Source organism: Xyrauchen texanus, chromosome 14 (assembly GCF_025860055.1).
Source record: "Xyrauchen texanus isolate HMW12.3.18 chromosome 14, RBS_HiC_50CHRs, whole genome shotgun sequence".
Classification (NCBI taxonomy): Eukaryota; Metazoa; Chordata; class Actinopteri; order Cypriniformes; family Catostomidae; genus Xyrauchen; species Xyrauchen texanus.
Genome location: NC_068289.1, coordinates 39,162,590 through 39,223,537, shown reverse-complemented (window position 1 = coordinate 39,223,537; position 60,948 = coordinate 39,162,590). Strand labels below are relative to the sequence as shown.

Genomic DNA, 60,948 nt, shown 5'->3' with positions numbered 1-60,948 from the left:
CGCGGAGAACTGTTGGGCGAAGTCCTCGACGGTGTCACCGAAAAGGCCAGTCTGAGAGACAGGTGTGTCCAGGAAGCGGTTCTTGTCGGCCTCACGCATCTCGACCAGACTGAGCCAAAGATGCCGTTCCTGGACCACTAGGGTGGCCATCGCCTGTCCGAGTGCCTGCGCTGTGGCCTTCGTCGCTCTCAGGGCGAGGTCGGTCGCTGAGCGCAGGTCCTGCAGCACATCAGGATCAGGTCCACCCCCGTGCATGTTTCTGAGTGCTTTGGCCTGGTGGACTTGCAGGAGGGCCATCGCATGCAGGGCAGAGGCAGCGCGTCCAGCCGCACTGTAGGCCTTCGCGTTGAGCGAGGATGTTGTCCTACAGGGCTTGGATGGGAGTACAGGGCGGCCACGCCAGGAGGTAGGGCTACCGGGGCATAGATGGTATGCAACTGTCCTATCGACCTGGGGAATCGCCCCGTATCCGTGGCGCTCTTCGCCATCGAGGGTGGTGAGAGTGGAGCGGGTGGCACCTAGACGGGCGGAGAGCGGGGCTCTCCACATAGACGTCAGCTCGTCATGCACCTCAGGGAAAAACGGGACCGGGCGATGCGAAGCCGCAAACGGCGCGCTGCCCCCAGGAACCAGTCATCCAACCGTAAAGGCTGTGGGGAGGATGGAGGGTTCCAATCCAACCCCACGCTTACGGCGGCCCGGGAAAGCATGTCAGACATCTGAGCGTCGGCCTCAGCCTGGGCCTGCTGGCCCGAAGGCGGCAGTCCAGGGGAGTCCTCGGCATCAGACATCACACTCTCCGATGCAGCGGCGAGCTCATCTGCTTCGGGCTCGGGAGGATAGACAGCCGGGCCGTGAGGCGAGCCGCTATTGCCGCGAGCATGGACGGGGACCAGCGTCAAGATCCAACAGCATGCAGATCGTCAGATTAAACAGGAACGTTTTAATGTGGTGTGTAACTCGCAGCAAACTGCAGACAGACCATCGGCTCCGAAGAAATTTTCTGACTAAACTTCCGTATTTGCCCCGCTTAAATACCCGTATGCGGGGGCGGGGTATGCAAATACTGACTGCCAACTCTCATTGGCCCCATTGGAGAGACCCCTAGTGTCACTTCTCCGACACAACGTGGAGAGAGCGACAGAAGGGGAACTTCTGACTTCAACTGTATATATATATATATATATATATATATATATATATATATATATATGTATATACCACTATGGTAGTGGAGAGAAACCTCCATTGATTCAAGTCATTTTTAACTAAATTAAATGAACTGAGTGACTAGCGGTAAATAACCCTGTCTTAAATAAATGAATCTTCAATTAAAATGTTGTTAATTTGTTTTTGTTAAATTACTCGATTCAATTTGATGAAATTTGTTATTAAATTAAATTGCATAAATAAAAAACAAGCTAAAATTATTGGTATACTGATATATGTATATTATTTTTTTCAATTTATAATAATAATAATAATAAATTATAATATATAATATATGTATATAATACATTTATATAATAATAATAATAATAATAAATTATAATATATACAAATTATATATAAAACACATTTATATCATAATAATAATAATAATAATAAATTATAATATATAATTTTTTATATATACACATTTTATATATTATAATTTATTATTATTATTATTATTATGATATAAATGTGTTTTATACATGTATATAAATATATATATAATAAATATATATATATATAAAAAAAGTTATTTGTACAAAAAACAATGTTCAACAGTGTATGTACATGCATCACAGTAGATTTATGTCATTTTTATAATTGTATCAATGACATGATTCACTAATTTAATTGTGTTAAAGATTACTCAATTTAAGTAATTTTTTACTTAATTTTTACACAGTTGAGTGTACCAGGAAAAACGTGTTTTCTTGTAACATAATTGATATAGCAATTTCAAACAATTAAATATTGAAACTCTGTTTATATTATTATTGGTTTAAAAAAATTATCAATATTTTAATGATGAATTTTCATATCAGTGTCTGGGACAAGATTAAAACAATGAAATGTATACATAAAAGGCATTTTAAAAGTACTGAAGACATAAAACAAGAGGGGGAATGTTACAGCCCGTAGTAAGATGATCTGCAGCACATTCTTGCGCGGGTTTAAAGCCGTGACTGACTGCAGGATTAAACTAAAGCACATGATGCTGGAGCTCGTGATGTGACTCGCAGCTCGTGCCTGCAGAATGAATGAATGAATCTCTCTTCCACCCGAACTCCAGCATGGCATCTCCTCGACTCGAGACCTTCTGTTGTCCCAACCGCGACGCCGCCACTGAATTCGTGGTGAACTTCCAGTCCGTGTTCTTCAGCGCGATCTGTATCTGCAGCGCGAGCGTCAGTTTCATATTTACCGTCATTCAGATTTTACCCAAACGGAGAGGATACCGACGCCGGGACACCCGCAGCACAAACCCGCCTCATCTCTCAGGATATTATTCATCATCAGTGTGTGTGATATCTTAGGATGCACAGGTAAACCCTGCAGATACAGAACTTTACATATAGATTATATATAGTTATAGGATTTTAAACATTCTACGAGACAGTATGTTTAATTGTTAAGCTGTAAACTATTCTAATTTTATTTAAAAATCTACATCCTGGAAATATGTGTAATGAAATATCACACCTGTCTCTGTAAACAGCGAAACAATAAAAATAAATAAATAAATAAAATTGCCGCGATCAGGTATTTACGCTATTTTACTACCATTGCTTACGTCATATAATAATAATTTAATAAATTACATTATGCCAAATAAAATTAAATAAAACTTGAATATGCATATTCTGAAGTTAAAAGGGTTGACTGATTTAACCCTTAAGCATACATCGAGTCTTTAGTGGCCCGGGACCTCATTTCACCCCCTGTACCTCATCCATTATTTAGTATTTGTGTCCACACCTCTTTAGTATTTGTGCCCACACTTCTTTAGTATTTGTGTCCACACCTCTTTAGTATTTGTGCCCAAACCTCTTTAGTATTTGTGTCCACACTTCTTTAGTATTTGTGCCTACACCTCTTTAGTGTTTGTGCCCACACCTCTTTAGTGTTTGTGCCTACACCTCTTTAGTATTTGTGTCCACACTTCTTTAGTATTTGTGCCTACACCTCTTTAGTATTTGTGCCCACACCTCTTTAGTATTTGTGCCCACACCTCTTTAGTATTTGTGCCTACACCTCTTTAGTATTTGTGCCCACACCTCTTTAGTATTTGTGCCCAAACCTCTTTAGTATTTGTGTCCACACTTCTTTAGTATTTGTGCCCACACCTCTTTAGTGTTTGTGCCTACACCTCTTTAGTATTTGTGCCCACATCTTTTTAGTATTTGTGCCCACACCTCTTTAGTATTTGTGCCCAAACCTCTTTAGTATTTGTGTCCACACCTCTTTAGTATTTGTATCCATACCTCTTTAGTATTTGTGCCCAAACCTCTTTAGTATTTGTGTCCACACTTCTTTAGTATTTGTGTCCACACCTCTTTAGTATTTGTATCCATACCTCTTTAGTATTTGTGCCCAAACCTCTTTAGTATTTGTGCCTACACCTCTTTAGTATTTGTGTCCACACCTCTTTAGTATTTGTGCCTACACCTCTTTAGTATTTGTGTCCACACTTCTTTAGTATTTGTGTCCACACTTCTTTAGTATTTGTGCCCACACCTCTTTAGTATTTGTGTCCACACTTCTTTAGTATTTGTGTCCACACCTCTTTAGTATTTGTGTCCACACCTCTTTAGTATTTGTGCCCAAACCTCTTTAGTATTTGTGTCCACACCTCTTTAGTATTTGTGACCACACCTCTTTAGTATTTGTGTCCACACCTCTTTAGTATTTGTGCCTACACCTCTTTAGTATTTGTGTCCACACCTCTTTAGTATTTGTGTCCATACCTCTTTAGTATTTGTGCCCAAACCTCTTTAGTATTTGTGTCCACACCTCTTTAGTATTTGTATCCACACCTCTTTAGTATTTGTATCCATACCTCTTTAGTATTTGTGCCCACACCTCTTTAGTATTTGTGCCTACACCTCTTTAGTATTTGTGTCCACACCTCTTTAGTATTTGTATCCATACCTCTTTAGTATTTGTGTCCACACCTCTTTAGTATTTGTGTCCACACCTCTTTAGTATTTGTATCCACACCTCTTTAGTATTTGTATCCACACCTCTTTAGTATTTGTGTCCACACCTCTTTAGTATTTGTGACCACACCTCTTTAGTATTTGTGCCCACACCTCTTTAGTATTTGTGCCCACACCTCTTTAATATTTGTGCCTACACCTCTTTAGTATTTGTGCCCACACCTCTTTAGTATTTGTGCCCACACCTCTTTAGTATTTGTGCCTACACCTCTTTAGTATTTGTGCCTACACCTCTTTAGTATTTGTGCCCACATCTTTAGTATTTGTGCCCACACCTCTTTAGTATTTGTGCCTACACCTCTTTAGTATTTGTGCCTACACCTCTTTAGTATTTGTGCCCACACCTCTTTAGTATTTGTGCCCACACCTCTTTAGTATTTGTGCCTACACCTCTTTAGTATTTGTGCCTACACCTCTTTAGTATTTGTGCCTACACCTCTTTAGTATTTGTGCCCACACCTCTTTAGTATTTGTGCCCACATCAGTTTTTATGGTAATCAACATCATGTCACAAATACTGTCGATTGAGCTGAACTTGTATTGAACCTGGAATATTCCTTTACTATTTTGACATTACAAGCCTTGAACTGAAGGTTGTGAAACTACAATATTCTTCCTAGAAAAATAATTTAAGACTGATAATTTTTTTTTGTTTGTGTGGATTTTCTCCCCAATTTGGAAGTCCTCGTGGTGGCGTAGTGACTCGTCTCAATCTGGGTGGTGGAGGACGAATCTCAGTTGCCTCCGCGTCTGAGACCGTCAATCCGCGCATCTCATCACGTGACTTGTTGAGTGTGTTACCGTGGAGACGTAGCGCGTGTGGAGGCTTCACGCTATTCTCCATGGCATCCACGCACAACTCACCACACGCCCCACCGAGAGCGAGAACCACATTATAGTGACCACGAGGAGGTTACCCCATGTGACTCTACCCTCCCTAGCAACCGGGCCAAATTGGTTGCTAAGGAGACCTGGCTAGAGTCACTCATCATGCCCTGGATTTAAACTCACGACTCCAGGTGTGATAGTCAGCGTAAATACTCGCTGAGATACCCAGACCCAATGATCAATGATCGATTGTTCACTATACAAAATCATCGTAACCGAGTTGACATTTTAAGACTGTCCCCAATGACAAACACAACAAAACACAAGATAAAGTGATATAAAGAGACTAAGAGGAGTTCACTTCTTAAAAGCATGATAATGGCATATGTTTTTTGGAAAAGTTAATTACTTTAAAATTAAAATATGATGGTAACAGGGTTGACACTGATGCACAACTTGAGGACACAATTTTTTCAGTGAGGTCACCACATATTCTACCAATGTGTCATTTTTGGCAATGACTTCTCTGTAAATTTGCCTCAGCTTTGACTACAGTTAGAACAAAACGACGATTTAAAGGAACAGTTCACCCAAAAATGAATCATTTTGCAGAACACAAATGAAGATTTTTAGAAGAATATTTCAGCTCTGTCGGTCCATACTATGCAAGTGAATGGTGAACAGAACTTTTAAGCTTCAAAAAGCACATAAATGCAGCATAAAAGTAATCCAGTGGTTTAACCATGTCTGCAGAAGTGATACGATAGTTGTGGGTGAGAAACAGAAACATTTTTAAGTCAATTCTTTACTAAAAATCTCCACTTTCACTTTTACATATTTTAAAAGTCACATGTTGTGTCTGTTTAGTTTCAATTTCACATCTGAAAGTGAAAGTGAAGATTTATATTAATAAAGGACTTACAAAATATTGATCTGTTTCTCACTCAAGACATGGATTAAACCACTGGATTACTTTTATGCTGCTTTTATGTGCTTGTTGGAGCTTAAAAGTTCTGTTCACCATTCACTTGCATAGTATGGACTGACAGAGCTGAAATATTCTTCTAAAAATCTTCATTTCTGTTCAGCAGAACATAAAAAAGTCATACGTATCTGGGATGGCATGAGGGCGAGTAAATGATTAGAGAATTTTCATTTTTGGGTGTACTGTCCCTTTAATAACAAATGTTTTGAAATGAGTAAATATTATTGAATCTTTCCAGGAATCATCGTCAGATCATCCATATGGCTCGGTTTACCCAACCTCATCAGTGGCATCTCCGTTGGCAACAGCAGCGACGTGTGGCCGGAGGTGTACTGTGTCGGCAGTGCAGTAAGTTGACTTGATTGGATGGTGTAAAGTGTCTTTATATGACATGACTTATATGAAGAATGACTGAGGTTTTCTTGTCAGATGTGGATTCAGCTGTTCTTTAGCGCCTCCTTCTGGTGGACATTCTGTTACGCGGTGGACGTCTTCTTAGTGGTCAAACGATCAGCTGGAATCAGGTTTGTCCATCACGCACGGAGGATCTTGTGTAAATAATGAACGCGCATGTATCCAAACCCACTACGGATATCGTCTAATATCATTCTCATGTGCTTCCTGTAGCACCATCGTCCTATATCACATGATCACATGGGGTCTGACTCTTCTGCTGTGTGTGGAGGGCGTGGCCATGCTCTATTACCCTTCTATATCCAGGTAAAGTCTGTGATGTTAAACAAACAAATTAAAAGTCATCACGAACAAAAGTAGTCCTTATGACTTTGTGCTATGTTACAAGTGTTCAAGTTTTTGAGCGTACTGTTCCTTTAAGAGTGTCATACACAGTGATGTAGGACAAAGATCGCCCTCAGGATCCTCTGCACAGTTTGAGTTAGTCTATAGTTGTTATTTTGCCCTTCTGCTGGATCTGAACTGAAAGTCTGTTTGTAATTTCAGTTGTGAAAACGGTCTTCAGCACGCAATCCCTCATTACATCACCACATATGCGCCGCTGCTGCTGGTGTTGTGTGTGAACCCGGTGCTCTTCGCCAGAACGGTGTCTGCGGGTAAGAGCGTCCCACTTGATAGGTGCAACTAAAATTGTAGGCTGAACTGTTGGTTTTACACGGTACTTAAATACGAGACTCGCATCTGTTTGTTTTGTTGCAGTGACATCACTGCTCAAAGGTCAACAGGGCATCTACACCGAGAACGAGCGGCGCCTTGGAAGTGAAATCAAGATACGATTCTTTAAAATAATGCTGGTGTTTTTCATCTGGTGAGACGTTTATCTTCCCATTAAGAACAACTTTGCTTTTATATATAACTTTGAGATTTAATATTATCACGTCAATATTCCTACTTTTGAATAAATCCAGCCTTGGGTGTAAAACGGGCTGAAATATCAGAGCTAAGAAATAAATAATTGTTTTATTCGATTTTGATCTAAAACTGATTAAATAATCACATTGAAAGATACAATATTTCTTGCATTTTAATTGAGGATTTGATTAAACTAACACAGGATTATTTTCTTTCTTCTGTGAGGCACACAATGGGGTGATTTTCTCAATTTCTGTTTTTTAGTGGATGACCACTTCTACGGTCAAACACACTGTCAAGCATAAAAAAAAGAATAAAAAACACGAAAATATAGTCCATACGACTTGTGCTTTTATATATATTTACAAATATATAGATAAATAGATATTCTATATAAACTATTGTTATATTTTTTCCAATGAAAATGGACTTTTAATGGATGAAATATAATATATTATTGTATAATAATTTTAATTAAATGAATATAGTCAGTTTTCATGGAGATATATATATATATATATATGGGGGGACAAACAGGAAATAGTTATCTAAACTCTGAATATATACTTGTAAATCCTAAATACATAGCTGTAAGTCAAAATATATAGTTGTAAATCTGAATATTTAAATATAATCTGAATATATAAATCTGAATATATAAATATAAATCTGATTATATAAATCTGAATATATAGTTGTAAATCTGAATATATAAATATAAATCTGATTATATAAATCTGAATATATAGTTGTAAATCTGAATATATAAATATAAATCTGATTATATAAATCTGAATATATAGTTGTAAATCTGAATATATAAATATAAATCTGATTATATAAATCTGAATATATAGTTGTAAATCTGAATATATAAATATAAATCTGATTATATAAATCTGAATATATAGTTGTAAATCTGAATATATAAATATAAATCTGATTATATAAATCTGAATATATAGTTGTAAATCTGAATATATAAATATAAATCTGATTATATAAATCTGAATATATAGTTGTAAATCTGAATATATAAATATAAATCTGATTATATAAATCTGAATATATAGTTGTAAATCTGAATATATAAATATAAATCTGATTATATACATCTGAATATATAGTTGTAAATCTGAATATATAAATATAAATCTGATTATATAAATATAAATCTGATTATATAAATCTGAATATATAGTTGTAAATCTGAATATATAAATATAAATCTGATTATATACATCTGAATATATAAATATAAATCTGATTATATAAATCTGAATATATAGTTGTAAATCTGAATATATAAATATAAATCTGATTATATAAATCTGAATATATAGTTGTAAATCTGAATATATAAATATAAATCTGATTATATAAATCTGAATATATAGTTGTAAATCTGAATATATAAATATAAATCTGATTATATACATCTGAATATATAAATATAAATCTGATTATATAAATCTGAATATATAAATATAAATCTGATTATATAAATCTGAATATATAAATATAAATCTGATTATATAAATCTGAATATATAGTTGTAAATCTGAATATATAAATATAATCTGATTATATAAATCTGAATATATAATATTTTTTGTTGTTAAATTTCTCCCCATAATTTCTCCTCATTTTTCTCATAGGAATGAATGAGTAATAATGGTAACTGGGAATTGATTTCCCCCACGCTAAACTACGATCATGTCTAGAAGGGATAAGATGCATCTCAGCGTATTAATGATGGAAAACATTAGAAACTTCAATAATATCCCTAATATAACATTATTATTATTATTATTTTGGATATATATTTATATATTCAGATTTAGATTTACATATTCTGAATTACAAGTATATATTCTGATTTATTATAATTATTTCCTGTTTGGCCCCCTCATATATATATATATATATATATATATACACTGTATATAAAGTAGAAGATATTTTTTTCCCATGAAATTTGACTGTTTACTTTCATTTATGTTTGGCTAAAAATAATTAATGTTTTAATATGAATAGGCAACACTTTGGGTAAAATTGATTGTACATGTAATTGAGTTTAATCAAGTAATTGAAAATGTAATTGAATTGAATCAATGTAATTAATGTTTTCTCATTATAGCTGGTTGCCCAACATTATAAATGAAAGTTTGCTCTTTTACCTGGAGATGCAAGATGATATTAAAGCCAACAGTGTGAAAAATGTTCGCAATGCTGCGCTCATCACATGGTTTATAATGGTACGTTTTGCAGTCTTGAACGGGCTTTTCTTCTTTTCTATTTTCTATCCAGTTATCCTGTGAGAATATGAAATAACCTTACCCCAATAAAGGAAAAGGCTTTTACATGCACAGTGTGTGCGGTCATGTACAGTGGCAAGAAAAAGTATCTGAACCCTTTGGAATGAGCTGGTTTGCTCATAAAATGTAATGTCATCTTCATTCAAATTAAACGTATAGACAAACACAATGTGCTTAAGCTAACAACACACAAACAATTATAATCCTTCATGCATTTATTGAACACATCCCATTAAACATTCACAGTGCTGTGGAAAAAGTAAGTGAACCCTTGGATTTAATAACTGGTCGATCCTCATGTGGACTTTTTCTTTCCAATGTAAACTTGAATAAGCAGATTTTTGGTAGTTATTAACGTATTGCTGTGCATGTTAACACATCAACATACTCTCCTCTGTTCTACAGGGCATCTTAAATCCCATGCAAGGATTCCTCAACACGCTGGCGTTTCAAGGCTGGACGGGGCTGCACGTGGACTTCAGTCCGCAGAGACATCGAGAGTTGCTGTGGGATTCAGCCTCCACTTCAGTGGCCGTCGGGGCCGGATACAACCCAATGGTGGGCTCCACGCTGCTCTTCCAAAGTCACGTACAGGAAGTCAAGAAGAATCTGAGCTCCAACGGACACCAGCACCCTTCAGACGCCATAAGTGTCCTGTCTGAAGGTAAAACACTGAAACGGAATGAAGAAAACTCACCCGTCTATATGGGCTGGTGATGCTGCTAGTTGATGTTGATGTAAATTGAGTATCAAATCTTGATTTTGCCGACAGTCAGATGACATCTGAATTTTATATCTGTAAAATGTGAAATAAACAATGTCCGTATTTGCAAACTGTGAATTGTGATTTTTAATAAAATAGCATCTCATGTTAAAGGTGCAATCAGTAATTATTTATATTTCTCTGGTGATATTGAAAACTAGCAGCAAAGATGCAGCGTTACACAAAAGCAAACATTGTAGAAATGCACTCGTACAGGCAAAATAGTCCAGTAACAGGGCTTTCCAAGGTGAAGGGAACTGTATTCGACTGGTCTTGTGATCTCAACATGTCGACCCACATGAGACGTCCTGCTGCGTGTAAAATAAAGAAGCTTTTGTGAGAGAGCTGATATGACTGGAGACTTCATCTCATGTGAGTGAACATCATTAAACATGTTTTACATAAAGGCATTTCATTCAGAGGGAAAAATTACTGAGTGCACCTTTAAGAGGCTTTAATGTTAAAATGCTAATAAACATGATACTGTCTACACTGTAGCTGTTATTCTAGATTTATAATCTGTATATTATGTCTGTGCTTCTCAACTGGTGGGTCAATAAATCAAATAATGATAATTAAATGCAACTAACCGTGTTATCGGCAAAGTCTCTCTAGCGAGTCGGTCCACTGTTGGGCATTTTTGGAACGCTCTCGGGACGCTATTTCCAGTCATGCCAGTGCAGCTCCTATCTACTTGAATGGGGGAACACTTAAATCCCAAAAATAGTTGGTCAAGATTACAATCAAAGAACTTATTTCAAATCAGCAATAAAATCTGACAACTCTGTATTACATTGTGCTTCTTCAGATAAGGCTAAAAAAACTCATTTCCGGCTTGCATAGCTAATGCAAAGCTCAATCTCGAGTTGATTGACAGGCGATATCTGTGTCTAAAAGGTGATTGGCTCTTTTGCCATTAAGGTGGGACTTCCTTTTCTACATCCATCCTATGGTATGGATCCTCCCTTTGGCCAGTAACAGACATTAGATGACTGTTGTCTCCTACTGTGTGGTCTTGTAAACTAATTTGATATTTTATCACAAGATATGTATTTTGATATATATTTAGACATTATAAAACTATTATTTGTCAAAGTTTAGCATTTTAAAATAGATTGTTTTTGCAGTTTATGTCATTATGCGATCAAATCTGACCATGATGTTACAAAGACACAGAATAAACATTTATATACCAATAATTTATTTCAAACACACAAATTTAATAACATTAAATTAATCATTAAAAAATGTATAATTTAAAATGAACATCAAGAAACAGAAATGAACTGCAAAATTCTGAAAATTATATTCGAATGTAAAACAGAAGAATCAGAGTAAACAATTTGCAATTTCAAACTTTTTATAGTAAACAATTATTTTGCAAAGGTTTGTGTGTGTGTGTTTGTGTGAGAGTGTTTGTGTTAGTGTGTGTTCTGCATTGTGAGTGTGTGTGTGTGTTTAAGTCTCTGTGTATGTGTGTGAGTGTGTGTTCTGCATTGTGAGTGTGTGTGTGTTGTGTCTCTGTGTGAGTTCTGCATTGTGAGTGTGTGTGTGAGAGAGTGTGTTTGTGTGTGTGTGTTGTGTCTCTGTGTATGTTTGTGTGAGTATATGTGTGTATGTGAGAGTGAGAGTGAGTTCTGCATTGTGAGTGTGTGTGTTTGTGTCTCTGTGTGTGTGTGTGTGATCTGCATTGTGAGCGTGTTGTGTCTCTCTGTGTGTGTGTGAGTGTGTGTTCTGCATTGTGAGCGTGTGTGTGTTTAAGTCTCTGTGTATGTGTGTGAGTGTGTGTTCTGCATTGTGAGCGTGTGTGTGTTTAAGTCTCTGTGTATGTGTGTGAGTGTGTGTTCTGCATTGTGAGCGTGTGTGTGTTTAAGTCTCTGTGTATGTGTGTGAGTGTGTGTTCTGCATTGTGAGTGTGTGTGTGAGAGTGTGTTTGTGTGTGTGTGTTGTGTCTCTGTGTATGTTTGTGTGAGTATATGTGTGTATGTGAGAGTGAGAGTGAGTTCTGCATTGTGAGCGTGTTGTGTCTCTCTGTGTGTGTGTGAGTGTGTTATCGTCTCACTCCTTCATTTCTGAGTGTGTTTGTGTTTAGCATCGTGACTGATTTATTGTTTTTTGACAAATGTAAAAATTTGTGTTAAAGTCTCACCGGTTAATTTTTGGGTGTGCGTAAGTGTGTGTTTTTTTTTTTTTGCATTGAGGATGTTTTAGAGTCTCATCCTGTAATTTCTGTCATTAATATTCAACGGTCGGTCAATTTTGACCGCAAATCCCAAAAGTGTCCCTTTTCTTTATGACCGCTTTAGACTTATCGAATCAAGGCCAATTATTTAGTTTTTTGTATGTTCGGATGGCAAATGGAGGAAAAGTCTTGTACTGCTCAGATAAAGGAAAACATTTTTTATTAAATTAGGAAAATGTATTTCGGTCCAAAATGACCAAAAACCATAGGAGGGTTAATAGAAGTGGCCCGTCTCCGCTAATTAGTCTCTGCAATCGTCCATTGCAACATAAATAGACTTGTCAACTTTTAAAAGGGGGTAGATAACATGTCCCATATGTTTTGTTTATGATATCAAAGGTCGTGCATCCAATCAAACATGATCGTTTTGGGTGTCCAATGTCAAATCTGTGTCCTGAATTAAAACCAGTTGAGAACTGCTGATATTATACATTCATATGAAGACTATTGGAAGATATCATTCTATAGTCAAATAATTGATTGATAATTTAGAGTAGACAATAGTGACTGAATTAACCCTCTGTTATCTCACAGGTTCAGAGTCGAGTACAGTAGAAATCCACATATCGAGTGAACAGCGCGAGTTTGAGCAGGTCAAGTCTGACGGAGCGTCGCTGGAGAATTCTACAGGCTGAGCGTCTTCAACATGTGACGATTTTACAACATACAGTTTTCTTCAACTCGTGAAAAACAGGATTAAGACCAGTCTTTATGCACTTGTGAAGTCACTTAATGTGAGAAACATGCCATAAATCAATCAGTATTGTTTTGGTTTCGCTACAATGCCTCTAAATTCAACATGAACTAAACTTGGTGTGAGCAAACAAAGGTTAATGACTTGTTAGCCAATATTTGTCCTTTTAAGTCAATCACCAAATTATTATAATGCTAATAAATATTAAATCACAACAGACCTGAAGAAATGCTGTAGTATTAAATCACACATGGTAAATGTACTTCAATAAATCGACTTCTTAAATATAGCCATTAAAGGCGAAGTTAGCAATGTTTTGGTTGCTAAGGTAAACCTGGACCAATAATAGTGTATTTATGTAAAGAAATAAAACTTATAAATGTAATTAAAGACTTGATGGTTCTATCAATAATTTAGAACTTTAGATTTGGCAGATGATACAATGTACTTATGTCATACGTGTTGTTACATTGTAATTACATTGTAATAACATCTGTAGTAAGAGTGTAAACCCTAATCCTAAACCTAACTCTACCCCATACCTCCACTTCAGTAGCAGGAAATGTGAATAATGTGAGAATTTTGCAGAACTACATATAGTTACACAATAACTACATTGTTTTGTATGTATTTTAATGTTAGAACATGGTAGTTAAAGACACGTAATATAAAGTGGGACCGTTTTGGCAAAAAAATAATAATCATATTTAAAAATGAATTCAACACAACTGTTTGTAATATCAAAATAGATTTATTTGGGTTCTGAGATGAAACAGATTCACGTTACATTTGGAGACAGGGTCAGATACACGTCAAAACACGCGCTGGCCAACTGCCAGCTCTTCACGTGCCAAGACATCGTCCAATCACATTGCAATTTTAAGTCGGACACATACAATAAGCACTTCTGGTGAACAGAGGAAGCTAGCTTCAATCAAGCATCACTGTAAGGCTTTACGTTTTAAAATGGGAAATGGGTTTTGTGTCTTAAGACTTCCATTTTCATGCGGTGTACAGTGTGGAATTAAAGATGGACCCTTTCATCAGGGATCTCAAACAATGCTCATTGCTGGTTTAATAAAGATCATATCAAGGTGAGGCACCAATCACAGCTTAAAGGAAACACTAGGACTAATGAATCAGTCTCTGGTAAGTACAGACAAAGTATACTTGTGTTGTTTGCGTGCTGCTACTTACGTACAGTGTTAGCAATGCAAATTTTGTCGTCATTAGCACAGTACGCCTGACGTGAATTGTCATCAGCACAGTTAGGGTAGTGCACATTTTGTGATTAGAACGGTATGCGGACAGTACGTGTAATAAAAATGTTGTCATCAGCACAGTACGCATGACACAAAATGTCATTAGCACAGTTAGCGCAATGCAAATTTTGTGATTAGAACGGTACGTGCACAGTACGCGTTACAGAAATTGTCATTAGCACAGTTTGCGCAATGCAAATTTTGTGATTAGAACGGTACGTGCACAGTACGCGTGACAGAAATTTTGACATTGAGACCTAATGAAAATGTCATCAGCACAGTTAGCGCAACTTAAATTTAGTCGTTAGCACAGTACATGCAACGCAAAGTCATTAGCATAGTACACATTCAGCAAATTGACAATAGCACAGTTAGGGCAATGCACTTTTTTTTTTTAGCACACTACGTGTGACGCAAATTTAATCATCGGCACAGTACACGTAAGGCAAATTCTCATTAGCACAGTACGTGTGATGCAAATTCACATTAGCACAGTTAGTGCAATGCAAATTTAGTTGTTGTTAGCACAGTACGTGCACAGTACGCGTGACACACATTTTGACATTAGCACAGTACACGTAATGAAAATGTCATCAGCACAACGTGTGGTGCAAATTTTGTTTTCAGCGTAGTACGCACACATTAAATGTAAAGAAATGTAGTTATTAGCACAGTACGTGTAATGAAAATCAGCACAGTACGCGTGACAAATTATCATTAGCATGTATCCACACAGCCAGCGCAATGCAAATTTAGTTGTTAGCACAATACGTGCACAGTAGACATGATGCAAACTTTGACATTAGCACAGTACGCGTACAGTACACTTAATGAAAATGTCATCAGCACAATTAGCGCAACTGAAATTTCATCGTAGGCACAGTACTTGCGATGCAAATTCGTTAGCGCAAATTACGCCGCAAATGTAGCCATCCGCACAGTATGTGCACAGTACACGTAATGAAAATTATCATCAGCACAGTTCGCGTGACAAATTGTCATAAGCACGTATCCGCACAGCATGTGCGCTGCAAATTTAGTCATTGGCACAGTTAGCTTGATGCAAATTCAGTTGTTTCCACAGTACGCGTGATGCAAACTTTGACATTAGCACAGTACGCGCACAATACACGTAATGAATATGTCATCAGCACAGTTAGTGCATTTCAAATTTCATCATCAGCACAGTACGCGTGACACAAATTGTCATTAGCACAGTATATGTGATGCAAATTTACATCATTAGCACACAACGTGCACTGCAAACTTGTTAGCACAACTTACGCAGCAAATTTAGCCATCGGCACAGTACGTGCACAGTACACGTAATGAAAACGTCTTCGGCACAGAACACGGGAAGGAAATTGTCATCAGCACAGTTAGCGCAACTCGAATTTCATTGTAAGCACAGTACATATGTTGCAAAGTCATTAGCACAACGTGTGGTGCACATTTTGTCTTCGGCACAGTACGCTTAATGCATATGTCATCATCAGCACAGTTAGCGCAATGCAAATTTTGTCAGTAGCAAAGTACACACGTACTGTTCGCTTATTGTTGACTGTGCTAAATAATGCAAACGGTCTTAGTGCGTATGATTCAGCCCCATCCATACTTTTAAAGGCAGACGCGCTCAACCGTGCATGAGATATACCCTAGCTTTTAACGCCCGTTTCCAATTCGAATGTGACTCTTTCGCGAAGGTAAAGATCAGTAGATGGAGCACATGTTGACAGCAGGTAAACACAAAAGCAGTGTTGGTTACTACTACTGTGTAAAAGCAACACTACATTCACCATGTTTGTTGCATTAACACCATGTCCTACCGAAGTATGTGATGAAGCAACTAGCTAGGGTGAATTCAGGAAAACTGATTGCAGTAAAAAAGTGGCCCAGTTTACCTGAACTATCTCCTCCATGGTAATGGCTAGGTTAGGACATGCCACGACACATATAAACATGAAGGCGTCTGCTAGCACGCAGCTAGCACATCCGCTCTAATCTACAGTTTCCTATTGTCACCATTTTCCAAAGTTTTCGGTAACAGAGAGCTTTTTCGAAATGCTTCATTGTTTGGTGGAGGAAATGAGCGGCGTAAACGTAGCGAAACCGATGCGCTTCCAAACAAAAAACCGAATACGGTGGGCGTAGCCTGAGGACAAACACAGCCTAGAATGTTCCTTTCCCACTTACAAGACTTCTGAAGAAAACTGATTTTATGTAAAGAAACATGAACACGGTTAATAAATTCTAACATTTTAATAAAATAATTTCCCCAAGTACTCTGCTGTCGACTTCTTCATTCACAGTTGAGATGGAAAACACTCAAAAGTCGTTTAAGTAAAAATAAATCGTGTATAAGCTCTTGAAATATTCACTATTCTCCATCGAGGAGAGATTCGAATAATGGGCTGTTTAACAGGGCACATATCAAACATAGCTTTGGACTGAGAGTGACTTCCAAAAGGATGTTCTCCATTTCAAATCCGTTTTTCTACAGTGAGGCTTCATGCACGTGACTGGAAAACTGGCCCAAAATAACCCGACCAGCGCTGTCCAATGTTGGCGTCGAACACCGTTGGACTACAAAAACATAAAACAACTCTTGAACTTAAACATCTCCAGCTTTTGGCTCTTCAGCCTCCTCGCTGTCCATCTAGTGCACTGACCAGACGTCTTCCAACTCTCACATTTACTGCGTTACAGCGCTGGTCAACAGCACAAGCCGTCTTGCTCTGGCCATCTTGAGCAGCTGTGTTCCTCAAAGTTTATTTTCAACATTTGGATTTTATTTCTTGGTAAGGTCGCAGGTCTCAACGGCCTGAGTTCAGATGGCCACCGACAGCTGCAGAGATGTAGTGAAGACATTCAGCTGCACAATCCCGTATCCACCTTCAGATTCATCAGGAGTTATTTCCGTAGATCAACAACACAGACCTGGAAAAACAAAACAAGGAGCTTTAAGAGTGAAAATGCACCATTATGACCCGCATAAATGCACTCTTGCTTTATAGCAGTGTTGGAGAGAAAAAGAATTCCAACAAACTTTTCCCAACAAGTTTCAGTGTACAAAATAATATGTGTTTTTTATATTGTTCCACACATCCTATAGATGCTCAATCGGGTTGTGATCTGGAGAATTTGGAGGCTAAGTCAACACCTTGATCACGTTGTCCTGTTCCTCAAACCATTCCCAAACAATGTGTGCAGTGTGGCAGGCACATTATCCTGCTGAAAGAGGCCACTGCCAACGCACACACACACATCATTTCTTAAAGCAAAAAAATTACACCTGTGCTGTGTCTGGTCAAGTAAGTGCCTCTACTTGTTCAGAATAGGAGGGTTGAATGCTTCAATATTGCCAATACATTGCTGTGAAAAAGTATTTGCCCCTTTCCTGATTTCTTCTATTTTGGTGTATTTTTCATATTAAATAGTTTTAGGTCTTCAAACGAGATATAACATAAAACAAAGGTAAAAACTAACTGCCCCCTTAAACTTAATAGCTGGTTGAGCCGCCTTTAGCAGCAACAACTGCAACCTAACGCTTCTGATAACTGGAGATCAGTCGTTCATAACGCTGTGGGGGAGTTTTGGCCCACTGTTCTTCACAGAACTGCTTTAGTTCAGACGCACTGGAGGGTTTTCCAGCATGAACTGGCCGTTAAAGGTCCTGCCACAGCATCTCAACCGGGTTCAAGTCAGGACTTTAACTAGGCCACTCCAAAACTTTCATTTAGCTTCTTTTGAGCCGTTCAGAGGTGGACTTACTCCTATGCTTTGGATCACTGTCTTGCTGCATAATCCAGCTGCGCTTGAGCTTCAACTCACAGACTGATGACGGGACGTCTCTGCCACTCTTCCATGAATGGCATTTTTTGCCAGTGTCTTTCTGATGCAAGTTCATGAACAGTGACCTTTATTGATGTGAGAGGGGCCTGCAGTTCCTTGGATGTTGTCCTAGGCTGTTTGAGACTTCCTGGATGAGTTTTCGCTGTGCTCTTGGAGGAATTTTGGAAGGTGGGCCACTTCTGGGACGGTTCACTACTGTGCCAAGATTTCTCCATTTGGAGATAATGGCTCTCACTGTGGTTCTTTGGTGTCCAAGAACCTTTGAAACAGCTTTGAAACCCTTCCCAGACTGATGTATTTCAATCACATTTTTCCTGGCATAGTGTGCTACTGGGTGAGAGCTTTTAGCCAACTTTTACTTTTTAACTGTTTTGCTTCAATAAATAACATTATCATTTAAAAACTGTATTTTCTTTTGAAACTATTTTGTATGAGATCTACACAAAAACAGAATAAATCAGGATGGGGGCAAATACTTTTTCACAGCACTGAATATTGTCTGTGGTAACCAACAACCTTTTCAAAAATGTACCCAGACTGTAGTCAAGCTACTTTAAATTATGCTTAAAGCTTCACAGCAGTGATATATTAAAACATTCCAGTATCTTCTCCATAATTTCAAGATAAACATACCAATCCATCTGACACACTTGCACCAACTTTATCTCCCAAACTGTTCCAGCACACTTCAAATATTCCTCCAGTTCCCTTGTAGCTGTTCACTAAATCTCCACTCTGAAACACAAGCATTTCATGAATCATGAACACGCTCAAACGCGTGAGCAACACACATCAGCAGTGTTTGTGTATGACCCTAAACTGACCACAGTGTCCCAGATGTGCACGCATTTATCAAAGGATCCGCTGGCCAAGAACTTCCCATCAGGACTGAAGGCGACGCTGTAAACCGGCTCCTGGTGTTTGGTGAGCCTGTGGACGCAAACGCCCCTCTCAACATCCCATAATCGCACCGTTGAGTCAAAAGAGGCGCTGAAGAAAATCAAGCAAACGATGACAGATTAAAACACTCACACTACTAGTCAAACGTTTGGACACACTTGACTGAATTGATGTTTCTTGGGATCTTAAAGACCTTTTGATCCATTGGCGTGCCTTAAATGCTTTAAATGAGTTACGTCGATAAATATAAACAATATTTGTCTTTGTGTCTTTCAATGTCTTTACAAAACTGACATTTTAAAAAGGGAAAGCGGTCATCAAGCGTCCAGCATACATGGAAACAGAAGTCTCTTTTAATGGGTCTTGTTCAATCGTCTACAGTATTTTGGTTGAAGGTGTTACCTGGCCAGTAAGGTGCTGGCATTGGGGTTGTTGCTGCCAACACCCGTCGGGCTCCATTTGATGGTGTAGATCTCTTTGTTGTGAGCTTGAAGATTGTGAACACATGAATCCTGCTTCATACTCCAGATCTGCAGCAAGAGTGAATGTGTTACAAATAAAAACACAACTACTCCCTTTGGTATACATGGTCATTTTTGGGTCAGATGTGTAACCATTTTTTTTGATGATGATGATGATGATGATACCATTTCTTCTTCCCTGAGGTAAGAACAACAAATGTATGCACTGCTTTTGGGATTTCATGCTATTTTGATCTTTTTTACACGTACTTTTCTAAGAAGCTAATTCATATATATATATATCCATCTTCAACCGCTTATCCGAAGTCGGGTCGCGGGGGCAGCTGCTCCAGCAGGGGACCCCAAACTTCCCTATCCCGAGCCACATTAACCAGCTCTGACTGGGGGACCCCGAGGCGTTCCCAGGCCAGTGTGGTGATGTAATCTCTCCACCTAATCCTGGGTCTTCCCCGAGGCCTCCTCCCAGCTGGACGTGCCTGAAACACCTCCCTAGGGAGGCGGCCAGGGTGCATCCTTACCAGATGCCCAAACCACCACAACTGGCTCATTTCGATGCAAAGGAGCAGCGGCTCTACTCAGAGCTCCTCACGGATGACTGAGAGATAGATGACCCTATCTCTAAGGGAGAAGCCCACCACCCTTCTGAGGAAGCCCATTTCGGCCGCTTGTACTCGTGACCTAGTTCTTTCGGTCATGACCCAGCCTTCATGACCATAGGTGAGGGTAGGAACAAAAATTGACCGGTAGATCGAGAGCTTTGCCTTCAGGCTCAGCTCTCTTTTCGTGACAACGGTGCGATAGAGCGAGTGCAATACCGCCCCCGCTGCCCCGATTCTCCGGCCAACCTCCCGCTCCATTGTCCCCTCACTCGTGAACAAGACCCCGAGGTACTTGAACTCCATCACTTGGGGCAATACCTCCTTCCCTACCTGGAGTACGTCCATTGGTTTCCTGCGGATAACCATGGCCTCAGATTTAGAGGTGCTAATCCTCATCCCAGCCGCATATATATATATATATATAGCTCGGCTAACCCGTCTAGTCCGATCGAACACAAGAGCTACTGTAGCACAAATTGCTGATAAATGTAACTCCATGATAGAAAGGTGTCCGAACACACAGTGCATCACTGCATATGGTGCCAGTCAGAATGCCCATGCTGACCCGTCCACTGCCGAAAGCGCCTACAATGGGCGCATGAGAGTCAGATCTGGACCATGGAGCAGTGGAAGAAGGTGGCATGGTCTGATGAATCATGTTTTCTTTTAGATCACGTGGATGGCTGTGTGCGTCATTTATCTGGGGAAGAGGTGGCAGCAGTATGCACTATGGGAAGGCAGGCTGGCGGAGGCAGTGTGATGCTCTGGGCCAATGTTCTGCTGGGACACCTTGGGTCCTGGCATTCATGTGGATGTTACTTCAACATGTGCCACCTACCTAAACATAGTTGCAGACCAGGTACACCCCTTCATAGCAAAGGTATTCCCTGATGGCAGTGGCCTCGTTCAGCAGGATAATGTGCCTGCCACACTGCACACATTATTCGGAAATGGTTTGAGGAACATGATGAAGAGTTCAAGGTGTTGCTCTAGCCTCCAAACTCCCCAGATCACAATCCGATTCATGGAGCCCTCACCTCACAAATTACAGGACTTAAAGGATCTCTTGCTAACGTCTTGGTGCCAGATGTTACAGGACACCTTCAGAGGTCTTGTGGAGTCCATGACTCGACGGGGCAGAGCTGTTTTGGCAGCACGAGTGGGACCAACACGATTTGTGTATATATAAATGATCAAATTATTATTTGTCAAAGTTTAGCATTTTAAAATGCATTTGAAGTGTCATTTTTAGCAGTTAATGTCATTATGCTGCAATCAAACCTGACCATGGTGTTACAAGTTTTCTACCAATAAATTAAAAGTATAAAACAGAAGTAAACATGTCACAATATCAAACTTTCTATAGTAAAAGGTATTTTGCAAATGTGTGTGTGTGTGTGTGTGTACCTTCAACGTCATGTCATCGGAACAGGACGCTAGCAGCATTCCCGATGGGTCCCATTTAATGGCGTTCACATCATTCTGAAAGAACAACTGCTGTTTTGATTTACGATTTTACACCAAAGTACAGCAAAACTGGTCCGAATGAGGGAGAGACCGCATGTTAGCATGTTGGCAGCTCACCGTGTGCCCTTGGAAGGTCTTGAGCGGTCGCTCACTTCCTAGGCGACACACGTGGATGCACATGTCCGTACTGCAGGATGCAAACGTTGTGTTATTCTGCCAGTCGACGTCCAGAGCCGGAGCTGAGGAGAAGAGCCGAGACAACCAATCAATAATAACACAAGCCTGTGACATCAGAGGACTGATCCAATCAGATCAGAGTTTTTCACCGGTGTCTAACCTGAGGTCTGATGTATGTTTGTATGTTACTTCAATTCAAAATAGAACAAATAAGTCCTAATATTTTGTACAATTCTGCTTTTTAGGCAAATTTATCTTGGTTCACGCTACCCTTAAAGAATATGTTATAAATACAATGTTTGATATATAAAGATGACATTGTCCAGAATATCTAATCAAACACAGAAAAATAATTTTATGGAACCTTTTTACAGAAATAACTTAAAAGTGTAACAATTTACCCCTTATAAAGAAACACTTATGACTTTAAAAATTATAATTACAGTATCTATATGACTTTATATATCTTAATTATGACTTATTATAATTATGAAATTGTCATAAATATGACTTCAAATCTATGACTTTTAATCTTATAATTACAGTTTACAATCTAATAAATTTCACTTTTTATCTCATAATCTTGATTGTGAATTTAATAATTATGATTTAATAATTATGACATTGAATTTAATAATTATGATTTCATATTCATGACTGAATTTAATAATTATAACAATCTCGTTATTATAACTTAGTATTTCATAATTATGACTTTAATTAATTAGTTCTCAATTTTAACTCTTATAATTAAAACTTAAAATGAATAAATATGACTTTTAATGTAATAATTATGACTTTCAAAAATTAAACTTAGAATGTCATAATTTACTTTTTACCTAGTATCTTATATTCATGATTTTATATTTGATTGTTACGACTTTTCATCATAAATATGACTCTGAATTGAATAATTTCGACTTTTTAATCAATTAATTATGACTTACTGCCTCATAATAAACTTCCTCTCTGAATTTTTAACTTATCCCACGATTATGATATTTTTTTTGTCATAAATTTGACTGAATTTAACAACTGTCTTTTTTATCTCATATTTAAAGCACACATTTTTTTTTCTTCCATTTGGCAGAAACCGGCTTACATACCTTTAAGGATGTTCTGCCATTCAGAAAAAGATTTTTATAAATATAAGTATCAAATTTCACAAAAATATGAGACTTTTCAAGCCCCTCCCACATATGTCACAAATGCACACGTAGGTTTTCTTGTTTTCTCACTGCAGTGCATTCACATACTTTTAGGATGAAATCTACGTAATGTTTTTACGCAAGGCCGCAGGTCCAGTAGTTCTGTGAACTCACCAGAATGAAAAGGAAACTGCTGCTTAGCTTCGCCTGTGTGTGCATCCCAAATTATTGTCGTCTGCAAGAGAGCGAGACAGCACAAAATGGATTAAAGAAAGTCAGTTTAGACAGACAGACAGACAGACAGACAGACAGAACCACCTTATCAACTCCAGCGCTGAGAATACAGTTTCCTTTCTTATTCCACTTCAGTGCAAATATGGGCCCTTTGTGCTGTCCCAGTGTGCTACTCAGATTACCTGTTAGAAACCAGAAGCACACACTGGTTTAAAATGACACTTGCTTGTAGAGTTTGATTAGTTGACGTACCATCTTTAGTCCATATTCTTGCAAATCCATCATAAGATCCGGTTGCTAGGAGAGTCCCGTCACTCTTCAGACAAAAAACAAATAGATATATAACGTGAGAAGGTCGATGCAATAGCAATAGACCATGACAGGCCATTCTTTACTGCCACTTTACCACAATTAAAGGATGTTCTTAACCCTTAAACATGGTACAACCATTGCAAAATGGATATAACAATAAAGTATTATAATAATGTTAATAATTGACGCTTCTGCAAGTAGTACATCCATCCATCTTCAACCGCTTATCCGAAGTCGGGTCGCGGGGGCAGCTGCTCCAGCAGGGGGCCCCAAACTTCCCTATCCCGAGCCACATTAACCAGCTCTGACTGGGGGACCCAGAGGCGTTCCCAGGCCAGTGTGGAGATGTAATCTCTCCACCTAGTCCTGGGTCTTCCCCGAGGCCTCCTCCCAGCTGGACGTGCCTGAAACACCTCCCTAGGGAGGCGGCCAGGGGGCATCCTTACCAGATGCCCAAACCACCTCAACTGACTCCTTTCGACGCAAAGGAGCAGCGGCTCTACTCCGAGCTCCTCACGGATGACTGAGCTCCTCACCCTATCTCTAAGGGAGAAGCCCACCACCCTTCTGAGGAAGCCCATTTCGGCCGCTTGTACTCGTGACCTAGTTCTTTCGGTCATGACCCAGCCTTCATGACCATAGGTGAGGGTAGGAACGAAAATTGAACAGTAGATCGAGAGCTTTGCCTTCCGGCTCAACTCTCTTTTCGTGACAACGGTGCGATAGAGCGAGTGCAATACCGCCCCCGCTGCCCCGATTCTCCGGCCAACCTCCCGCTCCATTGTGCCCTCACTCGTGAACAAGACCCCGAGGTACTTGAACTCCTTCACTTGGGGCAATACCTCATTCGCAAGGCAAGTAGTACAGTCCATTGATATTCCTGTAGACTGTTTACAGCTGTTTAATGGTGTTTAATGGTGTTTAACGGAGTCCACTCACGTTCCAGTCTAATGAGGTGACGTCTTTGTTACTGGGCATGTCCTGCCCCCTCTCTCGAATACAGTGACGCAGCACCAGCTGGGTCGAGCCGCTGTTACTGTTCTCATTCAGGTTCCATATACGAGCTGTTGAGTCTCCAGAACTGCAGTGCAAACAATACATTAAAATACAATAAACAAATCAACATCATGAGAGACATAAAGACCGCATGAAACTCAATTAGAAGCAATCAATAAAATAATAAAGCGATACAAACAAAACACAACAGTGCCCAACAACATAAGAGTTCATCAACCAAACCAACCAGCTCTGAGGTGAATCACAACATCACACACTTTGATTTGAAGATGACATTTATTTGAAAATAGACAAATATACAAAACTTTAATGAGGGAATGAACGACAATCCCATGAAGCATTGCAAATGGCATAATTAAATAAATAAAAAACTATGGAAAAATATAAAACTATTGATTTAAAGTTGCTTATTATATTTATAGAAACAATACATTTTTAACCCTTTAAGCTCGGGACAACTCAGAAGTGTGACACAGACTCAATGATGACTCAAATGACACAGAATGAAACTCATTCTGTGAAATCTCATGACTAAAATCATGTGTGCATGCTATGCAAACCTTTAGTCATTGTTGTGTTTGCATGTGTAATTAGTTCTTATGTACAATTATTATCTTTTATTTGTTTGGAGATGTTTTTGGACACTATGATCAATTATATTTGTAATGTTGGAACTTTTGATTGATTTGTCTTATCAAGACAACGTTTTTCTCGGATACTTGGTTGGGAACAAAACAAAAGCAGTTTTTCTGAGCCGCCTTATTTACACCTCCAGATATATAATGTGAAATCAGAAAAATAAGAAAAAAAAAAAGTAAATTTTTGGCTCAATTGTTTAATGTTTCTTAGACCGAGAGTCTCAGAATGTATCATAATCTATATCGTTACTTCAAAATTATGCCAAACAATTGCCCCTCCTTGTTTTATGTTTGCTTGTATGAGTCTTTCATTTTGGGTATGCCACTGAAACAGGACATCTTTAACAACACCTTCAGATCTTAAAGGGTTCATTGTTCATTGACAAATATATAAGTAGTTTGAGTGAAAGAGAGCGACTCGATTGTGATTCTCTGATTGGTGGAACTTTCTCTTTAGGATCATGGGAAGTGTAGTTCTAACTTTAGCTTTTAATTTAGCTTTACTGTTAATTTTCCTTTGTAATTAGTTTTAATTGGTTTTCACACTATGATTATTAGTTATACAGTATTTGTGTATTGAGAAATGTGTGTGTGCGTGTGTGCATGTGTGTATTGACAAATGTGTGTGTGTGTTTATGTGCGTGTGTGTATTGAGAAATGTGTGTGTGTTTGTGTGTGCATGTGTGTGTATTGAGAAATGTGTGTTTGTGTGCATGTGTGTGTGTGTGTGTTTGTGTGTGCATGTGCGTGTGTGTATTGAGAAATGTGTGTGTATTGAGAAATGTGTGTGTGTGTTTGTGTGTGCGTGTGTGTATTGAGAAATGTGTGTTTGTGTGCATGTGTGTGTGTGTGTTTGTGTGTGCATGTGCGTGTGTGTATTGAGAAATGTGTGTGTATTGAGAAATGTGTGTGTGTGTTTGTGTGTGCGTGTGTGTATTGAGAAATGTGTGTGTGTGTTTGTGTGTGCATGTGTGTGTATTGAGAAATGTGTTTGTGTGTATGTGTTTGTGTGCATGTGTGTGTTTGTGTGTGCATGTGTGTATTGAGAAATGTGTGTGTTTGTGTGTGCATGTGTGTATTGAGAAATGTGTGTGTTAGTGTGTGCATGTGTGCGTGTATTGAAAAATGTGTGTGTGTTTGTGTGTGCGTGTATTGAGAAATGTGTGTGTGTGTTTGTGTGTGCATGTATTGAGAAATGTGTGTGTGTGTTTGTGTGTGCATGTATTGAGAAATGTGTGTGTGTGTGTTTGTGTGTGCATGTATTGAGAAATGTGTGTGTGTGTTTGTGTGTGCATGTATTGAGAAATGTGTGTGTGTGTGTGTTTGTGTGTGCGCGTGTGCGTGTATTGAGAAATGTGTGTGTGTGTTTGTGTGTGCGTGTATTGAGAAATGTGTGTGTGTGTAAAAAAAAACAACAGTGGCATTATGTAAACAAACTGGCTTTTAAAGGGTTAAAATTCTGAAAATGAATGAATATTTGGTAGTTATGATCAGAACTGATGTTGGTTCTGTAGAGTGACTCACCCTGAGGCCAAGAGGTCACACACAGGGTTCCAGGCACAGATAAAGACCTCAGACTCGTGACCTCTCAACACTGTGGCTTTGCTGGCAGGAATCTGGATCTCTCTGTCCACCTCCATCAACTCCTCGTGATGATCTGACGGAGAGGAAATACAAACGCTCTTCAATGCTTCTTACCGATGATGCTCAGTAAAATGTCATACATTTATTTAAAATTATCAGAGTCAACCTATCCAGGCTAATTTATGCTTACTAAGCGAACAGGCTTTTAGTCCACCTAACAATTATAACAACATCGTTTGGGGATACCGTTGTTTTATCCCATTTTCACCCCAATTTGGAATGCCCAATTCCCTCTACTTAGCAGGTCCTCGTGGTGGCGCGGTTACTCGCCTCAATACGGGTGGCGGAGGACGAGTCTCAGTTGCCTCCGCGTCTGAGACCATCAAGCCACGCATGTTATCATGTGACTCGTTGTGCATGACACCGCGGAGACTCACAGCATGTGGAGGCTCATGCTACTCTCCACGATCCACACACAACTCACCACACGCCCCATTGAGAGAACCACTAATCACCACCACGAGGAGATTACCCCATGTGACTCTACCCTCCCTAGCAACCAGCCCAATTTGGTTGCTTAGAAGACCTGACTGGAGTCACTCAGCACGCCCTGGATTCAAACTCACGACTCCAGGGGTGATAGTCAGCGTCAATACTTGCCGAGATACCCAGCACCCCCGGCTTCTTTCATCGTCTAAATTAGGCTTGAATAGGCATGAACGACTTACAAAGAGCATGAGTGCCGTTCTCGTCTCTGTTGAGCGTCGCTTCACCGTTCTTTGTGGTGAGAGACTGAACGGTTGAGATAGTGCAGTTGTTTTGCTGCTTCTGTGGGAGTTTGTCGTTGAACGCCCTCACAGCGTCGATGAGTGACAGAGAATCTATGGGATGACAGTCAAATAACGTAGCATCCTGAAACAATAAATCACAATGTTAAAATACACAACAGGCAAAATTGAAGCAAACAAAACAACGGATTGAAGAACATCCGTTCATTCGTGCACATATCCAGATAATTCAAAGGCTTCACAGACTGTCAATTAAATCAGTTAAATGGTAAACCGGGTCGAATCTGACCTCATTAATGCTGATCTCTGCTTCCACATACTGCAGTCCTTTCTGTAGTATCGAGACGAGAGCAGCAGGGGGCACCAGAGCGCCATTGATGTTTGACTGACTGATGTGACTCTCAATGCCAAACGTGAACGCAGAGTGAGAGAAACCTATAACCAAAAAATAAACCATAAACCAGGACAACTGACTTCCAATAAATGAATGGCCATTTTATTTTCATAATGTGTTTGAAACTTCATTCGGGGGCTTTTCTCAGCAAATCTTGATACATGCACTTTTTTGTGATTAATTTGAACATATCATGCAACTAATTTGATTACATTCATTCTAATACATCTTTTAATAGACTGACAGCCCTGATTTTTCTGCGTTTACATCTACATCTGCTATAAACATCTGTCCAATCGAGTGGTCCAATCACAAGTCACTAGCTAATTCAATAAAAACTACTCATTTAAATGTCTGAAATCTGGACTTGACAGTCTGACAAACTCTGAACTGATGCTATTTAAGTTTTGGCACGTGTAAGACTATGGCCCTGTTTCCACCTGGTATTAAGATGCGTTTCGGGTGATCCCGAACCTGAATACAGGTCTAAACGGGGTCTAAAATGTTTTGTGATCGAATCACAAAATCCACAAATGCATGTGACCAGATCACATTTGAGGTGTAAACGCTAATCCATCCTGTATGCGTCCTGGCAGCAGTGAAGCTCCGCCCCTCACCTGTAAATCAACCGCTGTGCTAAAACTGTTTAAACACGCTGTGTTTAAAGTTTGCCAGTTACGAGCGGCTTTAAAAGGAAATAACCGTCCGGTCTGAAAATTAAAAAAAGCGTCTACACGATCACGAGAGCTTCACGGATCTTCAGTGTGTTTGATATCAACACAGATGACAAGCATGAAAACCTGAAGCTCCTTTAATACGTTTCCATGACATCGAGTTTGCCTGGCCACCATGGACACGCAGTTGAAAGAAAACTCAAAAGCTTCACAATTTAGCATCGCCAAGGCCTTTAGATTAGACTGACTGAATAAGATGTTGATCTGATTTAATCTATAGGAGGAGTTCATTAGGCCACGAGGCCTGGAAATGGCAAAAACGGAGCAAAGATTTAAGAGAAAAATCACAATGGCTGACTTCCTGTTGAGTTTAGGAAATGGCTCTAAGAGACTTTTTTGTACATGTTGATATGTTACACATGTGTACCAATTTTCTTACGTGTAGGTGAAACGTAGCGTGAGGGCTGCTTCGTTGAAATTTTGTAGGTGGCGCTATAGAGCGATTTTTACACAATTATTTCTAAAACCAGTATCAGATGTAAATTTTCCCCACTTTTGAGATGTGTGCAAAGTTTCATGAGTTTGAGCACGTTTAGGCCTCAGAAATGTGACTCATTTCATAACAAACTTTGTCAGGCCACTACGGACACGCCCTTCAACGAAAACTCAAAAGCTTCGCAATTCAACATCATGAGGCCTTTCGATTAAGACTGACTAAATCTCTGGGAGGAGTTTGTTAAAGTACAAGACCTGGAACTGGCTGTTGCCAGTAGGTGGCACTGTGATTATAACTGAATATTGACACGTAGATGGATTCATGCCAGGACTATTATCAAACATGTGAAGATTGGGGCAGATTGGACATTGTATGTATGAGTTATAACAACTTCCTGTTTCATGGTGAAACATCGAAATTTGTTAGACCGTCACGGCCACGCCGTGGAGTGAAAACTCAAAAGCTTCACAATGTAGCATCGCCAAGGCCTTTAGATTAGAATAACCAAATATGAAGTAGATCTGATGAAATCTCTGGGAGAAGTTTGATAAAGTACGAGGCCTGGAAATGGCAAAAATGTAAGAGAAAAATCAAGATGGCTGACTTCCTGTTGAGATTAGGGCATAGGTCCAAGAGACTTTTTTGTAGATATTGGCATGTTACACACGTGTACCGTTTTTCGTACATGTAGGTGAAACGTAGCGTTGAGTGCAAATCATTGAAAGTTTGTAGGTGGCGCTATTGAGCCATTTTGCCACACCTAATTATGAAACCCATATCAGATGTAAATTTTTGCCACTTCTGATGTGTGTGCAAAGTTTCATGAGTTTGAGTATGATTAGGCCCTCAAAAATTCTATTAATTTGGGAAAAGAATAATAAATGCATAGAAGAACAATAGGGTCCAGTCTGTGCTCGGGCCCTAAATATAAGCATTTGCACTCACACATAGAAACATACATTCCAAGATTTCGTAAGCAATATAATTGTTAAAAAAATATTAAATGTTCTCTTTGGGTAAACTATTACTTTATCTGTTTCAGTGGCATACCCAAAATGAAAGGCATATAACGTGACAACAATACAAAACAAACAAGCAAACAAAAACAAGGAGGGTCAAGTGTTTGTATCATTATAAATAATAATAAAAAAAAAAATTTAATGATATAGATCAGGGGTGCCCAATACGTCGATCGCAATCTACCAGTCGATCGCAAAGGCAATGCTGGTAGATCGCAAAAAAATTAAATGTACTTTCGTTAAATTTTAATAAAAATAAATATAATGTCTTTCCTTCTTTTAGTTTCTGTCTGACTTGCACTTGACGAGTAAATATTGACCAGGCGAGGTTTTGTTTATTCAGTTGCCATGACAACTAGGTTTGCGCATACGCGCCTTCCAAGGACTTCTGAGAACAGCGCGCGAAATTGCGATGCTACTGCCAGATTAGGCAAAAATTTTGCGCGCTGTTCTCAGAAATCCTTGGAAGGCGCGTATGCGCAAACCTAGTTGTCATGGCAACTGAATAAACAAAACCTCGCCTGGTCAATATTTACTCATCATCAGAATAAGGTAAATGCCCTGACTATTGTAATCTATTGTGCTGTAGGTGTTTTGGGTTTAGTGTTAAAACTGAATGATATCAACATTGAACATTTTTATATATTTTTTCATTAATTAGAAGATGAATTCCATGTAGGGATACATGCAGTAGTCCCAACAAGCATTTTCTTATTTTAAATGAAACTGTTTTTTTAGTTGGTAGATCTTATTGAGTTGGTCATTTAAAAGTAGATCATCACACAAAAAAGTGTGGGCACCCCTGCTATAATAAATTCCAAGACTCTCATCTTAAGAAACTGCTGAAAAACACTTTTAACACAATTAACTTTTCTTATTTTTCATTATATACGGCATATCTGGGGTAAATTAGTTGGTGCTGAAAAACTGCTTTTGTTTTGTTCCCAATCATTGCAACACACATGCAAACACAACAATGACTAAAGGTTTGCAGAGCATGCACACATGATTTTAGTCATGAGATTTCACAGAATGAGTTTCATTCTGTGTCATTTGAGTCATCATTGAGTCTGTGTCGTGTATTTGGCGCCATCTCCTGGTGGTCATATGTAACATTGTGCTTCATGTGGATTATCTAATGATCTATACATCTGATTATCTTGTGTGTGGACTCGATTGAAAGATAATCACAGACTCTAATTAATGATAGTCGTGAAGTTACAAGCAAAAATGCGGCAAATAAGCAACACTAACATAATTGTCAAAGACATATATTTAGCTGTTACTCACTATATTTTTGTCTGCATGTAAAACAAATAGTCTGGTTGTATTTTACTCTTTGAGAGCTTTCCAACAACATATGACACATATGATGAGTTTTATGTTTTTACTGATCGATACTGACAATATTTACACTGCAAATGTTTTCATGATTAAAATTAAACATTTCTGATTTATCTGCAGATTTTAAAGCACTTGTTCAGTTTTGGTCATAATATCTACATGCATTGTAAAGTAGAGCTTCTAAATTTTCAAACGAAACCTGTTTAGTGTTGGTCAAGACTGTAGTTATTAATATTTTGACTATATTTTCCCCTGGGCCAGCCCGAGTTTAAAGGGTTAACTACATTAACCTCTTAAAAATTCTGGGGTATTTTTGGATTTCCACATGAATACCAAAATTGGAAGGTCCCTCTTATTCACATCAAGTAGAGTACATGCAAAACAGAGTGGTGGTGGCGTAGTGGACTAAAGCACATAACTGGTAATCAGAAGGTTGCTGGTTTGATCCCCACAGTCACCACCATTGTGTCCTTGAGTAAGGCACTTAACTCCAGGTTGCTCCGTGGGATTGTCCCTGTAATAAGTGCACTGTAAGACACTTTGGATAAAAGCATCTGCCAAATGCATAAATGTAAATGTTAAACAATTATATAATTTACAGGGAAGCCTTCAAAATTTAAACAAACAACAACAAAAAAACTATTTGTCATGATAAACACACAAAAATACACAAGTCTGAATATGAATAACTCAGGACATGAAACTGCTGCCATTTGTGTTTGTATCCACTAAGTGTCAGCAAATAATGGATTGAAGAGATGCAAAAAATGGGGAAAACATTATTTAGGATTGAAGAGATATTCTAACTGAAGGGACGCCAAGTGGGATATTTTGGTCATTTTGGAGTCTCCAAGGCCCCCATCTATCCAAAGTGCAAAAACAAGAAACTATAAAGTACTTCACTCTTAAAATCATAATTTTAATCTATACTACACATGACAACACTTTCCAGTGTCAGTACCTTCTTTTCAGACTATGACCAAGTATCAAATAAATCATACGGGAATATTATGTGTTCCCAAGCATGTGTTTTGATTACTCTATAATAATAAAGTTATACAACAAATGATTTGGTTATACAATATGCACAAATATCTATAATGTCCTTGAGGTCTGAAGTGATAATGATGATGAAGGAGCTCATGGGGCAGTGCCATGCTGCTGTGATCTTTCATAATACCATGTGTAAACAGGGTCAAGTCCAGATGTTGTCAGGCGTTAATAATATTCCCAAAGATGATATCAGTCCCATGAACAGTCGTGGTGTTTACCTGACTCTTGGAGATATCTGTACACCAGGAAGTTGACCTCATCACTGATTATGCTCATCTTAGCTCACACCTCCACGGACGAGAAACACGGGAGCTGAAGAACGGCCCCAATCTACAGAAAACACAGATATCAACATGACGAGCAACACCAATCTCACAATTGTCAATTATCAATTCTTACAAACACCAGGCTGATATCGAAAGCATTTAAATGGAAATATAATTTTACGATGATAAAATCCACTTTGCGTCAGCCATGCAACACCCATCAGTGTGTTTAACCTGTATGTATACGGAATATATACATATAAGCTGCTCATCTGGGGAATATATAGGATATAAGAAGTGTAGTTTGGCGAGCATTGTAAGGTGGCCAAGACTCGGTTATTTCAAAATAAGAGTCCCTGGCGTATGTCAGACTTACACACATGCACACACACATACGCGCGCACACACTTACACACGCAAAGACTTACACACGCACACTCGCACTTACACCAGCACATACACGCGCACACACACACTCACACAGTTACACACGCACACAGTTACACACTTACACGCACTTACACGCGCACGCACTTACACATGTACACACTTACGCACTTACACGCACTTACACTCGCACTTACACGCACTCACACACACGCGCACCCACTTACACGCACACACACAGTTACACACTTACACGCACACACACACGCACTCGCAATCAATCATTTCACCATTTCAAAATAAGAGTCCCCGGTGTGTTTCTAACCCTAGCAACCAGGACAATTTGGTTGCTTAGGAGACCTGGCTGGCATCACTCAGCACACCCTGGATTCAAACTCACGAATCTCCAGGTGTGATAGTCAGCGTCAATACTCACTGAGATACCCAGACCCCCTCAAAACTGAAGTGTTAAATAACCCATAAGGAGGTTTTAGAGACACTATAGTCTGCTTGTGTGTGTTTGAAAACTAGGCCATGTTGGCATGATTGTTTCAGAAGGTATTGGGTTTTCCGCAGAGATAAAGCTGAAGGCTTTGCTCAAATCCAGGAGAAAATTCCGAGGACTCGGAACTCTCTCTTCTATCCGATTAGACATTAACTCCATTAATGTGTACTGATTTACAACTCTAAAGCCATTTATAACGTCCTTCATGAAATCATGTGGCGTGGGAGAGGATGCGAGCGCTAAAGATGAATGGAGACTTAAATCTGCTTCTGCTTCCACTTTATTCATTCACACTTTTACAAGGACTTTCAGCAGAATATTGCATATGCTAGTTGTTTACTTCATAAGCTATATAACATAATGACTCCTGAAATAAACTTTAGTTGAATAACCCTGATATCCTGGAAATATTGACTCAAATATGTGAATCACATATTTCATATTTCACCACATGATGGCGTTCCACAGGGAAGCTCAATGCATGTGTGCGTGTGTAAGTGTGTGTGTGTGTGTGCGTGCATGTGTGTGTGTGTGTAAGTGTGTGCATGTGTAAGTGTTTGCGTGTGTGTGCATGTGCATGTGTAAGCTCTATGCAGTCTATAAGACAACATCATCTCGCTTTAATGGCGATAGAAACAATATTTAGAGCTACTCAATACTTGGTGCATAAAACACGATAATAAAAACAATCAACAGATAATTTTTTGATCATGAACAGGTCATTTTGTGGTGTGTGTGAAAACATGGGAAAGAGGCTAAAAGTAAATACATAATTTTTTTAATAAATATCTAATTAATAGATGTATATAGAAATCTGCACAATATCATGTGTAAAGCCACAGTAATGCACTGGTCAAAATTGACCCATGAATGCGATTTGTTTTAAATGGTTATATCTCCTAAACAATTTAATGTAAAAAATAATAATCATTTTATATATATATATATATATATATATATATATATATATATATTTTTAGGGCTTTCGATTCAATGCATTAATTCAGTGCGATTAATTATATATAAAAAAAATGCATTCAAAAAATGTATATAATAAGGAATATTCCTTCCATCTGAGCAATTCAAGCTTGTAGTACCACCTGTGTTCTCCAGGGGGCAGTAAGTGAAGCTCACCGTATAGGCAACGAGCAGCAGGCACTCACGTGGTTACTCATGCACTCGCGCGGTTACGCACGCACGCACTCACTCACGCGGTTACTCACGCACTCGCGCGGTTACGCATGGACGCACTCACGCGGTTACTCACGCACGCACTCACGCGGTTACTCACGCGGTTACTCACGCACGCACTCACACAGTTAAATAAAGCACACGCAAAGACTTACACACACTTACACTCACTGTATAGGCAACGAGCAGCTCGTACGGAGAACAAACCAACCCTTCAGCATACAGCACAAGATGAGGACACATTCTTGTGTTCAAAAACAGCTTGATGGAGGGCAATTCTGATTGACGAATTCAATTGTAAATATTGATAGCTGAGAACTGAAGGCCAATGAGAGTCCTGTTCAATAATATAGAAATGTGCATTCTAAAGCAACGTTTTGTACATTTTTAATGCTTTACTCGTGTGCCAAAATAATGTAACGCATTTAAATTTTCTGTATTCTTATTTTCAAATATATATATATATATATATATATATATATATATATATATTGTATTTATTTATAATTATTCAATCATCATATATTGAATTATTGCTATTTGAGGGTCTTTCTTATTCTTATATATTTATGCATGCAATTAATTGCAATTATTTATTCCTCCCCGGTCAAAACTGACAGAAACGTCACTGCAAATCTTTTCCTCCGCTGCGGCTCAAAAATCTTATTTTCAGACTCAAACTGTAGCGTCGCATTAGTTTATTTCGATCAGAACGTGAACGTAAATTGATTTAAGAGCTTAAATTTCAAACTCTTCCTTACGCAAAATGAATGACTTTTATGGTGTTTGTTGTTGTTGTCCTTTTAAGAGCTTGACCTTTGTGGTTTGAGACGACAACAGGGTGAGTAAATAATGACAGCAATTTTATGAAAGTTGCATCCAGACAGAACTACTCTTCGTGAACTTTTATGATTAATGTATAAAAGATAAGATTAGCAGCTAGTTTGTCAACAAGTGATGATGGGGGAGGGGCTCACCACCCAATACTGTACATCTGAATACTTTATAGTTCTCATGTTCTCAAAATGACCTTATTGAACACACAGGGATGACGTAACTAATATATATATGCATGTATGTATTGATTACATCATAACCATAATAATGTGTACTGTACACGTGGGACAGACACTATTCAACATTTTGTACACTTTCTGCCTTTGAGAACAGAGGTTAAATGGTATTTTCTGCACATTCATTTATGTTGAGAGTGAATGTGCATTAAAAATATAAACAATCGAGCACTAGCTAGTGAAGTGTTGATGATCCCTCCCCTCCTCCATACATCCTGGACACATGTGCTACTGTAGCATCACATGTTTCCTCATGAAATCACCCAGAAATCAGCACATGCATGTCACCATAAAAATAAGACTTTAAATGCATTTTGGGAAACAGTTACAGTTCTTCTTACCTTCACAACTGAAGTTGCTTCCACTAGGAGAATAGCCTCTAACTTCACTGCGGGAACTGCGACTTTACCGCCATTCTCCAGTCGAATTAAAGCGGTTATCCGTAACCGATGTGGAACAATAAATGTTGTTTCGTCTGCCAAAATTGACGCTTAAATGTCTATCATGCCGGTTGTTTCCTGTGTGTTTTTCCTCACAGAATACAGCGTCGGTAATCAGCGGTGCAAGCGAGCGCGAGACGGGCTGTGTTTCAAAAACTAGTGAGCTCCCTACATAGTCAGCATCACTGCGACGCCTGAGCGCGCGCGAACAAATCAGACGTCCGATTTTGAGCGACACCATATTTAGACAAAAACACTTTATTAATTGAGGATAAGTACACTGACCATGTACACAAAGAATACAGGAAATAACAAAAAAGATTACAAACAGCGTGACACCAAAAATAGAAGCGTGCTTTTTGATAATTGTAGCGTTTGCGTCTATTGTACAATAAATGCATTTTATTTATTGAAGAAGAAAAAAAACATTGAAAACTAACACAGGGAATATATCGGTATCAAAAAGGTTTAAAACAGCGACGTCTGAGAACGTGCCAAATTTAAGACCGCTTTTTGTGCGTTGAGACATTTGCAGCTAAGTTACGCATTTATTTCATTTATTTATTTATTTATTTATTTACGGAAAAGCACATTAAACATGTATGGAAGGAATATATCGGTATCAAAAAAAGTCAGCGACACTTAATCAGTGACGTCTGAGATTACAGTATAAATCGAACCACTTTTTGAACGTTGTAGATCAAAGTTATGCAATTTTTTTAATATTAATGAATTTATTACGGAAAAGTGCATTAAGCATGTACGCAAGGAATATAAGGGTAACAAAAAGGTTAAAAACAGCGGCGTCAGAGAACACGGCAAAAATCAAACAGCTTTTGCTTTGCAGCATTTCTTAAGCAAAAAAAAGGGCTATTTAGTATTTTTTATTTATTTAATTTGTATTGCGAAAAAGCACATTGAGCAGGTACTCAGGGAATATTGGGGCAACCAAAAATATTTTAAAACATTGTAGCTCAAAGTTACGCACATTTTTATTTATTTATTTATTTATTTCGTAAACTCACATTATGTACACAAGGAATATAGGGGTATCAAAAATGGTTAAAAACACGCCAAAAATCTGAACGCTTTTTAAGCGTTGCAGCGTATGCAAATAAAAAAAAAATTTGTTTATTTATTTTTAATTGAGAAAAAGCACATTGAACTCATACACGGGAATATTCTGGTATCAAATAAGGTTAAAATCAGTGCCGTCTGAGATTACAGCTTAAACATGACCGCTTTTTGAACGTTGTAGATCAAAGTTACACAAAATTTTATTTATTTATTTATTTATTTTGTAAACACACATTAAACACGTACGCAAGGAATATAGGGGTATTAAAAAAGGTTAAAAAAAAACCAGCGACAATCGAGAATGCGGCAAAAATAAGAAAATATTTTGAGCGTTGTAGCATTTGCACCGGTTACGCACATTTTTTAAATTTGTTTATTTATTTATTACGTAAAAACACATTAAGCATGTACGCAAGGAATATAAGTGTAACAAAAAAGGTTCAAAACAGCGACGTCTGAGAATGCGGCAAAAATCTGACCGCTTTTTAAGCTTTGTAGCATTAGCAACTATCTTATGCGAACGTTTGATTTATTATTTAATTTTGTATTTAACTGAGAAAAAGCTCATTGAGCTCATACACAGGGAATATAGTGGCAACAAAAAGGTGAAAAACAGCGACTTCTGAGATTACAGCATTTTGAATGTTGTAGATCAAAGTTACACAAAATATTTTTTATTTATTTATTACGGAAACACACATTAAACATGTACGCAAGAAATATAGGAATAACAAAAAAAGTTTAAAAAAAAAATGCTTTTTTTTATTGAGAAAAATCACATCGAACACGTACACAAGGAACACAGGGGTTCCTCCATTGTCCTCATTTCATTTTGAAAAACAATCATCATTCATGTGGCCAAAAGTGCTGTCTAGGTAGGCAGCTTACTAGGCATTGAGACACAGCCAGAGAGGGGGGAGGGGGGAGGGTGTTGCACTATGTGACCCACAATGGGAAAATGAGCATCTGACCTTAAACCTTCTTATTCAACATCATCAAATCTACAAGCACATCCACTGTCACCCAGTGTTAAACACTTACCAGCAGAAGCTATATGACAAACAAGAGGATATATAAGATATTAAACATCATAAATAAAATATGAATAACTTTTAATTATAAAGAAACTGTTATATTAACTTACAATAGCCACGCAAACTTTGCTGTGAGTTTCAACATGGCGCAGTATATTTACTTCATGATGCTTTTCACTTTATTTTTGACATTATCATTGAGTAAAATTATCTGTTGATAACAAGCAGCAACGAGTTGTTCTGATGCAGCAGACACGACTCCCCTCCTCCACTGGTGTTTTTTGCGCCTGTGTGGTCACATAGTGGCTGATTAATTCTCCTTTCACCCTGCACAGTCATTCACAGTTGGAAAGTAAATAACAAGTTGACATCATTACAGCCCTACATTACTGTCACATTCCTGTCAGCACCGTAAGTACTGATATATCAGCGCAGCGAATCATGATATTTAACATCAATACAAAAATATATATAAATCCATTAATAATTTAGTTTTTATGCAGGCCTATGCACTTTTTTGAAAATTACATAAAATAAATAATTACAAAAAAAAAAAAAAAAAAAATATATATATATATATATATTATACATTATATACAGACATTGAAAATCCAATTTTTTTTTTTTTACATTAAAACCTCAAATTAAAGGGACAGTTCACCCTAAAATTTAAATTCTCTTCTCATACCAGATATATGTGACTTTCTTTCTTCTGCAGAACACAAATTTAGATTTTTATAAGAATATCTCAGATCTGTTGGTCCATACAATGCAAGTGAATGGTGACCAGAACTTTGAAGCTCTAAAAAGCACATAAAAGGCAGCATAAAAGTAATTTACATGATTCCAGTGGTTTAATCCATGTCTTCTGAAGGATATGATAGGTATTTTGTTTATGGATTTTCACATTCTTTGTGCATATCGCCAACTACTGGGCGAAGAGGAGAATATATAGTAAAAAGGGACTTAAATGATGTGCATGCTGTTATTAAAGCAAATGGGTAACATGTTAAATTTTCAATTCAAATTTGAACTCAAATGTTTATGCTGATAATATAATTTGTAAATTGCATTAAATTAGAAAAATGCCAAACACAATGAAATGCAAATTCTGTCATTATTGACACTTTCTCATTTCAAACATGCATGTTTTTATTTATTCAGTGAAACAAATATAAATATTTTTTACATCTTTAAGACACTTCGGCGACTGTTCAAAGTGACAATGCCTGTTAAAATTTTTTAATTTAAATAAAAATGAAAGTATCATAAAAGTTCACCTTTGGTTTGCTCACTGAGTGTCTAAATACAAATATTATTAACTTGTATTTTTTATTTTGATATGCACAATCTACAATCACATTTCTATAAAAGCACACAATGTTAAATCTAAGACATGACAGACATTACAGTTTAATTTTCTGTACAGCTGCTTTGTAACGATGTGTGCCGTGCGCTACACAAATAAACATGACTTATTTTAATAGCACAGATTTACAGTGCACATCATTTAGAGGACGTACAGTAAAAGTGAGGACTGACTGACCCCATGACAAAGAACAGAGAGTCATGTGACCTGTAGTACAGTGGGGTGAGGGGCATCTGCAGTCAGTCATGTCAGAAGTATGACACGTGTTTGTCTGGCCGAAAAAATGCAGCTGTGTGTTTAAGTGTGCAGCATCTCTCTCTCTCACACACACACACACGCACGCACACACACCTGCTGCTCTACTTCTCAGAGAGCTGCTTACATCACAAATAGAGCTTATGATGAGAATGTGTGCCCTAAATACTGCAATCTCTCCGCTGTACACTATCAAGCGTTTGTGTGACACTGTACTTCCCCTCCCCTATTCACAAGCTCCTCCCCCTGCAAGTCTGGCAACAGTGCACACTAGAAAGACACACAGACACTACATTTAAAGGCCTAATGCACAGATTTCCGTCTGTGCAAGTTCACGTTAAGGGCTCATATATATGCACCTATGTTCTGCATGTGAGGGAACGCACTGGAGGAGAATGCTGAACTTTGTCACTGTAGTATTTGCTAGTTTTCATGACAATGAGCTGTGAAAGGAGGCGGGCAGCTTGAAGACAGTCAGAGATATTCAAAGGGAGGAGCTGATGAACTTTGTTCTCAAAGCTTTTTGAGCAGCTTTGTGTCCTCTGTAACCTTTGGGTTGGGCTTTTCAACAGTCAGCTAGCATAAAATATATTTTATAAAATGTTACATATAAAACGTTTACACAAAAATGAACTTTTCATAACACATCGGCACAAGCTGATTTTTGAGCATGCAACTATAATTTCATGTTATATCTTCTGTTAAACCCCTCTCTGGGGCATTTTTGGCAATTATCACACTCAAATTCAAAAGCTCATTATTCACACATACTTTGGACAAATTGCGAAATATTGGTCTCATTTTTCACAGAACCCTCTAAATAAAAAATAAAAATATATGTAAAGTATTTGTTTTAAATGTTATGATAAAGATAAAAAAAAAAAAAATCTGGAAAAAAACTAAAATTGTCCTAAATTTGTAAATATGTGATTCTGGTTCTTTTCACTCTACCTCACTTTTAAAAGTCTCATTTTATTCCACTAGGTGGCAGAAAGCACTAGAAAAAATATTTTCTTCTCTATCACCTTCATCACAATATACAGATCTGAAATGTAGGTGGCGTTCTAATGCATTTGATCCCTTTTTAGGGCAACAAAATAAACTATACAATCATGTTCCTGAGAATAAGAGCTTTCATTTGATATATGACTTGTCCATTTAAGTCCTATATGAAGGACTTTTATTTTGATATAAATATTTCTACCCATTAACTCTAGGGGGCGCTCATTTTAAACGCGAATGTTTTAAGGCCTTATTTTGTTATTTTAAGTAACATAAATGCAGAAGTGACGTAATCTCTGAAAAGTTCAGATTCTAAGCTTTCAAATGATACCTCACATGCCCGACTGTATACAGAAACATTAATGTTTTAAGCGTAAACATTATTCGTGCTATAGCGCCCCCTTTGGACCCGCCGGTGGGTTTAAGGGGTTTTAAAAGTGCAACAGCAAAACCAACTTACACGATAATTTAACTAATAATGTGCACATATGTAAATATGTAAAAAAATCTCCCTATCCATTATGTGGTAAATTAGAAATTCCAATTTCACATATCAGCAATGCACTTCTTAATAGTAAAAATTATAAATTTTTATATCAATAATTATATTGTAAATAGTGCAAACGCCCATTCCTGATATCAACAATTGAATTGCAAATAGTAAAAATTATCATTTCAGATATCTGTAATGTTATTATAACTAGTAAAAAACAACGAGTTGTTTAACAGGTTATAACAGGGCCTTTTTAACAGGGCCATTTATTTGAGCATATGGGGGGGAAATTGTATATATTAAGTTAATATTAATTAAACAGAATATATATTTTTTTTAATTAACAAATAAAAAAAACTGAAAAATTATAATAAATGACCAATAAATAACTATACAAATTAACAATAAATGACTATAAATAACATTTAATAACTATATACAATTAATACAAATATAAAAATAAACAAAAATAAAATGACCTTGCTTAGTGGGACCCCTGGTGGCTCAGGGGCCCTAAGCGGATGCTAACACCGCTAATAGCTAAATGGCGCTGCTTTTGAGATATCTTTAATTATTTATTTCTAAATTCCATTTCCAGATATCTGAAATACCAAATCTAACATTTTCAGATTTCACTATTTGTATCTCCTGCGCACGCTCTATTTCTGTTACATTTTTCCAACGCAACAGAGCGACAACGCTAAACTGACATTGATTTTTTAAATGATAATGTTAAGGCCCGTTCACACCAAAATCATTCATATTTTGCGAGACGAACCTCCGACGGAAGGCCTAAATTCACACCGAGTCCATTAAAAAAAATGAAGGAAAAACTATTTGACTCCTATACAGCAGGTGGCGCTGTTGCTGATCTAATCATTTACACCAGTCTCCTGCCCGCACCTTCAGCTGTTAAAGATATTGAACGCTGTTAAATCATTTGTTTACATATTTTGGCATCACGGTTTCATTATGTTCTGTCCATTTGTCTACGAATCTTTTTATGGGATATTTTAATACGAGTTATTTTGCTGAACCTCGCTGCTATTTAAATGTCATAATAATATAACAGGTACAGTGATATACCTATTAAATAATGCATAAAACCCTTTGGTGGGGTTTTACAGACTCTGTATGAATATCGCCATCGGAATCCATCGTTCCCATTAAAAGACTCGTTGTGAAAAGGCCTTTAAATGAAGTATTTGACTCTTAGAAGTTTGTGCAAAACTACAAACTTCCTCTTATATGAGCGGACAGAATATTTGACAGGTATCTTATAGACACAGGTAATGTCTTGTTGCATCCCGATTGGTTGTCAATGTCATCTGATCACCCTTAAGTTGCATTTATAGCATCTTTTTTTATGGAAACAAACTAATGTATATCATTGAGTTACGCAATTTTTATATTATATCTAAATGCATAACTTGTGGTAGTCTAATCCAAAATTAGAAAATAAAAAATTGAGTTATAATAGGCAAACATGCCACAGAGACTCTGCTGCCACCTACTGGTCATTATTGTAATTACATTATTTTCATGTCATGTAATTGTTATTTTTTCACCAGATGTCAGCAATCTGGTCTCAATGCATGACTCAATCGTACATCTTCTTCATGCTTCAACCTATAGATGTGCAGGTTTTTACTGAAGTGACTTTAAAAAAATTATTTTGTCTTTAAAAAAATAAATAATGTTACACCTGTTCTGTTTCCGGTCAAAAATGACCGCGAACAGCCACGGTGTTGACCTTTATTGAACAGACTCAGAGGCAGGGCTGGACTGGTAATCTGGCATACCGGGCATTTTCCCAGTGGGCCGACGTGCTTTGGGGCCGATCAGGTGCGGACTGGCCATCGGAAGAACCGAGCGGGCTGGTGGGTCGGCCGCGAAACGGGCCGAATGGGTCGCAGTGAGCTAAAATAAGCCGCCACGTTATGCCGAACGTACCACAAAACGCCGCCGCGATATGCATAAAATGCCTGAGAACAATGCCCTAATCGAAAAACCGTAGTCACCTATGTCAGGGTGCATATGATGACATAATAGAACTGCTGAATCAAACAATCAAAATACGACTAATGAAATATATTAAATGAAAGTACAAAATATATAAAATAACAAAATATGTGAAGAACGTATAGGATATGTTCAGTTTCAGAGACTGGCGAGCTAACAATCTATTTACTTTATAGAATGACATCGTATACATCATTAAATCTCTCTCTCTCTCTCTCTCTCTTGTGGGCCATTATGGCATTGCTTTGATGCATGGAAATGAATTGTTTTCCTACTATAATACAAAAGGACTACTAAAATGATTCCGATCGTGCAAAACGAGGGACTCTGTGTTTGGTAACTCTGTACTATGTTTAGACAAACTGAATGAATGACCTACTTCAGTCATGAAGTGTTTCATATTGTTTTATAGATCACATCTGACCACACTGAGATGTTCAGAATATAAGAATTATGGTCCTAGCAATGCGTTCAGGCTGTACAAGTTTTCTCTTTGCTTTGTTATTTTAGCCAAAGACATCAGGCTTCTAGACTCCAGTGATGAATTAGACGGCTCCAGTGACCCGGACACGTCTGCACAGGTGGGTATAACAATGCAGACACCTGCAGGTGATCACATGATCAAAGATGCTATTGAGTAAAACACAGTTGTTTTTAAATGTGGACAGGAATTTGATGCCAGAAGACTGAAGACTGCCGAACAACACAAATAAGGGTGAACATGGTGCAATAGTGAAGCCAGTATTATCAAAGTCAACATGACATTATTTACTATTTCTTTATATGCATTGCTGGGCTTATTGTGCACAATTCATCAATACAGGTTATACAAGAAGGGGGAGGGGAGGGGAGGTCACCCCTACCTCCAAACACCTGCCAAATAAAGCCCATGTTTCACCATCCAATCAATTCCTCATGAATAAAATGAAGTTCTGCCCAACATATTTGTGTTGTTGAATATCCGGTTTCACTCAGAAATACTACCTCATTCAAACAAACAAGTCCAAACCTGTTTAAAAGTCCACGCTTAAGGATTGTGAGGGATTCTGCTGCTCTCACATGTAGAAGTTGATGCAACCATGTTGTTAAAAGGATATTTCTTTGTTTCTTCATGTTTTTTAACACTGCACTCAACACCAGAGTCAAGGCCAAATCCGGCCCGTTTGACACTTTAAGTGGCTCGTGTGAGGTTTTAGCTTGGGGTCGTTCACTGCAAACACGTTTTTGCGTCTGTCATCCGCTCTGTTTTTCAATTGTTTCCCTACGGAAACTTGCACTAGATGGAAATGTTTGACCGTTTTGCTGTTTTTCAGCGTCTCGTGTAGGAGCGCCACAATTCTTAGACACTTTTAGAGGTTGTGCTACAATAAGGCCCAATGATCATCCAACTTATTGATGGAACACTGAAAAATCTATTGGTTTAACTTATTTCAATTGTGACAATTGTTCCACACAATGATAATGAGATTCTTTGATATGAAATTAAAACGTAGGTTCTACTCAAAAACATTGTGTAGTGAAAACTATTCACTAAACTTCACTAAATAAATGAATGGTGTAGTGAAATCCTAAATTAATTATGTAGTGAAAACATGAATGAATTGTGCAGCAAAATCTTAAATTAATTGTGTAGCAAAATCTTAAATTAATTGTGCAGCAAAATCTTAAATTAATTGTGCAGCAAAATCTTAAATTAATTGTGCAGCAAAATCTTAAATTAATTGTGTAGCAAAATCTTAAATTATTAGTGTAGCAAAATCTTAAATAAATCAAGTTAGAAAACCTAAATTAATTGTGTAGTGAAAACTTTAATAAATTGTGTAACAAAAACCTAAATAAATTGTGTAGTGAAAACCTAAATGAATTGTGTAGCGAAAACTTAAATGAACTGTGTAGCAAAAACTTAAATGAACTGTGTAGCAAAAACTTAAATGAATTGTGTAGCAAAAACTTAAATGATCTGTGTAGCAAAAACTTAAATGAACTGTGTAGCAAAAACTTAAATGAACTGTGTAGCAAAAACTGAAATGAACTGTGTAGCAAAAACTTAAATGAACTGTGTAGCAAAAACTGAAATGAACTGTGTAGCAAAAACTGAAATGAACTGTGTAGCAAAAACTTAAATGAACTGTGTAGCAAAAACTGAAATGAACTGTGTAGCAAAAACTGAAATTAACTGTGTAGCAAAAACTGAAATGAACTGTGTAGCAAAAACTTAAATGAACTGTGTAGCAAAAACTGAAATGAACTGTGTAGCAAAAACTTAAATGAACTGTGTAGCAAAAACTGAAATGAACTGTGTAGCAAAAACTGAAATGAACTGTGTAGCGAAAACTTAAATGAACTGTGTAGCAAAAACTGAAATGAACTGTGTAGCGAAAACTTAAATGAATTGTGTAGCAAAAACTGAAATGAACTGTGTAGCGAAAACTTAAATGAATTGTGTAGCAAAAACTGAAATGAACTGTGTAGCGAAAACTTAAATGAATTGTGTAGCGAAAACTTAAATAAATTGTGTAACGAAAACATCAATAAATTGTGTAGTGAAAACCTAAATGAATTGTGTAGCGAAAACTTAAATGAACTGTGTAGCAAAAACTTAAATGAACTGTGTAGCAAAAACTTAAATGAATTGTGTAGCAAAAACTTAAATGATCTGTGTAGCAAAAACTTAAATGAACTGTGTAGCAAAAACTTAAATGAACTGTGTAGCAAAAACTGAAATGAACTGTGTAGCAAAAACTTAAATGAACTGTGTAGCAAAAACTGAAATGAACTGTGTAGCAAAAACTGAAATGAACTGTGTAGCAAAAACTTAAATGAACTGTGTAGCAAAAACTGAAATGAACTGTGTAGCAAAAACTGAAATGAACTGTGTAGCAAAAACTGAAATGAACTGTGTAGCAAAAACTGAAATGAACTGTGTAGCAAAAACTTAAATGAACTGTGTAGCAAAAACTGAAATGAACTGTGTAGCAAAAACTTAAATGAACTGTGTAGCAAAAACTGAAATGAACTGTGTAGCAAAAACTGAAATGAACTGTGTAGCGAAAACTTAAATGAACTGTGTAGCAAAAACTGAAATGAACTGTGTAGCGAAAACTTAAATGAATTGTGTAGCAAAAACTGAAATGAACTGTGTAGCGAAAACTTAAATGAATTGTGTAGCAAATACTGAAATGAACTGTGTAGCGAAAACTTAAATGAATTGTGTAGCGAAAACTTAAATAAATTGTGTAACGAAAACATCAATAAATTGTGTAGTGAAAACCTAAATGAATTGTGTAGCGAAATCTTAAATTAATTGTGTAGCGAAACCTAAATGAACTGTGTAGCGAAAACCTAAATGAATTATGTAGCTAAAACTTAAATAATTGTGTAGCAAAACCTAAATTAATAGTGTAGCGAAAACCTAAATTAATTGTGTAGCGAAACCTAAATGAACTGTGTAGTGAAAACTTAAATAAATGGTGTAACGAAAACATCAATAAATTGTGTAGCAAATGAATAACATGCTACTTCTGTACAGTACATAGCCTTTTAATGTATTAACAGTGTTGTAAAAATACTGTATAAATGATCAATTAAGTACAATTCTTATAAATCTAATTCTTAACTACATATTCTTCCGAATGTTCTGCTATTTGTAAACTCTCATTATAAAAACATTTAAACTAAAAAAATATATGTTTTATTTATATAGTGAGCAAATATTACACCATGTCATAAAACTGGTATTTGTAGATAGTCAACCCCGAATTGTGGTGTCAAAAGAACATTAACATGAATTAACCGGGATCACAAATGTACAGTGTGAAATCTGTCTACCCGGGATTAATTACTAACCAAGGATTAAGTGTACATGTTAACCCAGGGTTTGAGTCTCACAGGGTTAACAATGTCAAGTGTGAAAAGATTCATTCAAATAATGCTGCTTGCTTTTCAAAGACATCTGGCAACAATGACAATATTTACGGGATCAAAGCAAATGGTGTTCATCCATTTGACTGATTGAACTTTTATGTTGGATGGAAATGATGAAGGGATTGTGTCCTGTTTGAATGGAAGACTTCACGGAGTTCAAAGCAGCACTTTAGACACCCAGTGTTGGACTGCTCTATCATGTCTTTGTGGACTTGAAGGTACTTGCTCCAACACTTCAGTGTTTGCTGTTTTTGTGTAGTCACCTCAGAAGTGTGTGTTCAAATGGTCTCAATCCTTCATGTTTCACTTTTCTAGAAGTGCAATTTACATTGAAACACAAAACATTATGCTTAAGTGATATTAAAATATGAATGCATATTCAATGACCTCAATGTGATGGTTTCCAGATGTCTGTCAGCAACTGAACGTCTCGTAGAGGGGTGAGGTGAACCGCCCTTGAGAAGAAAACCACAGAAATGGGGTCAACGTAGACATCAGGGATTCATTTTTGCCCTTTGACGCTGTCAAATATGGAGCACTGTGTGGTTTTTTCTGCCTGTTGCTGTTTGATGTTCGGTTATTCCCAGATGGCGTCTTTTGTCCTATTGACAATTTGCAGGTTATTGTTGAAAGTTATTGTGGTTGATAACCTTTCAGCAACATTAAACATGCCGTGCACATATGAATTGTTGGATTATTCCATGCTAAATCAACCAAATTTCAGAAACCCCCATGGCTGATTTGTTTTATTTTGTTCAATACAACAAATTATTTTCTTAGTGAGTATTTTTGATTTGTTTTCCAGGAAAATATCTAAATATTCTCAAAACAAGATACATTTTCTTGGGAAGCAAAATGACAGAGGATATTAAGACTTGCTGTCAGAGAAATCGAACAAAATGTAGGAACGTTTGCTTATAAAAGAAAAACTATTTTCCAATGAGGTAAGACAAAAAACCTTGATTCAAAGGGAAAACAAGTTCATTTTTCTTCCCCCATTGGTGAATAGTTTTTACTTGTTCTAAGCATAAATTCCACCAAATTTTGTTAGATTTATCTGAAAACTAGAAATAATGTCTTATGCCATTATGCAAGTCAGTTTTTCTTGTTTTAACAATGTTTTGATATTTTTGCCAGAAAATAAGAAATGTTTTCTTGTGTTGTTACATTTCTGAAGAATGATAAACATAATTGATGATAAAAGCCAAAATATGAAATGCCATGGATCAATATTTACTGAGTAATCCATTATTTTATAGATGGGGGTCAATTTAAAAGCACTAACTGAAGAGCCACATGTGTCGCTTATTCTTAATAATAGAGCATTTTTGAGCTCTCGAAAATCGAGATGTTGATATTATTGCTGTTATTTAAATACATAAAGGTACATTTCTAGTTTTTAAGATTATATATACTTCAGACCTTTCTTTTGTTGGACAAGAAAAACTAGCTTTATACCATGTCTTTCGGCCATTGTGAATGGGTAAAATTGAACCATTTATGCATGGAGCCACATTGAGAGCCCCATATCTCTACGATTTCACCAGATAGGGCCTTCAAAATTAGGATACAAAACGAAAAGTTTGTTCAGAAACAGAATCTAAAAGAATATTAAGATATATTTAATACTTCTGGAGTTATAGGCACTCCAACTTTGGAAAATCGACACAAAAACGTGTTTTTTCCCATATTTAGACTCACACCATTTGCAAATATTGCAACAATTGGTGCTGAAGTCAACTGATTTTAGTAATAGATCTACTTATGTGTGTGTACGTATAAAATAATGATGCTGCAACTTTTCTAAGGTTACTTTTTTGACCTGTAGATTTGCTCCAAAATCATTGGTGAAAATTGTCATATTGATCCCCCTCTACAATATTAATGGATTACTCAGTCAATATTGATCCATGCCATATCATTTATCTGCTTTCATTATCGCGATTATTTTTGTTTATCTTTCACCAGTAAAAATAAATAAATAATCAAAAACAATGATAAAAAATGTAATCAGAAATTAGAAAAAACTATCAGAAAAAATGTTGAGCTGGGGACGTCTGGTTGAGTTGATGTGACCTTGTTGATTTCAAGGCGAGACAAATTTGTGAGTCTTTTAACTGTTTCATTACACACTTTCATTACCGCCTCATTAGAGTAATTTCTTCACAGAGAATGAATGTTTTTCATGTGTACAGATGTAAACAATAGTTGCCAGGCGAGACCCAGGGTCATTATAACCCTGAACAGACCGTGTGAGGAGCCAGAGTTCCACCTCTGCCTACATAAACATATTTACTTGGCCGTGCCACTCACTTTAACTGTTCAGTGTTGGCATACAGTGTTCTCAGTCAAGATGGTTTATGAAAATAAATCGTTGAGGTAAGTGAACAAAATTGAAGCACCCCTATGTAATGAGATATTTAATATTTATAATTATTCTGTCTTGATTATAACAACAGTGGCACAAAAACTGTGTATGCAGCATATGCAACTCATAGGGGTGCCACACAAGGCTCTCAGAAAAATCACACAAACAATTGACCTCAAAATTTAAATAAGGGGGCTCCAAACAGCTGCTTTTGTTTTGTTCTCAATCATGTCGACTGTATCTGAGAAACATTTGTGTTGATACGACAAAGCGATCAAAAGTTCCAACATTACAAAAATAATTGATCATAGTGTCCAAAAACATCTCCAAACAAATAAAAGATAATAATTGTACATAAGAACTAATTACACATGCAAACACAACAATGACTAAAGGTTTGCATAGCATGCACACATGATTTTACTCATGAGATTTCACAGAATGAGTTTCATTCTGTGTCATCTGAGTCATCATTGAGTCTGTGTCGTGTATTTGGCGCCATCTCCTGGTGGTCATATGTAACATTGTGCTTCATGTGGATTATCTAATGATCTATACATCTGATTATCTTGTGTGTGGACTCGATTGAAAGATAATCACAGACTCTAAATAATCATATGTGAGATTTTATGTTCCATTTATTTTTCATGAAGTTATAAGAGAAAATTTGTCATATAAGTAACACCAACATAATTGTCAAAGACATATATTTAGCTGTTATTCACTATATTTTTATCTGTGAGTAAAACAAATATTCTGGTTGTATTTTACTCTTTAAGAGCTTTCCAACAACATATGACACATGAATATTTGATGAGTTTGATGTTTTTACTGATTGCAATAATATGTAAAGTGCAATTATTTTTTATAAATTATCAAAACTGAACAATTCTGATTTGTGTACAAATTTTAAAGCACTTGATCAGTTTTGGTCATAATATCTACATTTACATTTACATTTATGCATTTGGCAGACGCTTTTATCCAAAGTGACTTGCAGTGCACTTATTACAGGGACAATCCCCCAAGAGCAACCTGGAGTTAAGTGTCTTACTCAAGGACACAATGGTGGTTGCTGTGGTGATCAAACCAGCAACCTTCTGATTACCAGATAACCAGTTATGTACTTTAGACCACTACACCATTGTTGCCAGATGTCACCAATATCTACATGCATTGGAAAGTAGAGCTTTTAAACTTTCAAAAGATACGTGTTTTGTGTTGGTCAAGAATGTAGTTTTTAATATTTTGCTAATTATTTTTTGTAGATTTCTTGTATTGAACCCAAAATATTCCTTTAAGTTAACAGTGTGTCTTTTAGTAGTGTAATTTTAGGTTGTAAACACAGAGAAGAAACATGTTCTATTCAATGTATTTGTTGTTTTTATAAAGCAGGGTATAACAGTAAGGGGCCGTTCACAACGAATGTGTATTTTCCATCTCTGTTGTTTTTGCAGCGTCTGGTGCAGAAGTGCTGTGATTCTTAAATGTCATGTCAGCTTATATAGAATGGAAACTTAAAAAAATGCGTCTCGAGACTCCTGTGTTCAGATCTGTTTATTGCGCTGCGTCTAGCTTTTTTAGTGCAAGTAGCATTCGGCCTGAACGGCCCCTAATAATGTCATATTTGATAGATGTAATTTTTTTTTACTCTGAAATTTTCTACAGACCCCCCAAGTACCCCCTACTTGTAAGCATTGTTGGAAATGCATTTTGTTTTGGTCTCCAAGAGACACTGCGACCGCACACCATCCAAATGGCACTCACAACACACACCATAAATCCCCCCCAACCCAGCCTACCTCAACAACACATGGATGCAATAAGCCAACAAATTAAGCCATTACAGAAGTGTTTAAGGTACGCAGACATCCGCGTTTCAAGGGTTTTAAGAGTGGCCGGGGATCTCTAGTGCATTGGGCTACAAACAGAGCAGCTGGAATATGGCCTTCCTGGTCACACAGGCCATAGCAAATATGAAATGAGCACAGACTGTTGACCACACATGGTTTAGAGTAAAGCACTAGCAGAAATGGCAGAACATGACCATGACCAGATGTGTGTGTGGTCAGACTCCACAAAATTGGCTTTGGCGAGTAAATGGCGAGAGTCACTGGCCATTTGGTCGGTAACTTTATTAGGAACTGAAGCATGTACAGTCGAATGGTATAAATCGAAGTAATTAATCTTGATTGTCAGGACAAAGTCTTGATAAAGCCCGGTCTAAAAGTTGAACCTAGTTTCAAAAGTTTAAAGAGAGCAACTTAAAGCAGGTCAAAGGCCTTGTGTGGGTTTGTTTACATTTGAATTTTTGACAGCTGGAGTTTGTGTTAACGAGCATTCTGTCAATGTAAATCTTTGTAAGGTATTTGATTGTCCGCTGTGCCAAAACCGTAAGTCCGATTAGTTAGAAAATACAGAGCACACTATTCCAGAACAGTCTGAAGGTCTGCGCCAATTTTAGCAGATGTAGCTTGAAAGCTCTAGAAGTTATTGTTAGAAATTCTGGCCTTGGTTTAGGGATTTTTTAAAAGCCCCTAAATGGGGTCGCACGCCGGGCGCGTCTGGCAGATGACATGGTGCTTTCTGAAATTCAAAACAATTGTTTTCTGTGAATGTACACACACTGCCGCCGCCGCTTGCCATCTGTCTGTGGTGCCCACCTACGACTCCGGAGGCTGCTCAAATTTCTGCCACGCCACGGAGCGCAACTCGCATATTTTCCATTAAATTCGACCCAAATCATTATCAATGGACATGCATTATTTACTCTAGCCTTGTTCATTCTTGAAGAAGGGAAAAACTTTGTTAAGTTTTGTCAGTGCTGTCTGCCACCTGAACCGCATCAACGTGCCCTGTGTTTGATACCTGTGCCATGTGCTAGCTGCGGCATGGCGCTTCTCTTATAGTGTGTGACCACCTTGAATAACAGCAAGCCAACATTTTAATGCAAAATACTATGAAGTATTTTAGAAAAAATTATGTTCTCAATTACAAAAAATCTAGAGCTCTGACAAACTTGCCGGAAAATTCACACTCGTTATTTTCACATTGAAATGAACTCGTGATTTGCCGCAAATGTTTGCGCGATGTTTGCGGTATGTAACACAGTTAAGGATGGGCAAGGAGGAGGCGAGAACAGGCTTGTCAACATAAATCATAATTTAATGAAAACTTAAACCAAAAGCACAAACATAAACAAACACACACACGACGGACATGCCCGTAATTCTCTCTCTCTCGAACCATCGTCACCGGCCGCCTTTATCCCTCGCGCGCCCGGTCCCCAATCGACGATGGTTCGACCCGGCCCCGCCCCCCTCCGCTCCACACGGTAGTAATGAACCTGCAGGAAACCTTTTGCAACAATTAATAGTTTGCCGCAAAGCTCATTTGCATGTGAAAATAATGAGTGAGTGCGGCAAGTTTGCCAGAACTCTAGATTTATTGTAATTGAGAACATAATTATTTTCAAAAAGTTTTTAAAAAATCCCTAAACCAAGGCCAGAATTTCTAACAATAACTTCTAGAGCTTTCAAGCTACATCTGCTAAAATTGGCACAGACCTTCAGACTGTTCTGGAATAGTGTGCTCTGTATTTTCTAACTAATCGGACTTACGGTTTTGGCACAGCGGACAATCAAATACCTTACAAAGATTTACATTGACAGAATGCTCGTTAACACAAACTCCAGCTGTCAAAAATTCAAATGTAAACAAACCCACACAAGGCCTTTGACCTGCTTTAAGTTGCTCTCTTTAAACTTTTGAAACTAGGTTCAACTTTTAGACCGGGCTTTATCAAGACTTTGTCCTGACAATCAAGATTAATTACTTCGATTTATACCATTCGACTGTACAAGCTTCAGTTCCTAATAAAGTTACCGACCAAATGGCCAGTGACTCTGTTTCATTTACTTGCCAAAGCCAATTTTGTGGAGTCTGCCAGAACTCTTGATTTTTCCAAGTGCCACTCGTCATTGGCAGGTGTGACAAATGTTAATTTCGGACCCTGTGTGTGGTCAATAAAACCCTGCCTGTGAACATGTGGCTGTTTTCTTCAAGCAGTTCTTGGCTGCTGATTCTCCTGTATGAGATAGGCCTCAGACTGTATGAGCCTCACTGCTTTCATTAAAGAGGTACGAGCTGAAATATTTGGCACAGACAATGACTGGCCCAGGGCGAAGTGGTACGCTAGGCCGGATCTGCTGATTATGGGTCCCAGTTTCAGTCTTGCACTGTTTAGGAGGCATAAAACCTCCATAAAGTCTCATTAGACGAGAATGCTGCTGCCGTTATTACGGTGGGCAAGAGCTGTTGCTTCACAAACAGTGAGAAAGTGAAGTCATAACATTTTATAAACTCTTCCGGGAACTATTTCAACTACACGTGGGCTCTTTTGTTAATGGTGAGGTCTTTGTTGTCTCCAGTCTTAGGATCTGTCAAGATCTGTGGAGACGGTGTGCCGTGATCTCTGTTGTTGCATTTTAATTCGGCTCATAGCCATTTGTTTCACGCTACGGTTACACATGGCTGATGAAGATAATGCTGGACGTGTTTAAAATGCTTGTAATATCTGAAGTTTCCAAACAGCCGCTTTGTCTACCATCACATGACAGATTCATGGAAACGTCTTCATTTGTCAGCTTCTCATAAGTACCTTGTGTGCATGCAAGAATGTTAAAACGTGATGTTGGCTGGCTTTGTTTTATTATGAGATGAATAGGGAAGACTGGGGCTAGTTGTCACATGGAGATGATGTCACAAGGGCTTTGCCTCAATTATTATACGACTGTAAGCCAAAAGTGCAATTCCACAATTGCTTGTTTTCTCTAGCTGTGGTTTTGTATGTTGGTTTAAGCTGCCTTAAATGTGATAAAATGAGTAAATGATTAAACAAACTCATTTGGCTCCAGTAAACTCAACGTAGTTTTTTAAGCAACGTTAACTAGTTACATGTTAACAACTCATCTGTGATTAAAGTATCATTGTTTTGATTTAATTATTTAAATTGTGTTATAGCACGTCTTACAGTATAAGGGAAATTATGATTGGATTTAGGTTAGCCGTATGGCACATTAGATACTTCATATTGCATATATAAATCTGCACTTTTGTGATTGCACACAAATCACAACTATCAACCAGCTGCAACAAAACAACAACAACAACAACAACAACAACAACAACAGTCATAAGAATTAAAACTATATACAGTTTTAAATAACAACTATTATCTTTCTACATACTGTAATTTCCTTGTTTAGAACAAACATACATATGTATTCAAGCGCAAGGGCTTATGGGTAATCCACACAGCTGCAATTTTGTACTTGATAATTTTAAGTTAGTAATACTTGAAGATAAAGTTTAAATAACGTATATATTGGGTTACGATCCAAAATTTAAAGTACTGATTAATTATGACCACTTAAAGGTTTTTATAGGGTTTATAGATTAACGGATACTTAATTAAAACTTGCAATTTGTTTATAAATACTATTAGTATTTACAGTAAATTGAGGCAAGTTGTCATTATACAATTTATGTTTGGTATTTTTCAATGTTATCTTTAACATGTTTGTCGCTTCATAATTTTTTGGAGTTTTATCAATTTTACTTTTTTTTTTATTTGACTGTAAACCCTATGATTTGCCCCCTATAGTAAGACAACATGCCCCAACTATATATTTACACAAAAAAAAATTCTGGGTAACAATGGTGGAAATGTTCAACAGCTTTGTTGTAGTTACATAAAGTCTACTATAATTACTTGAGTAAAATGCCAGCTTACCCTTATATAGTATTACACAACACGTGCTGTCCTTTCATTCCCTGACAGCAAGAACTTTCTCATCTTCAATCTACCTGCGTCTCTCGAGGGGCGTGTCCGCGCGCTCTGACTCCTCCCACTGTTGACTCCTCCCACTGCAGCGCGAAACTTTGTTGAGTTGCAGCTGCAGCAGATCACTGACAGCGGAGGAATCGCACTGACGCTTCACTATGGCTCTGAGGCGCGCGTTTGTGTTCAGTATATGGATTATTACGGTGATATGGACCGCCGCGCGCGTGGACGCGAGGAAAGCGGACGAGTTCTTCAGCGGGAGCGTTTACCGTGCGAGATGCGCGTCGCGATGTCTCAGCTTGCACATCACGCGCATTTCTGCTGTTTTCAAACAATTCCAGGTATGACAATAAATGATATGAGCGGCATTATTCTTACATTTTGAAAACATTGTTTACATTTGGTTACATACATGCTTTCTATAATAATTGTTATTATGAGTTTTTAATGACCAATAAAGATATATCTAGAGAGCAGGGTGGCCGATAAAATGTGTAAAAGAAATCAAATTAAAAAAAAAAAACTTACATTTTTACTTATTGTACACAACATTAGCATTCACAGAAAAATGGCTTATTATCGATTGACTCAGTCTAAGTCGGTAGATTTAGGAAATTATAATATTTTTCGGGCAAGTGGACATTAATCGGCCAATCAAAAAATAAATAAATAATTATTATTATATATATATTTTTTGCATTGTGATGTTATTCTCATGACAATTTAATCACATTGTACCTCCAAATTCTCATTACTTTACAGGATTTTTATTAATTTATTTAATAAATAATTTAATACCCCCAAGATAAAATACATACAATTTCTTAAATTATTAAAACATTTTTTCGCTATTTTGCAATGTTGTAATTCATGTTAATGTTTGCCCTGCTGTGATTAAATTATAATTGCTTTAACAAATATTACCATGACGTATAAACACCACTCTTTGTTTAGACATATAGACTATTTATGTTTATACATCATGGTAATATTATTTATATTTATTTTAATATTTAAAATGTCTGTAATAATGTACATATATTGTTTTGCATTATTACAGAAATTTAAATGGACAGTAAAATGTGGCTTATTGTCACAATGCAAAACAAATCTTTTTATTTTATAGTGAAATATCAGCCAGACGTGTTCTTAACAGGTTTCTGAGATAACCGTAATCTTTTTGTTTGTCAGTGCATTCACTTTATTTGATATATAAACTACCTGAACTTTAAATGTAGTGTTTACCTGAAGGCATTAATCAGGACTTTGTTGCATTTTGGCTGATGTTCATGGTGCAATATAACGACAAAATAAAAAAAATATATATTCTTTTCCCAAGACCTCATCGAAAGACTCCTGTCCTTCTAAAATGTCCTCGCATTGTGTTTTACTGCTGGCATCTGAAGGGACATGAATGCATTCAAGGTGAATGCATGCACTGGAGCGGGCTGTTAATGCATCCAACTTGTCTTGCAATTCCACCCGTATGCCAAGTAGAACTGCGTTTATGCCCGTTTATATGTACTTAAAAGAAGTGTAAAGTCATTTGGCGAGGATAAAGTAGAATTACATCCGTTGATGATTTGGTGAAACCTCTAAACATTGAAAAGGGAAGTATGAAAAATGCTCTTGAAACATCTCTTTCTGATTCTCTGTAGCTTTTGTCTCGAGAGGAAGTGCCATGACAGGCTGAGCTTGATAAAGGGCTGGTTAGACGGGCCGGGAATCTCTAGGAATAGAAAGCGATTGTTGTTGGTGCTCCATAAAGACTGTCCAGACCCAGAGGCTGCGTGTGTGTGTGTGTGTGTGTGTGTGTTCACAGTTCTTTCATGTGAAAATGGGGGGTCTGGTCAGCTGCAAAAACATGCAGTCCCCCTCTAAACTGGCCTGGTGACCAAATGCCAGTGTCACACTCCTCAAAGACCCTTTGCCCTTTCGGAAGCTCCACTTGTGCAGTCGCCACCCTCCAGCTTCCATAAGGAATATTTAAGGGATTTATAAAACAAGTATTTTTAAATGTTGGCCCGAGCAGTCAAGATGTACGACGAGGATGTGAATGTTCTTAATCTAAAGTCGATGACCACATTCACATTTATTTATTTTTTTCTTCATTTAAACCTGGAAAAAATAAACCAAAAGAGTAAGAATTTAAGAATCTAGGAGGTCGGGGTATCTTAGCGAGTATTGACGCTGACTATCACACCTGGAGTCGCGAGTCCAGTCAGGTCTCCTTAGCAACCAAATTGGCACGGTTGCTAGGGAGGTTAGAGTCACATGGGGTAACCTCCTCGTGGTCGCTATAATGTGGTTCTCGCTCTCGGTGGGGCGTGTGGTGAGTTGTGCGTGGATGCTGCAGAGAATAGCGTGAAGCCTCCACACACGCTATGTCTCCACGGTAACGTGCTCAACAAGTTCACGTGATAAGATGCGCGGATTGACGGTCTCAGACGTGGAGGCAACTGAGATTCGTCCTCTGACACCCGGATTGAGGCGAGTCACTACGCCACCACGAGGACTTGGAGCACATTGGGAATTGGGCATTACGAATTTGGGAGAAAAAAAAAAGATTTTAGAAAAATTTTAAAAGGAAACGGAACATTCTCGATATATATATGTATATATATATATTGGCCAGTTATTTGGCAGATATTTTGCCATGTTTATATTCAAAATCAATCTGTTATACCAGCATTTTTGCATAATAATATTTACGTGGCTCGTTGTTTGTATCGCGGCAGTTTCCTGGTGAAATGAACGCGGGAGGCGCTACGACTGCAACAATTACTTTTATTGACTTTCACACAAATCACGAGTAAAACGGCAGATTATCAGTTCATAAACACTTACTTTTCTCTCTGTTTCTCACACAATGCTGTCTGATGACATCTAAACACTTTTACTATAGCGCAGGACTTGTAAGGTGAAACATTTTACAAGCTTTCGATTTGATCCTGATTTTGATTTCTAATTGATTCATATGGGTATAATTCAGCTATAATGCCACTTTTGCTTACAGTTGAAATACATTCTCTCCAAGATAAATGCTTAATTTAATAACCTATTACATTTTGCAAATATATATATATATATACACAGTGTTGGGTGTAATCGAATGGCAAAGTAATTAGTTTCTGTAATTTAATTACCTTAAGTAAAAGTAGTGCAATGCATTACATTTTTAATTCTTGTAATCAGATTGAGGTGTTTTAGAAAGTAACTTAAAAGTAAAGTAATTTGTAATGTGATTACTTTTAAATGATGTGATTAGAATTACAATTTTTAGAGAAATAATTAATAATTTGTAGTGGATTACTATTTTTAAGTTACTTACCCAACTGTATATATATATATAATTACGTTTTGTGCTCGTAATGTTATTATATTGAGAGAAAGATTATATATTATAAACATGTATGTTATTGATACAGATTTCCTGATTGATTCCAAATCACAAGCTCTCGATTTGATATCGATTCATATATTTATATATATGTATATATTTCATATAAAATACATTCGTTCCCTGCTAATGCCGTTACTTATACTGGGCACCTTCTAACTAGGTACAAAATGAAAATATTGATTTTACTAATTCTATTTTATTACTTTATTTTTATAATTTTGGTAACATTTTAGCTTTTTTAAAATGAACAAATCAAGGTATTTAATCAATAAATACGATATTATATTTCATATGTTATATTTTGTTTCATGTTTATTGTTTAATTGCATCATTTGTACTATTTACAGGCAGGGTCCGAAATTAACACCCACCAAGCGCCATATACGGGTACATTTTCTATTTGGCTTAAGAATTTCGCAGCGTCACGGGACACTCCGGCTGGTGCTTTTTTTCTTTCTATGAGTGTGTGTCCGCTTGTAAAATAATTTGACACGCTTCAGTTGGCATGAAGTTCCAACTGTAATCGCACTTATTAAAGATGATGGCGTCGCGCGTGTACTGAAGTTTCTCATTGTAGTCAGAGGTGCAATAAATTAACATTCAATAGTGTAATCACATTCCCAAACAAATGACTCTTTTGTACCGGTTCTTTTAAATCTACAGTACAAGAAATTAACATTCGATAGTGTAATCGTATTCCCAAACAAATGACTCTTTTGAACCGGTTCTTTTAAATCTAAAGTGCAAGAACTTCCAAACAAATGACTCTTTTGAACCGGTTCTTTTAAATCTAAAGTGCAAGAACTTCCAAACAAATGACTCTTTTGAACCGGTTCTTTTAAATCTAAAGTGCAAGAACTTCCAAACAAATGACTCTTTTGAACCGGTTCTTTTAAATCTAAAGTGCAAGAACTTCCAAACAAATGACTCTTTTGAACCGGTTCTTTTAAATCTAAAGTGCAAGAACTTCCAAACAAATGACTCTTTTGAACCGGTTCTTTTAAATCTACAGTACAAGAAATTAACATTCGATAGTGTAATCGTATTCCCAAACAAATGACTCTTTTGAACCGGTTCTTTTAAATCTAAAGTGCAAGAACTTCCAAACAAATGACTCTTTTGAACCGGTTCTTTTAAATCTACAGTGCAAGAAATTAACATTCGATAGTGTAATCGTATTCCCAAACAAATGACTCTTTTAAATCTAAAGTGCAAGAACGTCCAAACAAATGACTCTTTTGAACCGGTTCTTTTAAATCTACAGTGCAAGAAATTAACATTCGATAGTGTAATCGTATTCCCAAACAAATGACTCTTTTAAATCTAAAGTGCAAGAACTTCCGAACAAATGACTCTTTTGAACCGGTTCTTTTAAATCTACAGTGCAAGAAATTAACATTCGATAGTGTAATCGTATTCCCAAACAAATGACTCTTTTGAATATACTGTGCAAGAACTTCCGAACAAATGACTCTTTTGAACCGGTT

General features: G+C 37.3%; 3 protein-coding genes across 4 annotated transcripts in view; 2 read left to right on the top strand and 1 right to left on the bottom strand.

The window, feature by feature from the left end:
• The first annotated feature begins 2,284 nt into the window (after positions 1-2,284).
• On the top strand, positions 2,285-13,710 carry gpr143 (G protein-coupled receptor 143). Its single transcript, XM_052143209.1, is given in 10 exon segments — positions 2,285-2,447; positions 2,450-2,537; positions 6,263-6,372; positions 6,454-6,548; positions 6,652-6,744; positions 6,985-7,094; positions 7,198-7,306; positions 9,491-9,608; positions 10,074-10,332; positions 13,208-13,710. Coding segments are annotated over 10 exon segments (1,245 nt in total). The 5' UTR covers position 2,285; the 3' UTR covers positions 13,309-13,710.
• A 419-nt stretch (positions 13,711-14,129) lies between these two features.
• On the bottom strand, positions 14,130-36,784 carry LOC127655373 (F-box-like/WD repeat-containing protein TBL1X). Its single transcript, XM_052143152.1, has 15 exons — positions 36,571-36,784; positions 33,026-33,137; positions 28,117-28,262; positions 27,768-27,951; positions 26,980-27,112; positions 24,740-24,881; positions 23,741-23,804; positions 23,573-23,670; positions 23,429-23,489; positions 22,047-22,168; positions 21,870-21,944; positions 19,784-19,911; positions 19,306-19,471; positions 19,115-19,216; positions 14,130-17,566 (listed from the first exon to the last, which is right to left on the bottom strand). The coding sequence occupies exons 2-15, from the start codon at positions 33,081-33,083 to the stop codon at positions 17,540-17,542; spliced, it is 1,506 nt and encodes a 501-aa protein (XP_051999112.1). The 5' UTR covers positions 33,084-33,137; positions 36,571-36,784; the 3' UTR covers positions 14,130-17,539.
• Positions 36,785-56,189: 19,405 nt separating this feature from the next.
• The window catches only part of LOC127655364 (anosmin-1), an 86,653-nt gene continuing 81,894 nt past the window's right edge, over positions 56,190-60,948 (top strand). For both annotated transcript variants that reach the window (XM_052143138.1, XM_052143139.1), the window contains exon 1: positions 56,190-56,399. In XM_052143138.1, the coding sequence (XP_051999098.1) occupies positions 56,217-56,399 (183 nt within the window). In that variant the 5' untranslated portion in view covers positions 56,190-56,216. The remainder of the gene's footprint in view (positions 56,400-60,948) is intronic.

Excerpts from the sequence above, each read along its gene's own strand:
- LOC127655373 (XM_052143152.1), bottom strand. The coding sequence starts at position 33,083 with ATGAGCATAATCAGTGATGAGGTCAACTTCCTGGTGTACAGATATCTC. Across the intron at positions 27,952-28,116 it reads CAGAGATCAGCATTAATGAG|GATGCTACGTTATTTGACTG; the intron begins GTCAGATTCGAC and ends TTATTGTTTCAG. Across the intron at positions 19,472-19,783 it reads GCCAGCACCTTACTGGCCAG|CGCCTCTTTTGACTCAACGG; the intron begins GTAACACCTTCA and ends GATTTTCTTCAG.